This window comes from Cicer arietinum, chromosome 6, assembly GCF_000331145.2.
Source record: "Cicer arietinum cultivar CDC Frontier isolate Library 1 chromosome 6, Cicar.CDCFrontier_v2.0, whole genome shotgun sequence".
NCBI classification, from domain to species: Eukaryota; Viridiplantae; Streptophyta; class Magnoliopsida; order Fabales; family Fabaceae; genus Cicer; species Cicer arietinum.
Genome location: NC_021165.2, coordinates 11,964,671 through 12,022,790, shown reverse-complemented (window position 1 = coordinate 12,022,790; position 58,120 = coordinate 11,964,671). Strand labels below are relative to the sequence as shown.

General features: G+C 32.5%; 5 protein-coding genes and 1 long non-coding RNA gene across 14 annotated transcripts; 4 read left to right on the top strand and 2 right to left on the bottom strand.

The window, feature by feature from the left end:
* Positions 1–4,120: 4,120 nt before the first annotated feature.
* On the top strand, positions 4,121–6,327 carry LOC101500019 (uncharacterized). Its single transcript, XR_190001.4, has 3 exons — positions 4,121–4,315; positions 4,417–4,507; positions 4,942–6,327. It is a non-coding gene; the product is annotated as an uncharacterized lncRNA (long non-coding RNA).
* Positions 6,328–12,053: 5,726 nt separating this feature from the next.
* Positions 12,054–23,820, top strand: LOC101506332 (uncharacterized). The gene is given in 14 exon segments (XM_073370264.1): positions 12,054–12,603; positions 12,929–14,143; positions 14,256–14,583; positions 14,852–15,107; positions 15,201–15,417; positions 15,511–15,863; positions 16,106–16,199; positions 16,201–16,232; positions 16,289–16,636; positions 17,117–18,126; positions 20,244–21,021; positions 21,789–22,854; positions 22,975–23,111; positions 23,208–23,820. Coding segments are annotated over 14 exon segments (6,612 nt in total). The 5' UTR covers positions 12,054–12,138; the 3' UTR covers positions 23,521–23,820.
* A 414-nt stretch (positions 23,821–24,234) lies between these two features.
* On the bottom strand, positions 24,235–25,818 carry LOC101499708 (protein SLOW GREEN 1, chloroplastic). The gene has a single exon (XM_004504572.4). It carries the CDS (start codon positions 25,640–25,642, stop codon positions 24,698–24,700), a length of 945 nt encoding a protein of 314 aa, XP_004504629.1. The 5' UTR covers positions 25,643–25,818; the 3' UTR covers positions 24,235–24,697.
* A 2,582-nt stretch (positions 25,819–28,400) lies between these two features.
* LOC101499404 (V-type proton ATPase subunit F) lies at positions 28,401–37,359 on the top strand. Its single transcript, XM_004504571.4, has 5 exons — positions 28,401–28,540; positions 28,906–28,978; positions 35,650–35,731; positions 36,280–36,362; positions 36,974–37,359. The coding sequence occupies exons 2-5, from the start codon at positions 28,916–28,918 to the stop codon at positions 37,136–37,138; spliced, it is 393 nt and encodes a 130-aa protein (XP_004504628.1). The 5' UTR covers positions 28,401–28,540; positions 28,906–28,915; the 3' UTR covers positions 37,139–37,359.
* Positions 37,360–42,833: 5,474 nt separating this feature from the next.
* On the top strand, positions 42,834–46,576 carry LOC101499088 (uncharacterized protein At2g02148). Of its 2 annotated transcripts, none has more exons than XM_004504570.4 (8): positions 42,834–43,168; positions 43,260–43,383; positions 43,479–43,811; positions 44,002–44,164; positions 44,694–44,811; positions 45,154–45,210; positions 45,642–45,899; positions 46,289–46,576. In XM_004504570.4, the coding sequence occupies exons 1-8, from the start codon at positions 43,028–43,030 to the stop codon at positions 46,388–46,390; spliced, it is 1,296 nt and encodes a 431-aa protein (XP_004504627.1). In that variant the 5' UTR covers positions 42,834–43,027; the 3' UTR covers positions 46,391–46,576. The 2 variants fall into 2 exon arrangements, with proteins under 2 accessions (XP_004504627.1, XP_027191150.1); XM_027335349.2 differs by lacking the exon at positions 46,289–46,576 and adding an exon at positions 46,088–46,271 and having other exon boundaries at positions 42,836–43,168.
* A 2,124-nt stretch (positions 46,577–48,700) lies between these two features.
* On the bottom strand, positions 48,701–52,389 carry LOC101498302 (uncharacterized). Of its 8 annotated transcripts, none has more exons than XM_073370363.1 (3): positions 49,629–52,389; positions 49,513–49,566; positions 48,701–49,335 (listed from the first exon to the last, which is right to left on the bottom strand). In XM_073370363.1, exon 1 carries the CDS (start codon positions 52,218–52,220, stop codon positions 49,983–49,985), a length of 2,238 nt encoding a protein of 745 aa, XP_073226464.1. In that variant the 5' UTR covers positions 52,221–52,389; the 3' UTR covers positions 48,701–49,335; positions 49,513–49,566; positions 49,629–49,982. The 8 variants fall into 8 exon arrangements, with proteins under 8 accessions (XP_073226464.1, XP_073226465.1, XP_073226466.1 ...); XM_073370364.1 differs by having other exon boundaries at positions 49,454–49,566; positions 49,682–52,389; XM_073370365.1 differs by having other exon boundaries at positions 49,682–52,389.
* Positions 52,390–58,120: the final 5,731 nt, after the last annotated feature.

Here is a 58,120-nt window from a genome sequence, read left to right as displayed (position 1 = left end):
TTGAAACGTTCTTTCTTATACCCATCATAAACTTCCACACATGTCTCCCACATACTTTTTAAATCTTCGATTAGAGGAGTCAAGTATACGTCGATATCATTCCCCGGTTGTTTGGGTCCAGAAATTAACAGAGACAACATCATAAACTTACGCTTCATACATAACCATGGAGGTAGGTTATATATTACCAAAATCACATGCCACGTGCTATGTGAGATGCTTTGAAGACCATGTGGATTCATTCCATCAGTAGAAAGTGCAAGTCTTAGATTTCTTGACTCTATCCGGAATTCAGGATACTCGTGATCAATTTTTGCCCATTGTGGGGAATCTGCAGGGTGTCGAAACATTCCATCTCTAATTCTTTCATCTGCATGCCATGTCAAGTGTTTTGAATCTTCTTCACTGCGATACATGCGCCTAAATCTTGGTATTATAGGAAAATACCACACGACTTTTGCTGGAGTAGATTCTTTCTTCTTATATCTGTTACGCCTGCGTAAATATATATATATATATATTATTATAATAATAATAATAATATTAATTAAATAAAACAAAACCCTTGCCACCTCATCCCATTTTTCCCAATTCCTCTTTCTCTCTTCCTCTCGGCAGCAACCCCCTCCCCCTCCTTCATTTTTTTTGTTTTCCTTCCTTCTTTTCTTCCCTTCTCCTTCTTCTCACTCTATTACTCAATCCCTCAATCCTTAAAGGAGGTTTAACATCCCACAAGCTTAATTTCTCAAACTCCTACAAATTCTTTTGGTTGAGATTTTTGGGTTAGGGTTTGTGTTCTAAGGAAGGAAAAAGGATACCCATCTCTTGAAAGTGGTTTATTGAGACTCATTGAGGTAAATGCACAACTCTAATCCTAGTATGAATTCATAGAAAAATGTAGTTTTGAGTAAAAATCTTATTTTGTGCTTAGAGTATATTTAAATGATGTTGATGGTTTCCTAGAGGTAGTTAAACTTTAGAATAAATTTCTCTAAAGCCTTGGAAATATTTTTGATACTCAGATTTGTCAACTGAGACCTTGCCGGCTACTCTGAGAGTTGTTGGAGAGCAAACTTAGACGATTCTCCATAACTGTGAGTTGACGACGATCATCGTCATATATTTTTATACTGCTATTATTATTATTTTACTTGTTTTCTATATTAAAATATTTATCGAAAAATTTGGGAAACACAACCTTTGAATTTTATCTCAATTTCGTCAATTATTTAATTTAACAGTCGTTGTTATATAATATGTTATTATTTTGATTTACGTATGAGCTACAGTATTTAAATCTTGAATTGTTATGCGATTGAATATGTTTTTTTTCATGAATTACGATGAAATGATTTTAAATGCGCGTTTTGGAAAAAATCGGTGTTGTTGTTATTAAATCGTTAACTGCGTTAGGTGCACCTAGTTACCACGTGTTGATTAGGGAGAGTTAACCGTTAGATGGAGCCGCCCTTACGAGAGAGGTCATCCGTAGGAGGAGAGGGCTATCAACGAGATGTAAGCTCCCTAATTGATACGTGCTGATGCGTTGCGGAATTGAGGGGAGAGGGCCATCCGTTAGATGGAGCCGCCCCTAAGGGAAAGGCCACCCTTAGGAGGAGAGGGCTATCAATGAGATAAAGCCGCCTCTTGGTTCTAAAAATTTGTATTGTTATTTGTTTGATTTTTTATAATGATTTTAAGGTTGTTCATTTTGATTTCGTTTCGTTATTCACTGAATTTTAATATTTTTGTCAAGCGATTAAACAGTTATTCGTGCCTTTTGTGTTTCCCTTCTAATTGATGGTGGTTGTTGTCTCCTCACTAAGTCTTTGTGACTTACCCCTTTATGTTGCTTATTATTTTTCAGATTCGAATTCAGGATACTCGTGATCAATTTTTGCCCATTGTGGGGAATCTGCAGGGTGTCGAAACATTCCATCTCTAATTCTTTCATCTGCATGCCATGTCAAGTGTTTTGAATCTTCTTCACTGCGATACATGCGCCTAAATCTTGGTATTATAGGAAAATACCACACGACTTTTGCTGGAGTAGATTCTTTCTTCTTATATCGAGAGACATTGCATTTCGGACACGCCTTAAGTAGTTCATATTCGTTTCGAAATAAAATGCAATCGTTAGGACACGCATGAATCCTTTCGTAACTCATTCCAATAGAACACAAAATCCGTTTAGCCTCGTAGGTTCGACTGGGAAGTTCATTATCATCTGGCAACATATCTTTTATGAGTGTTAATAATTCCGTAAAGCTTTTATCAGACCATCCATTACTCGCTTTTAAGTTGTACAACTTTAATATCGCTGACAGTCTTGTGAATTTAGTACAACCATTATATAATTCTTTCTCTGCATCACTCAACAAACTTTCAAACATTTTAGGACAATCTCGAAGATCTTCTTCAACTGCTTTTGCAATCTCATCAACTCGGTCCGGCTCATATGTATCTGTATCGAAGTCAGTTGAAGCATATGTCGAACTATTCTCAAAATTAATGTTTCCTTTTTTTTTCTCACCATGTCTTATCCAACATGTGTAGCTTTGATCAATTCCATTACATACTAGATGTCCTTCTAATTCATCTTCTCTAACACGTTTTCCAAAACAACATTTTAAACAAGGACAAACTACTCTATTTGGATCTTTTGCATTCTTCACTGCAAACTCAACAAACTCCTTCACTCCAATTTCATACTCTTTTGACAATCGATTGGCTGAAATCCATTTCCTATCCATATTATACCACCTATATAAATGCAGTAACAAAAATAATAAGCTTTCAAAACATATCAACAAGTTTCAAAAAGAAACCAATATCAACTAACAATTTCAAAACAGAACAGATCATGTGGTATGAGTTTTTGACAATTTTTGACAATTTCAAAACATAACAGATCATGTGTAAAAAATACCTTAGACAACGTAGATGGCCGCACAGTACGTAGAGGATATTAGGGTTCGCAACGTATATAATTATTTGAAAGATGTAGAGGATATGAGGGTTTCCAACGTATATAATTATTTGAAAGATGTAGAGGATATGAGGGTTTCCAACGTATATAATTATTTGAAAGATGTAGAGGATATGAGGGTTTCCAACGTATATAATTATTTGAAAGATGTATTTTACAGCGCTTGTGAAAAAAGCGCTGTAATAGGTAGTTAAATTCAATGAAAGCGCATGTGTTTTACAGCGCTTGTGAAAAACGCGCTGTAATAGGTAGTTAAATTCAATGAAAGCGCATGTGTTTTACAGCGCTTGTGAAAAAAGCGCTGTAATAGGTAGTTAAATTCAATGAAAGCGCATGTGTTTTACAGCGCTTGTGAAAAAAGCGCTGTAACTGATACGCGAAAGCGCTTCCTTTTACAGCGCTTTTTTGACAAGCGCTGTAAAAGCCTTATAACGTGATGCGCAAACGTTATATGACCTACTACAGCGCTTGTCATCAAAAGCGCTGTAAAAGGTTCCGTTATTTTTAAAATATAATTACAACAGCGCTTGTGTTTAGCAAGCGCTGTAAAATGGGCGCTGTTAAATGTCATTTTTGGCGTAGTGAATTAAATTAGTCTTATATTTCTAGTGAAAGTTTTAATATTGTTTAACATACAAACTTTTAGTTCATTGGTTGGTCCAAAGAATGGAACATGCTAAAATAATAATTAAACTATTTAATCATTGTATTATCAATATCATAAATATATAATAAAAAGATATTGTATTAAAAATAATATGAGTAAAATTAATTAAAGAATACAATTAATAAATACATTAAAAATTGAAATTATTATTATTATTCGTCTTAAAAATATTAATAAATTTTATCATAATTAACTCACGAGGTTCCTCGGAACTTAGAAGGAAAAAAACGTCAAATCTAATAATATAAATATTTGTCAATAGTTGAGATAAAATTTAAAAACTAATAATTATTTATTTTAATATAATTTATTTTATAAGTGAATCAATTATTATATAAAAGAGTATTTTGAATGAAAAATAAATTGTTATGCGTCAAAATGAATTTAACTGTTTGACGAAAAATAAATGTTTGACAAATAATCAAAAATGTATTTTAGAAAAAAACTTTGACTCATTGACTTTTGCACTTGACTAGAGGCAGCACTCAACTGGTGGCAAAACTACTACGATACTTCATTTTCACTCCCCCTTTCGACTCGTTTCCGCAATCTCTCTCAGTGTGAGCCATCTACGCGTTTCTCTTATCTCTTCCTCGAGAATGAGATAGACCATTGGAGAAACCCTAACACAATAGCCTGATACTCTTTCATTTGCTAAGGTGAGTTGTTTAAAACCCTTTCAATTATTTAATGCATATTTATTAGGGTTGAGTTTTAATTCATTCATTCATTTATTTATTTTTATTTTGAGTTTCTGCAGTTATATCAGCTTGAATCATGAAATTAATGGAGAATTAGGAGTTGACTTCTAGGATGAAATTACGTGGAAAAAATAATTGGAGAAACATGAGGTGAGAGTCTCTTTCATATCTCCATTTTGTGTCACCTTTTCATCTTGTTTGGATTTAATTGCTTGCATATCTTGTTGTAGATTCAGTCTTTGTGTTCAAATTAAATACCCTTTTTTTTTCAATGTTCAATTATGATTATTGTAACAATAATTGGTCTAGACTCTAAATTATAGCTCTTTTTTCAACCTGTGGGTCATGATGATCATGGACTCTAAACTATTTCATTTTCTAAGGTTTATATAAGAAAGGATTTCATTTGACCACCAATGCCTTAATGAATGGAGCTATCATTTTAATTGGTGATATTGTTTAGTAATATAATGTTTTTCTAATTATTTTTTGTTTTTTAAGTGATGCAATTGCTATAGTATGGGAACATGAGGTTGTAGTTTGTGCTTGCGCAAGTGGTGGTAACTTTGTCATATTGTATGCAGGAGTTTTATCACCATCAATCATGATCTAGAATCTCTGAGCTTCCTTGAACTTTTGAGACTCTGATTCAGGTAACTGCCCACATGGAAAGAGCATGTGTCAAGAGAAAGCAATTACTTTTGAATAGCTGTGTGTGTTTTTGTCCTCTGCATGAACTTAATCCTAAAAGTTGACATTTCACAAAATCATATGCTAAGTTTACAAACAAAAACATAACAAAGTTGTTTGCAGTTTCGCCTAGATGAACTTGGTTTGATTTGAAAGTGCTTGCCAGCATAATGCATTGACTTCATGACTGAGTTATATACATTTTATTTACATAATTGACTTAAATTGTTTTTCACCTGATAAGTATAGAGAGCTTATTTTCTATTTAAATTTTCTATGAGGTAACTTTAGAGATAAAAATGTTAATAATTTAAATTTGACTATTCTCTAGATACAGGAAAAATGACATACTATAGAGTAATGATTATAAACCTTCATGAAATTCATTAATTAATTTTTGAAAATAATGTTTCTTGCTTAATCCTCAATCTACTATTTATCGGTGTGTAATTTTCCAATGTAAGATTTCACATTGTCACCAATAGTCCATTGAGTATCTTAGTATGAAGATATTTTCTAAAATTAAAGAATGTAAAGAAAGTTTTAAATAAAATTTCATACATTCTCGCCAAGCTTGTATAATCATTATTAAATTGAATGTGATTTTTCAGTGTCTGTATGGTAGCCAGATTTAAATTGTCGACAATTTTATCACTGGGGTTATCTTGTAAGGAAATTTCAATAGAAGATAAGCTCTCTATAGTCATTTAAGTAGAAAACCATTAATGTCAATTATGCATTCATGAATGTACATTCCAACTATGAAGTGAGGGACAAGAATATTCAAAGTCGTCTAAGCTCATCTAAACAAAACATGAGACAACAAAAATACTTTGTTATTCTTTTGTTTACATACTTCGCATGTGAATTTTATTAGATGTCAACTTTTAGGGTCAAGTTCATATCGAGGAACAAATTCTAGTTCTAAGGCAAGTGCTAATTAGCATGTTTTGAGAGAAAGGTTATAATATCAACTTCATCAAATTATTGCAAGCCTTGAAATATGCAAATAACTTCATCATATTAGAGCTTTGATAGAAAATCTTCTATCAATTGTCGCTGAAGAAGCAGAGGTGGAGGAATATGGTAACTCCATGCCTTCTATTCATTTTATGATACATGTTTTGGTAGAGGTAGCTAGTTAGTAACAAAGGATCGTGTATCTGTGATGTACTCCTTTAATTGTAGCTGGCATCATAAAATAAATAAGTTGACAACTGTTTTAGACAAATGTTGTATGGAAAATGACCTTGATATTGATTATCCTCTGATTCTAGTTATTGATCTGGCTTACTTGTTCCAAAGTGTTTGTGTTTTATTTTATTAATATTATGGATGAGTTTGTATTAGTAGTTCTGCTATCATCTAGAACTTAGTTGGCACTTGGTAGTGTCATTATGCCTAAATTTATTAATTTAAAATTATAATAATTATATATGGATATGAATTTGGATGTGTAATCTAGTATAAATCCTATAATGTTTTTCATTTTCACAAGCAATCAAGAATTTTGTTGAATTACCACCTTTACTCTGGCCATAATCATTAATTAGTACCCTTTATCGCTTTTCATTTATTCTGTTGATCGGGCATAGATTTGAGTCATTATTCTGAGCTTTCAACTTGTAAAAGATGCATTTGGATCAAATGGAAGAGCGTAAAATATTTACCAAAAAATTAATGTGTTCCTAGTGAAGTTCTCATTCTGGGACACTTGATAGTTTTGCTAAGCTGTCTTCATGATCAAACATTTGTATGGGAGTCAGTAAGAGATGTCATTCCAAAGACTAGGTGCTAAATTTTGGTTGTGGGATTATATTTGGTTATTGTTTTTCTGTAAAATGTACAAGTGCATGTTTATCTTTAAACTTTAGTGGTTTTAGGTCACAATGTACTTTGGTTAAACAATGATGGATTGTTATTTTTGGCACCTTACGTGCTAGTTCACTTAATCATCTTCCTCCATTCATTGATGTGATATGGACATGCATGTCCACGAGCAATATGATGATCAATTCAAGTGCAAGCCCTACTCGTGAGCTTCTTCATAACTTGCTTATTTGTCATGGCAACGGAAAGGTTGGCTCAATGTATAATACACAAGATTGAAGGAACAATGGATCTTGTGGCTCCCATGCGTAAGTAAATAGAATATGCATACACATATGTAAACCTTAAAACAAATCTTAAAGTGAGATATTTTCTAATCACATTATAATGCTACTTTATTAATGTTAGACAAAAAGAAGAAAAAATCATGATTGAAAGTATCAGAATGTTAAATTGATTGATTGATTTATTTTCATAAAGAGTCTTACGTTGAAACTCACATACGTTAACGAGCAAAAAGTGAAAATTATACATTTAAACTCAAAATCGCCCACGTTAATAAGTAAAAAAAAAAAGTAAAAATTACAAGTTGAAATTTGCTTTACTTCGTAAAAAATCTATATTAATTAGCTTTATTTACCATCTGAATTTAAGCTGATATGCGCTTGTAACAACATCCACTGTTATGGGCCGCCTAGAGCTACGACCTCCATTCGTAAGATGTAAGGAAACCTTCCTAAAGGGGAAATCCGCATAACCACTTCCCCACCTAAAAAATTCCAATCAAAAAGCGTTTTCCAAACTTACTTTTAGGAAACTACTTTTGGATACCTCTAAAGAAAACGGTGGCTTCTAACACGGACTACCATCAAAGTTGTCCATGATACACTATAGGCAACTTTTGACCATTAGATTAAACAGGAACATTGATGCTATTATAGTTTGTCCATATTATATATATTTTTATTCTATCTTACAACTTGTGTCACACTATTCTCCTTCAAATATGGATGACAATGGATAGGGATTGAGTAGGGTATTATAGTATCTGTTCTCATACTCGCAGTTTAAAAAAATATTCATATTTGTGTTATCCTCTTGAGTATCAACTTTAATACCCATCCATACTCGTTACTCACACTTTAATTAAAATAGACCGATAAATAAATGATACTGTTGTGATTAAATTTAAAATTTATCTAAATATCTTAAATTTAATCATAAAGTATTATAAAAACTGAAATATTTTCAAACTCAATATTTTAAATGAACACATGTTGCAATACACATTCAAATATCTATAATAATATTTTATAAAGTTTCAAGTCCTACAATGATATTATTCGAGATATGTAAAAAAAATGATAGGAAGTTGCAAGTATAATTGTAAAGTCACGATTAATAAGACATAACTATTAATTATAAAGTTACAATTATTTGTCTATTTATAACAATCAAATTCTTAAAAAAATTACAAACGTTTTTCGATTAAAAATATTAATATTGTAGTGGAACAATGATATCAATAAATGCTAAAATATAAAAGAACAATTAATTAAACTAAATACTAATATAATATGATAAATAAATAAATAAATAATATATTTATATTAGTGCGGGTGGGTACTATATAATACTCGTACATGCACCGTACTCATTTAATTTTGCGGGTAATTACTTATCTCCGTGTTCATATTCATTATGCAGATTTTTACCCTATCAATTGTAGATTTTTTTTGCAGGTACCCACTGGATCTGGATCTAATTGTGATCCCTACCACCAAATAACAATTTTTTTTCCTGAAACCAAGGAAACGTCAACTGCACTCATATTGCTCCCTCTCAAGCAACACAGTTTTTAGAGTACTAAGGAGTAAAATTAACCTTAGCAGAGAACAATTAGAACTGTGCAAAAAATCCGATTATGAGGCTCAAATCTATAAACGGATCCAAATTCATTTTAAATATTCGGTTAAAACAATATGGTTATAATCCAATTGATTTACAACTCGTTGGATATCCATTAATGTTTTATTTTTGAATTTGGATTTTATCCTGTTATTATCCATTCATATTTTATTTTTTGATTTGAACCATAAATCCTTTCTTGGAATCCTAATTATTTTCTCTAAATTGTAATTTACATATAATTTAAATTGAATTAGCAAGATGTTATTTTCTCTCATTAACGCAACAACAACAAAATTGTTGTTTTTCTCTGATTTCGACGACAACGACGAGGTAGCCATTCTTGAACTCTATCTTCATTCTTCCATTTATCTATTCATTTTTTACATTTCAATTCCTTCCTACTTACTTCATTTTTTCTCAATTTCTACAAGTATTAAGCTTCGTTTCATTTCTCCTGTGGCACGAGTTTTCAGTAGAAATTTCATCATTTTCGTACCTTAACAAACTCTTATCTTTTCACTACAAAATATATATTTCCTAAAAAACATATTTGTCATTTTTTACGAACTAAAGTTCGTACAGTTTTAAAATAATACATAAAAACATAATTCATTTTTAATTACTTCATTTTGTACAAATTAATATTTTTGTTCATCTTAGGTTATTCCTTTGCGTTTTTCTTTTGACATCTTATACAAGTATAACCATTTTTTTCTTTCATATTTATAAATGTTATATTATATTTTGTCAATACCTCACCCTGTTATCAACCATTTATTGATTTCTCATATTTTTTTGTTTTCCATTTTACCGGAGGATGAATGTCAAATTTAGAGAGTGCTACTAGTTGTGGTGTAATACGATGTATAAATTGTAATTTACATACACTAATTATTGATTGGATTATATGGTAAAGATTTGTTTAAGGTAATGAAAAAAAAAATATGTTCAAGCTTGCTCGTAGTTTTGTTATCATAGTTTCATAATGCATTAAATTCTTGAAATTAACAAATTATATCAAATTTTTCATATATAATGTCAAAGTTTTTAAATCAATTAAAAATACGCAAATCAATTAAAAAATAACCAAATTTTAATAAATTTTAAAAAAATCAATTTTAAAAATGGATTTTTCAAAACCAGTTACATAATCAAAAACCGATTATTTGATCATAATTGATTTTAAAATCGGTTTTATTATAACTGAATTTAAAAAAAAAATGAATTTAATTATAAATATTAATCTTTATAATAATTTTAAAATAAATATGTTTTGATTTAAAAAAAATAAAATCAACTATACACCCTATATATACCAGATCTTTTCCCATCCACAAAAAATAAGGTTGGGATTTATGGTGTACTTTTACAATGTCTTTGTCTTCGTCCTAATGATCCATGGAGCTTTGAGTTGCTGACGTGGACAACGACCAGTGAAAAGGAAGGTTAAAGATATTGTAGACATACTATAATATAATCCCTAGTCTTACTTGATCAAACGTTCAAAAGGGTAATAGTCTATCATGAACCTCTTTAAGGGGGGTCCGTGTTAAAAAGCACCCAAAAAACACTCCAATAAAAAAAAAAACATTCAAACACCGCTTCTAAGGTTTCTTAATTAATTTTTACTTATTGTATTTTTCAAAGTATTTTTTTGCGCTTTAAATTATTTAATTTAAAGTTTAATAAATATGATTTATAATTTAAAGTAAAAAAAAATTAGAATTTAATAAATATAATTTATTAGTAAAAATCATTCTTACATATATATTTATTTTTTCTCTAAACTAATATTTTTTTGTAATTATGAATAAAAGAATCAAAGCGTACAGAAATAAAATTTAAGGAAACATATCCTCAAAAAAAGGAAGAATATTTGAAGATCAATATTTTAAAATTCATCGTATTTTATATGGACACATTAAATTTTCTCTTCAATCATTGTCAATACAAAATACTCCAAAATGTGTGGATGTTCTTTAATAAAGAAATCAACCAAAATTAAAATAACCACGTAGGACAACTAAAAATCAGTTCAAATACCACATTTTTAAAAGAAAAAAATATACTCCAAAGTACAGATTATTAGAATGCCCCACTATATTGATAACTATGTTTTATAATTGACTGAAAAAAAAAACTATGTTTCATAGTACCTTTTTTTATAATATTATATATTCCAAAGTACTTAATTGAATAACAACTACAATTAGTATATTTTGTTCTGATCAAACAATTTTTTTTTTTCTTGATCAACTAAATTACACTGATAAGAAAGAAAAAAAGGTAACGATAAAGCTATTTTGGAAAATAAACACCCACCTTGGTCTTGGTGATGACTTCGGTTAAAGTGAGACAAAATTCCCAAGACAATCGTGCTAACTTGTTAAAGAAGGAATCGAAACGTCCTCAACTGTTTTTATCAACACTACAGTTAATGACAATTTTTAATATTAAAAAATTTCATCACAAGTTATTGCTATTCACTATCCAAATGTGGCTTTGTTTAATGTACACAAACTAAATTTATGTCTCCTGTGCACCTTAAAATTGACATACAAATGTATCCAAAATGTAATTTTTGATACATTTTAATTAAAAAAAATGTATCCAAATGTAGTTTGAAGTGTTTATAGTATTTTAATAAAAAAAATGTATAGTAAAATTTTAACTTGAGTAATTTTATGATTTTAAAAAGTAAACAATGCAAAAGGTCTTGGAAAAGTTACTTTATTTTTCAAAAACCAATCCAATCTTTACCGTCCCAACTTTTCTTACAATCAAATTCAATGCTCCCAAAATCATTATTTGCTTATCACTCCTAGTGCCTCAGTGTGACTCCACTTTCAAGAACAAAATATAAAGAGTTTGAGTGTGCATATGCATAGTAGTAGTACTAGTAATACGACTTTTCATTTCTATTCTTGGTTGTTAAGAAATCCATTTCTTCTTCTATTCCACTCTCTGCTTTGCATTTTCAAATTTCTACTCATGAAGTGAAAACCCTCTCCTTATTCTTGCTTTGAAACAAAACACAATGAATCATTCAAGTAAAAAAAGAGTTACTTACTATAATGATCACACCTTCATAAACACTATGTTTTCTTGGTCTCTTGAGGACATTTTCAATCAAGACCTTTATCTCAACAAGGTTTCAACTTCAGTCTCTATCACATTAGTATCTTTTTTTTTCCATTACTCTTTTATTTTTTGAAATTATTACATTTTAATCGTTTTTTCTTTCTTTGTAGGTTGATAATATCGATTTATCATTCAGTTCTGTTAAGCAATATTTCAAGTCATTCGTGTATCCTTTGTTGGATGAAACTCGAGCTCAACTTTGTTCTTGTATGGAAATTTTATCAAGTTCACCTTATGCTGAAGTGATTTCTCTTGAACAGTCTTTATCACATTCGTATGGTAGTAATCACTATGTTGTTAAAACTGATAGTTGGAGAAATAGGTCCTCTGGTCATGGAAAAGAGCTATACAAAACATTGTTTGGAGATGTTTTTATTTTGGCCGATTTTAAACCTGAAACTGTTAATGACTTACAAAGGTCTGGAAGGATGTGGAGTTTTGTATTGTCCGCCGGGATTTTGGATGAGGAGATTAAGGATGATGATGATGATTCTAAACTTATGTCTACTTTTAAAGTGATTGCATCTGAAAACATTGACATTGATGAAATGGGGCAAAAATCTTTGTTTATTATATTCTTGACGAATATAACTCCTAACAAAAGAATATGGAATGCATTGCATATGAATGGAGATTCAAAGCTGATTCAGAAAATTTTATGTGCTAGTGATGTGGTAAGAAAGTAATTTTTATGTTAAGGATTTTAGTCAGTGTTTCATGGTGAATATATACTGTGATAAATTTATCAGTTGTTTTCATTAAACATTTGTAGTGTTGCCTTTGATATTCAATGCTGATTGTTTGTTATAGTTATTTATAGCACTATTTTAGAAAGTATTTAATGAGAACTTGTATTGCTATTAATGAATCAAAAGATTTGTGCCAATTAGTTTACTTATTTATAGATTTGTGAATTGGATTCTCCAGTTTATTGTTATGGTAACTGTGGCTATTTCCAAGTAAAACATGCTTTGATCTTCAATTTTTGCTTTGACGCAGGTTGAGGAAAGTTGTGATTGCTGCTTTCCGAAGACTGATTCCCTTAGGGACGATGAAACATATCAAAGGTTGTCATCTGAGTTGAATGAGTCGCAAAACAAGGCGATTTGTGCATGTCTTTCTTCCGTTCATTGCAATCATAAGTCTACTGTCGATCTCATTTGGGGTCCACCAGGAACGGGGAAAACAAAAACTCTAGGCACACTGCTTTTTGGTCTATTGAAAATGAACTGTAGGACTCTTGTCTGTGCTCCTACAAATGTTGCTATTAAAGAAGTAGCGTCGCGTGTCTTGAGCATGGTGATAGAATCATTCGATAGAAATTCCGATGCTTTGTTCTGTAATTTAGGAGACATTCTATTATTTGGGAATCATGAGCGTCTCAAAGTTGGTGCAGAGATTGAAGAGATATATTTGGACTATCGTGTCAATCAGCTCTTAATCTGTTTTACTCCTCCTGCTGGTTGGAAATATAGTTTTGGTTCAATGATTGATCTACTTGTAAACTGTGTTTCCCATTATCATATATTCATTGAGAACGAGTTGAGAAAGGAACAAGACAAAATTGATGATAAAAATTCTAATAAGGCAAAAGATGACAACCCTTCAGATTGTGGCGTGAAGACATGCAAATCTTTTCTTGAGTTTGTCAGAGAAAGGTTTCTTTCAATAGCATTGCCACTCAGAAACTGCATTTCAGTCTTGTGTACTCATATAGGCAGAAGTTATATTATGGAACACAACTTGAAAGGTTTGACCTGCCTTTTTCGCTCGCTCGATTCCTTTGAAGCTTTGTTATTTGAAAGTAATATTGTTTGTGAACTACTTGAAGAGATTTTTTCTCCTCTAGAAAAGGAACATAGTTCTCTTGAGTCATTTGTAGGTGCTGAATACTCTTTGCACCAGAGCAGAACTGTGTGCCTTTCTCTACTAAGAACCCTTGAAGTTTCGCTTGGTGACCTCAGCCTGCCAGATGTTGTGACTGAAGAGTCAATCAGAGAGTTCTGTTTACAATCATCTTCATTAATATTTTCCACTGCTTCTAGTTCCTTTAGGCTGCATTCTGTTGCCATGGAACCACTAGATATTTTAGTGATTGATGAAGCTGCACAGTTGAAGGAATGTGAATCAATCATACCTTTACTACTTTCAGACATAAACCATGCTATTCTTGTTGGAGATGAACGGCAACTACCAGCATTGGTTGAAAGTAGTGTATGTATTCTAAAAATGTCCTATTTAGTAGTGTATGTATTCTAAAGTAGTGTATATATGAAAGTTATTCATTGACAATTAATGCTAATGCTTGTCCTTTATATGTCTAAAGGTTTCTTTTGATGTTGGTTTCGGAAGAAGCTTATTTGCGAGACTGAGCACGTTGGGTCATCCAAATCACTTCCTCAATATACAGTACAGGATGCATCCAGCAATAAGTTCATTTCCAAATTCACGCTTCTATTTGAATCAAATTCTTGATGCATCAAATGTTACCTCAAAGAACTACAGGAAACAATATCTCCCGGGACAAATGTTTGGTCCATATTCCTTTATAAATATAATTGGTGGCAGAGAAGAGTTTGATGATGCTGGACGAAGCCGGAAAAATATGGTTGAAGTGGCAGTTGTGATGAAAATAATTAAAAATTGTTTTAGAGGTTTGTGAGCGTGCATGTGTGTAAAATATGTGTATATGAAAAGAAATTATTTATTGATTCTTAATCTGCTTGGTTGCAATATGTTGGGAAAAAACACTTTTTTTTATTTTAAATTTATTTGTTACTTCAAATACCTACAAACCGAGGACAGAAAGGTACAAGATAAAAATGTGGAATACACTGTTTCTAAAGCTTTATTAATTAATGTGAACATGTTTTCTAATTGCAAACTATTGTCTCTTCCTTAATGCTTTTGCTTGGAATGCAGCATGGCTGGACTTAAAAGAGAACATCAGTATAGGTGTAGTGTCTCCATATGCTGCCCAAGTTGTTGCAATTCATGATATGCTTGGACAAAAGTATGATAAGAATGAAGGCTTTGATGTGAAGGTAAAAACAATAGATGGTTTCCAGGGCGGAGAGCAGGACATTATTATATTATCAACAGTTCGAACGGGTTGCAGTACGTCACTTGGGTTCATATCGAGTCACCAGAGGACTAATGTTGCTCTTACCAGGGCTAGGTAGAACTTACTATATACTGTTTTGAATCATGAATGCATTTGTTTTTGTTGATAAAATGCTTGCATCAATGTTGTTGATTTTATATTGAACAGGTATTGTCTATGGATATTGGGAAGTGAGAGGACCCTAGTAAGTCAAGAAAATGTTTGGAAAGCTTTGGTTCTTGATGCCAAAAAACGCCAATGTTTCTTTAATGCTGATGAAGACGAGGATTTAGCGAAAAGCATCTGGGAGGCCAAGAAAGAACTTGATCAACTCGACGATTTGCTTAATGCAGACAGTGTTGTTTTTAGAAACTCTAGGTGGAAGGTATTTGGATTTCCCATCTTGAAATTCCTTATTGAGTTATTGTTATCATGTGCTTGACCTGTTGTTGTTCGTTCATATTCTGTGTTTTTGCAGGTTCTTTTCAGTGATAACTTCCTTAAGTCATTTAAAAAACTTCCGTCGAAACGGACAAAGAAGTCGGTCATTAGCCTCTTGCTCAAACTCTCCAGCGGATGGAGACCCAAAAGGATAAAAGTGGACTTGCTTTGTGGTAATTCATCTCAGATGTTAAAGCAATATAAAGTGGAAGGTCTCTTTGTTGTTTGTTCAAAGGACATAGTAAAAGAATCATTATTCACTCAAGTTTTAAGGATATGGGATATACTGCCTGCAGAGGATATTCCTAAAGTAGTGAAGCGTCTTGATAGTATTTTTGGAAGCTATACTGATGATTTTATAAGTCGCTGCAGTGAGCAATGTTTTGAGGGGTAAGTATCACTATTCTTGATAGAAATCTTAAATGTGAGAAAAGTATATGGAATAATGAGTGAACTGATGTTACATGAAAAAGTATAAGACTTATATAGCCAATAAGAACAACTAAATAGTCTAACTAATAACTAGTTAGTCCAACTAACTAGTGTTACTGATATTGTATCACTTTGAGTTGTATTTTGTTACATAGAATCTGTTTCAGCTAACTAATAGCTTGTTGTTGTTTCTTTTCTAGGAAGATGGAGGTTCCAATGACTTGGGAAAAATCTATAGAAATAATCAAAATTAAGAACCTTGATAATAATGGAAATGAAGCTGAATCAAGTTGTTTCGATCAAAGAATTTATGTCGAGAATTCAAAGGTTGAGGAGAGTTTTATTTTGATGAAATTCTACTCTTTATCTTCCGTTGTTGTTAGCCATTTGCTTTCTGATCGTAACAGTAATGAACTGGATCTTCCATTTGAAGTATCGGATGAAGAACATGACATAATTCTCTTTCCTAAAAGTACATTTGTATTAGGTCGCTCTGGTACGGGAAAAACCACTGTCTTGACCATGAAGTTATTTCAAAAGGAGAAATTGCACCATGAGGCTCTCGAAAATGCATATGGAAATAAGAATGTTGAAGTTCCTTGTTTGAATTATGATAAAGGGTATAGTGACAGTTCTACTGTGAATGATAGGCCTGTGCTACACCAATTATTTGTAACCGTGAGTCCTAAACTCTGTCAAGCAGTTAAACATCATGTTGTTCGAATGAAAAGGTATGAATATTCTGCTTCAAACATTATCAGCTTTCCTTTTAAATTACTAGCAAAATGTATTCTTGAACTGTTTTCAAATAATTTTTGTTGTTTTGTTTCTATACATCGTTTTATAGTTTTTATTTTGTGATCTAATATAGTGATAGTAAGTTGCTTTATACTGTTACCTCAATGATATAAAAAACAAATAAATTTATATTAACGGTTTCATCACAACGTTTGCAGCATGAAATGCAATTTCGATAGTGAAATGCATGATTAACTTTGTTCTATTTCATTGTCTCCCTAATGTCTTTGACTATTGTATGTTGCATAGTTAATCTTTAACTTGCGTCTTTGTCTTTTGGTCCTCCTTGTATGTCTTTGGCTTTAGAGTTTAGTATAATTTGTTCTTGCTGAGTTCACTTAAATTTCATTTATTTTAGAGTTTCCTATGCAGTATTAATTGGTGTTTAATTATTATTAATGCTGTGTTTACAGATTTATAGGTGATGGGGATATTTCCACAGAAAGCAGTTGTATTGAGGAAGATATTGTCGACGTTGATACGTCAATACAGTTTAAGAATATACCGGATTCGTTTGCTAATCTTCCCGCCAACTCATATCCACTTGTGATAACATTTCAGAAGTTTCTAATGATGCTTGATGGGACTGTGGGGAATTCTTATTTTGAAAGATTTAGTGACATGTCATCTTTGAGTGAGAACCTTGGTGTAAGAACTGTTGCTTCGGAGAGTTTCATAAGGAAGAAGGAGGTGACTTATGACAGATTTGATTCATTGTATTGGCCACATTTCAATTCCCAATATACCAAAACGCTAGATTCATCAAGAGTGTTCACTGAAATCATATCTCATATAAAAGGGAGTATTCAATCTGTTCAGCCTGGTGAAGAGAAGTTAAGCCGTCAGGAATATGTTTCCTTGTCTGATAATCGAGCTTCGAGTTTAAGCAAGCAGAAAAGGGAGATCATATATGATATTTATCAAAGTTATGAAACAATGAAGATGAATAATGGGGATTTTGATTTGGCTGATATGGTTGCTGACCTGCATCGTCGAATTAGGATCACCAAATATAAGGGTGATGAAATGCACTTTGTGTATATTGACGAAGTGCAGGATCTAACCATGAGTCAAATTGCTTTGTTTAAATATGTGTGTCGAAATGTAGAAGAGGGCTTTGTGTTTTGTGGGGATACTGCACAAACGATAGCAAGAGGAATTGATTTTAGGTTCCAGGATATCAAATCTCTATTTTACAAGAAATTTCTGCTGGAACCAAAGAGAAGTGTTAATAACCAAGGAAAGGAGAAAGTGACGGTTTCTGCAACATTTTTGTTAAATCAGAACTTTAGGACTCATGCTGGAGTGCTGAAGTTATCCCAGAGCGCCATTGAGCTTCTTTTCCGTTTTTTCCCTCATTCTATTGATGTTTTGAAGCCTGAGACCAGTTTAATATATGGGGAAGCTCCAGTTGTTCTTGAATGTGGAAGCAGAAAGAATGCAATTGTAACTATTTTTGGCAATACTGGACATGTTGCCGGGAAAATTGTTGGCTTTGGAGCCGAACAAGTAATTTTGGTACGAGATGATTATGCTCGAAATGAAATTTTAGACTATGTTGGAAAACAAGCTCTAGTTTTAACTATTTTGGAGTGCAAGGGGCTTGAGTTTCAGGTAGTAAAAAACCTTCCTATTTGATTCATTTAGTTTTTAGTGGTCATATGTGTTTCTTTATTTTAATGGTCATATGTTCTCTTTCGTAGGATGTATTGCTGTACAACTTTTTTGGCACTTCACCTTTGAAAAATCGATGGAGGGTGATATATGAGTACATGAGTGAACAAGATATGTTTGAACCTTCAGAATTGAAATCTTTTCCAAGTTTTAATGATTCCAAACACAATATTTTGTGTTCTGAGCTGAAACAGCTATATGTGGCTATAACTCGTACAAGACAAAGATTGTGGATTTGTGAGAATGCAGAGGAGTATTGCAGACCCATGTTTGATTATTGGAAAAGGAAGTGTCTTGTACAATTCAAAGAACTGGACGATTCACTTGCTCAGGCAATGAAAGTTGCAAGTACTCCTGAAGAATGGAAGTCGCGTGGCAAAAAGGTTGTTTTTGAAGTCAAGTTACAAGTGGATCGTTATAATTACTGTTCTTTCATAGTAATGGATTTTATTAATATGTCTCGTTTATTTAAACTCAGGTGATATTATGCTATATCACTGTACTTTTGTAACTGTGTAATGCACAGAGCATAGCTCTTAGATATGCCAATTATGTCTACTCTTTTTTCTCCTAATTGATATATTATTTTGAATATCTCTTTGCAGCTATATTATCAAAATAACTTTGAGATGGCAACAATGTGTTTTGAAAGAGCAGGTGACTCTTATTGGGAAAAGAAGTCTAAGGCTGCTGGTCTTAGGGCCAATGCGCAAACCGTTTGCATGACTTGAATCCTGAGGATGCAAAAGCAGTCCTTAGAGAAGCTGCTGAAATTTTTGAAGGCATAGGAATGGCCGAGTCTGCTGCCCAGTGTTTTTCTGATTTGGGGGATTATGAAAGAGCTGGTATGAACTTCAGCTATAGCATCTATGTATATAGTTTTTTTCCATTTGCTTATGAAAAGTATTAGGATATCATTTTAGAACACAAATAGCAAGTTTATCCTACATGTTCCTGTCTTGTGTTTATTTGCTGTCTTTTTTAGAACTATTTCATGAAGTTAACAAATGATTATACTTATAAAATGAATTTATCCAAACACACAATAAGTTAAACTTTATGCTGTTCACTTTTAAAATATTACCATGACGAAGTTGTCTTTAAATTACAATAACAAGAAACCACAAAAGGCAACACACTTAGATTTTAATAGGTTTTATAATTATCCCTGAAATCATTTATGGAAGAAAATTATATATTAAGTTATATGCTTTGATTAATATATGCCTTTTTATATTTGTATATGAATTCCAATCAAACTAATATATAATCTGTATTAAAACCATTTTTATGCCTAAGTAGTGCAAAGTATGAAAGGTTTATGTACCTTTATGTAAAAATTACAAATTTTATCTAAACCTAATTTTTGTTGTAGTTACTGATACTATTTAATTAACTTCAGGTTATGTGAGTGTTGGTAGTTGCATTGTTGTTGATGAATCAATTTGGTTTGAGTTTGGGATTTGACTTATTTTGTGGTACTAACAAATATTATAGGTTAAACATAATTTTTAGTCCTATATTGATATTGGTTTTATCTAATTGGTTTTGTTAGTTTCTCTGTTATATACAATGACCTGATACTCAACCACCACATTCCCTCAATTGTATAAATATAAATTGATTTCACCGGTTATTTTTGGGGTTCAAACTATATTATATTAAAAACTAACTTGATGGACTTGTGAGCCAAGGTACTCAAACCTAAACACTCTATCATTATCATTCATTATATTTTCTTCTTGCTATTTTTCCTCTTGTTTATTGATTCATTTGGTTAGGCTATTTATTGCATTGTGAACCCTTGGTCTACAAAATTTATTGTATTTATGTCAACAGGGAAGCTTTACTTGGAAAAATGTGAAGAGCCTGATCTGAAAAGAGCAGGGGAATGCTTTTATTTAGCTGGTTGTTATGAAATGGCAGCTCAAGTGTATGCCAGAGGAAGTTTCTTCTCAGATTGTTTGAATATTTGTGCAAAAAGTGGATTGTTTGACGTTGGCTTATATTACATTCAGCACTGGAAACAAAATGAAAGTGCTGACCCTGGTTGGGCTAAGAGTCATGATCTGTATGCAATTGAACAAAAGTTTCTGGAAAATTGTGCCCGCAATTATTTTGACAAGAAAGATACGAAATCAATGATGAAATTTGTTAGAGCTTTTCATTCAATGGATTTGAAGCGTGAGTTCTTACAATCATTAAGCTTACTTGATGAGCTTCTTGAATTAGAAGAAGAATCGGGCAACTTTATGGAGGCAGTAAACATTGCTAAGATGATTGGCGATATTATTCGTATTGCTGATCTGCTTGGAAAAGCTGGTGAACTCTTGGAAGCTTATGAACTTATGTTTTTCTATGTATTTGCAAATTCTCTTTGGTTTGGGGGAAGCAAATCATGGCCTTTAAAAAAGTTTTCACAGAAGGCCGAGCTTTTGGGAAGAGCGCTGACATTTGCAAAGGAAGTGTCAAGCAGCTTTTATGAGCTTGCATCTACAGAAGCTGAAATACTATCAAATGAGCATGGTAGCATTTTTGAAATAATGAATAATTTGAAATCTTCTCGCATCCATGGGAGTATCAGAGGGGAAATATTATGTTTGTGGAAACTGTTGGATTGTCATTTTAAGCTGAACTCCTCTAAGTATGTGTGGCAAGAGAATGTGTTTGATGTGTCTGTCGAAGGTATGATTATGAAGAATCAACTTTCTGTGGAGTCGTTGTTTTATTGTTGGACATGTTGGAAGGATAACATTGTTCATATGCTGGAAGTACATGTTGGAAGGATAACATTGTTCATATGCTGGAAGTCCTTTCAAATTTCAAAACTCAAGAGCCTCATCAGGATTGTGGTTATGTCAAGTTTGCATTGAATTATTTGGGTGTCCAGAAGCAGACTTGTAATCTTATTGACATTTACCTTTTGCTCATCCCTGATGCTTACTGGGTGAAAACAATGGGCGATAGATTTCTAAAGAAGAATGGCAGGGTAGTGTCTGTTGATATTCAACCTTTAGTTTCATTTGCTAAGAGTTACTGGAGTTCAGAATTATTATCTGTTGGCATGGATGTCTTGCGCAACCTCGATGCACTCTACAAGGTTTCACTTTTTAAAGCTTCTTCTGAATTCTGTAAATTACAGTCTTTGTTGCATATCTATGAGGTCTCAAAATTTCTTCTCAAGTCCAAATATTTTAGCCATGGCTATGGTAACTTGAAAACATTGGAAACGTTTTACAGAAAACCAATTGAGTGTTTGTTCCAACATGTAGTTCCCTTTGACTGGAAAAAATCACCAACCAAAGATACGGTTTATCTAAGGGCAACTGAAACTTATAAGGATATCATGACAGAGATCATCTCTGAAACCACTAAAGTGAGAGATAGATTGACCTATGGTCAAATTGGAAGGGTGGTAGTTATGATTCTTGGTATAGCTAATGTAAAAGATGAACTGCTAGTGCAAGTGATGACAAAGTTAGAAGATAACATACGCTGGAAAGATTTCATTCAAAGCTTACGGATGTATTCAGAAAGTGTAAATTTACCAGGCAATAAAGTGGTTTTAGAGTTACATCGCATATTTAGGCTTTCCGAGGCATTGCAATACATCTGCAGTGTGAATTGGATACGGGAAGTTGACTATATATCTCCGAGTTGCTTTATGTATCTTATTGAACGGCTACTGCTGATGACATCATCTTGGAAGGGCTTCATTTATGCAACAAAGTCATCTTTCACTGAATGGCTTATTTGCCAGGATGAAAATTCACTGTCAAATTTGAGCTTTATGGCAGATGTAAAGCCAGACATGAATGTTATCCTTGATTTTATCGCGAATATCCTCCGTGAGTTTGTTTATGATCAAAACGGTACTAAAACCTGGATTGAAAAATCAAACTTGAAAGTGAAGAATTATTTTCCATCGCTTCTCCTGCGATTGGTTGTTTCAATGTGCTTGCTTCATCTCAGCTCTGGGAGTGGGAAGTATTTACAGTTACTTCGCAATTTGTTGGGGAAGGGCTATATAACTTCTCAACTGCCTTTGGAATTTTACAATGTTCTTCACAAAGGAAAGAAAAACATGAGTTTGGAAGTCTTTGCTGAGGCATTTAAAGTAATTGGCAACCCCTTGGTAATTGTCAGGCTTCAGAACAACTCTTCAGAAATTGTGTGTTCAGATGCTGTGCTTGTGGATTTAGCAACATGCCAAAAAAGAGAGCTCATATTACAAACATTATTTCCTAGTAGAGTTGACAGCATCGAAGGCGAAACTGCAGCAGTAATAACAGAACCCTCTGATGCTGCATCTAAGAGCTCTGCTTCTGTTTCTGATCTGGCATCAGATGGACAGATTAAAGATGGAATCAACATATCTATGAATGCTGATTGCTTCTGGGATTGGTTGGAAAGTCTAAAGTCACAGACCGATGTATCATGCATCAGTAGGATTTCACCTAATTCTATAATGATAAAGGTCAGTCAATTTATTTTGCTGTTCAAATAAAATGCTAAAGTATGGTTCTATCAAAAAGGTTATTATTTATATTCTTTTATGACAACTATGTATTTTTACCACTTTTTTCATTTTCTGCAGGATTTTTTGGATCTTTGCATTCATGTTTTAACGTTGTCAGTACAAGACCCTGCTAAGCTTGGAAACAAAAATGAATTGGGGGAGTTGGTGAATTTACTTGATGAAATGAAGCAACTTCATACCGTATTGAGCATGAAGTAAGTTGTTTTATATGTAACTTTGCATAAATCAGACATTACAATATGTTTTCTTTTACTTTGCTTGTTAACTTTATTTTGTTGCATGTTGTCCAGGGATTGGATGACTGAGAAGCCCATTCCAATGGAACTCGCAAAGAAAATTCTTTCGAGACGATCCAAAGTAGCGCTCATTTTGAATCAGCTGCTTCTGTCTTGCAAAAAGAATATCAATGCTGAGTCTGATCCATCACAAACCAGCACTGCAGCAGGAAATGATGAGCAAAATGTTTTGAAGGAATCAAAAGATAATGTGTCCAAGAACTCTGAAGGTGAAGATAATTCAAAACAGGGAAATGCTAGGGAAAATAGCAAGGGGAAGAAAAACAAATCCAAGAAACGCAAGGGAGGGAAAAAGGGTAAGAAGTGAAAATGCATTAATGATAAACTTGTCGGGTCTTTTGTACATGCAATTGCTGTGGTTAATTTGTATTTATGCATTTCAAACTATTTGGTTTTGGTATTTCCTGATTATGAAATCTTTGCAGTAAACCTTTGAAAAGTATTTTGATGATTTATTGTTATGAAAAAGTGTCATTTTGTCATACTGGGTGTTTGTTTGTACACTTCATTTAGGCTTAGTATTTTTAAACGTTTTATGATAAATGAAAATCGTTGGTGACACAAACTCGTTTTACAAAAATAAATGAGAAATTGGTGCCTTGGTTGCTTTAAATTCTAAATGTTTCAATACAATTTTTGTCTCAATGATCGTTTGCATGTAGAGCACTTCTTTATGAACAATTACAAAATAATGGTGGAGCGATGCTCTTTCTGCATCAGCTGAAAATTAATGCATAATCAGTAACGATTGATAAAACAAAGCCAAAAACGATTACTTTTTATTTAGTTCAGATTTTTCTTTTCTCCCTTTGTCGCTGCCATTATTGAATAAAATGTAAACATGTTTGGTTGCACAACCACTTCACTCACGCAAGCAATGCCATGTCGTTCATTCAGCGGTTTGCTGGACCATCAAGCCCACGTTTGAATTTGAACTTGCAACAATTAATAAGCAATATGAAATGTATTCGATAAATAATACAGGCACAAAAATATCAAACATTAACAACACGAAGCAGCATGCGAAAGAAGAATTCAGTTGGCATAAGGTTTCCTTAATACATTGTAGCTTAGCAAGAAAAGCAAGCCGTTTATTACAATATGTGGTGGTTGGGAACTACCCCTCCAAAAATGCAGATGACAAATCAACCCCAAAAAACTAGTTACCATTACCAACTTCACAAAACGTGCATTATAAGTAACTCAATTGTCATCCTTATTACTTCTCTATCATTCTCACTAATCATAAAACTAAGCTCTTTTAACACCCCACCCATATTATTAAGATCCCTAAAGTCAAATAATTCAACTCAGATGCAGGTAAATCGAAGAATCATCTAAAAAACTAGACAGCAAAACCTTGTGTTGGTTTGGTAGCATCCATAATCATTCATCCTTGTTTTATTCCAATTGCAAAAAAGACCTCAGAGTTATCATGTAATAATGTTACTATAAAACTATAATTTAGTATTAATATTAATATTTCAGCTCTGATCAGTACCAAAGTCTTTGATCGTAGACAAAGGGATTCTCAAGTTTCCATCAAGCTCAAACTTCTTTGGTGACAATTCCTTATACTTTTCAAACTGTTCCTTAGCTTCATCATTCTTACCAAGCAATGCATAAATCATTCCCCTGCAAAAATAAGGTCTAAAATCATTAGGATCTTCTTTGGTTAATTCCTCATACATACCCAAAGCTTTATCAACATTCTTCTGCAGAAACTGAATCTGAGCCATTATAAATTTCACATCCCTCGCTTCTTTTTCCTTGTTGTCTTCCTCTGCAACTCTCAGCGCCTCTTCGAGTTTCTCAATTACAGCTTCGCCTTCGCCCGAACGGTCCATCAAAAGCGCGTTCTCGAAAAGCGCTTCGAAAGAAAGTGGGTTTGACTTCAGGATTTCCTGGTAGAAACTTCGCGCGCTGTCGGTGTCGCCCGTTTCGATCGTTAACCTCGCCGCGATGAATTTCCAATCTGTTACCTCCGGTTGTGATGAGATCAAGCTTTTAAGGATCTTCAGTGCCTCTTCGTCTTCGCCGAGTTCTAGCTTCTGCTGAAGCAGAGACTTTAGAGTTTCAATGGACTCGTTGTTTGTTTCGATTATTCCCGATAGGGGAGAGGTTGTTCCGTCGTCGGCGACGGCGATGGCATCGCTGGTTTCGTCGAGGAGTTCAGTGAGTGTCGGTGGTGGCTCTGCTCTGGCAGGGGGAGTGGGGAATGTGAGGGCGGCGGCGGTTGCGGCAGCGAAGATTGTTACACCAGCGACTGTTTTGAGGTGGTGGAGAACAGGGGAGTTAGAAGAGCGGGCCTTGACGGTGAGACGGCGGCGGCGGAGATGGAGGTTGGGGGGAAGTTGAGAGGGGGTGTTGGTGATGGTGGGATTAAAGGAGAGGGTGGAGAATGATGATGTGAAGAAGGTAGAAGTCATGGTTGAATTTAGGGTTTGGATGGAATGGAATGGAACGGGGGTGTGTGGAGAGAACAATGAATGCTCTGAGTGAAGAAAGAAGATGCAATGTAATGAAAGAGGGGTTAGTAGCAGGGTAGGTTGAGACTTGCTTGATTCAGGGGTTTAGGATTTTTTAAATTGAAGAAACAAATACACATGGTTTCGGTGGGGGTAGGTGTGGCTGCTCTTTAACCTTTGCTTTCTTTTCTTTTCTACTACTATTATTATTTAATTATTAATTTTTTAAAAATTCATATGTCGATTATTCTAATTTTATTACTGTTTGATGGGATAAAATATTTGTCTTATTAACACGTGTATTGTTTTTTATTCTACATGATAAACTTTTCTGTTAGTTTTCACTATGAGAATAAGTTTGTGAGGGATTTAGTTTTGTATTACATAGAGGTAACGAGTGTTCATGGGATTGATGTCGACAAATTAAGTTATTTTGAAGCTGTTGAAATTTTAAAAGACTTAGGTTATGATAACTCCAATTATAGGTTATAGTGGAAAAATGATTAACATGAAAACTTTAAAAGTATAGTGGATTATAGAGATGCAACTGAAATTGGTGAAGATGCTCTGAAAATGAATTGCAAAGCTCAGTTATATATTGAGCACTCTATAAAAGATTTGTTTGGATTAGAACCAGGAATAGAGTTGGGGCAATCTTATGGGTGTTAAATGGTGCTGAAGAAATTGATATCGATGATTATGGAAGTGTTAGTGACAGTCACAACAGTGAAGATGAAGTTGATGATGTTAAGTTTGATGATAATGAGGATGAAAGAGCATTTGACTTGGATGATGGTTTGAGTGTTGATAATACAATACATGATCCTTCTAATCATATAATGTTGACATCCATTGTAAACTATATAGTGTAAAGACTACTACAAATAGGTCCATTATGAAGAAAACAACTAAAAACATGAAGATTGTTCATGTGTTGGACAATTATAATTCAAACATTGAAATGAAGTATGTTTATGTTAGTGAAGAGTTGGATAGGGACCAAAGTATGATCAGTTTAAGGTGGAGGAGCTAAACAAGAATTACAAATTCAAATTGAGACTAGAATTTAAATATCATTCTATCATATTCTTAAAGTGACTGAGAAGTTTCCAACTAAAAATTCTTCCTTGCGAAAGACATCTACTTTTGAAATTGCGATTTCATCCACTACATTCAAAAACAATAATTAATAATAATATTAATTCATTAAAACTATAAAAAAAAATATAAAACAATATTACAAAAGTTGGGTATAATTGTCAATAATATTGAATTTTTTTTTTTAGTATGACTAGTTATTCTACCTGGTATGCATTTTTTTTATATTTTTTTTAGTCTAATAGAAGTTGAATTCATCTATGAATCTTCGGCATTTACTTTTTAATGATACATTTAAGGTTTTTGTACCTTATAATGTCATTTTTTAGTTTTAATTCTATCTTTAGGACTTGTGTGTCTCGTATGTATCACACACAAAAATTTATCACATATATATATATATATATTTAGGCTTAGTTGCAATTTTTGTCTTTTTATTATTATCAACTTACAAAATTTATCTCTTTATTTTAAATATCGACTGATTTAATCTTTTTTTCAAATTTTTAGACTAAAAAAAAACGATTTGACATATTTTTAGTGACATGACATACAATTATATGATATATAACTATCTAGATGCATTAATTATTAATGTCATTAATTAAATTAAGAATATGAAAAATTTCTGAAGTTGAAATTTAAGTTTTTACGACGTTATATTCTAATTTCATGAGTGTTAGTCATTATACATCATCTTATCACATGTCACATTATTTAAAACATCCCACGTCATCATTTTTTAATTAAAAAATCATTGGGAGAGACTAAAATTGTTTACTTTTAAAATAAAATAAAAATCAATTTTATAAATCATTAAAAATAAGGAGATTAAAACTACAATTAAAACATAAATTTATATAAGGTAAATTTATTACAATTACTAAATCACTATAATTATAAGATTTTAATACCATTTACCTTAAAATTCATATAAAAAGTAAATGCGTACGAAATTTAATACTAATAGTATATGAAAATTGATCTCATAAGCAATTAATATTTTTGACACAAATATAATACAAATAGAGATATTGATATGTGATATCATATAAATAAATATAAATTATAATTAAAAAAAGTAAGCATTAGATTTTAGGCTAAATATCACACGTGGTCCCTTAACTTAATTTCAGTTAACGTTTTAGTCATTTATCTTTTTTTTTTTCGATTTAGTCTTTTATTCCTAACAATATCAAATAAAGTATGAAAATATGAGTTTATTTAAAGATTTGTGTTACGAATTTGATGAAATTTATATTATATTGAAAAATATAATTAATTTTATGAGTTTTATTTGATTTTTTTTTTGAATTTTTGTATAAAAAAGGATAACATTGTTTAAATTTTAAAACATAAAATATCGAATTGTCACTTAAAATTAAAATAAAGGACCAAATCGAAAAAAAATAAAAATAAAAAACTAATACGTTACCTGAAATTAAGTTAAGAGACGTAATTTAGCCTAGTTAAGGGAGCCTAGATTTTAAATTGTTTCATTCAGTATAACTCATACTATTATATAATATTGACTAATACTTAAAAAGAAAAACTAAAAAAATATTATTTTAATAAAATAATTTAAAAATAAATTATTCTCCTAAAAAAAATCAAAAAAAAAAAAAAAAGATAAGAGTTGAAACGTGCGTGAGAGAGGTAGTATATGTGCGTGTAGTATAACAGACAGCTGCTCCGGAATCCTCCCTTGCTCCGTCCACTCCCCGCCATCTCAATCTCGTCCGAAACCGGCCTTCCCGTCCGGTGAGTTCCATTCATCATTTTTTTCCATGTTGTAAAATCAGGGATTTAGTTATTTCGATGCTGACACTTGTTACCTCGATCTCGATCTTCTTATTAGGATTTTCATCTCGTAATTCAATTAGATCATCACTTTAATCAATAGATCTTAATTTTATTTGCTGCTTTTGTTTCGATTGGGATCAATGACGAGTTAGGGATCATATTTTTAATCGGGCGCATGTAAAGTGTCTAAGATCTGTGATTATTTTATACTCGAACTCAGGACTAAGATTTTGTAAGATAAAACCGTTTGTTGAAATTTCACCCCAATTTCAATGCTATTCATGGTCTCTGTATTCATTGTTTCCCTTGTCTATCATCTGCAGTCATACGAAAATGGCCAACAGAGTTCCAATTCCTACCAGCAATTCATCACTTATTGCTATGATTGCAGATGAGGTAAGAGCGTTGAGATGTCATATGTACTTTCTTACTGCGTGCCCTATTTGGATTTTCCTCTTAAGTAGCTGTTTAAAATCTTCAGTTTGTGAAGGTTGGAATAATTGTTGAGGTGACTAACTTCAACATTTGTAGTTCACTACCTCTACTTCAATTTGTGACTTAGAAAATAGAGTATGCTAAGTTGAATTGTTTTGGTTGTTACTTTATTTATAAGTTTTGTGTGATTTGTTAAATATAAGTTGTCTTCTGTGTATTTTTGTCAAACTGAAATATTAGCCATGTGATCATGTTGTCTAAAAGACTTTCAAACATATGATATGATAACTAGGATGCATGAAAGTTGAATTGGTTTTAGCTGTGAAATCATAGTGGCTAATATAATTCTGCTGCTAGAGAAATTTGTAATATTATGAAGAACTTTTTTGCTATCGGCTTACAAGTGGTTATATGCACCATCGCATACTGATTAAGAGAATACACTATTGTAAATGTTCCTGTTGTAGAGTACTAGAAGGCATAGGATTTAATAAGTTAGGCTTATGGTTTCCTGAATGGTTGAATTCAATGATTAGAAAAAAAGTGGATTTTCGTTATAAAAAATTAGTAGATTGATAGGTTCTTGAGGAGGGGATTATGAACTCTTGAATAAGAGAAAATGAGAGACATATGGTGAAACCGTGTGTCTGAACTACACAACGGAGTCGGTTTTATATAGCCTCAAGGCAATAAATACAAAAATATATATAAGAGATATTATCTCTATTTACATGGTATGTAATAAATATAAATATATTCAACACTCCCCCTCAAGCTGGAGCATATAAATCATATGCACCAAACTTGTTACATATATAACTGATTCGAGGACCTCTCAGGGACTTAGTGAATACATCTGCCAATTGATCATTGGAATTAACAAAGTTAGTGGTGATGTCGCCTGATTCAATATTCTCCTTTACAAAGTGACAATCTATCTCAATATGCTTGTTCCTCTCATAAAAAACCGGATTAGAGACAATGTGCAATATTGCTTGATTATCACTAATTAATGTCATTTGTGTTGCCTCTTCAAATTGAAGTTCTTTGAGTAACTGTTTCAACCAAATGAGCTCACAAGTCACTAATGCCATAGCCCTGTATTCAACTTCAGCGCTAGATCTTGCAACTACACTTTGTTTCTTACTCTTCCAAGATATTAAGTTTCCTCCAACAAGTATACAATACCCAGAAGTGGATCGTCTATCAATGGGTGAGCCTGCCCAATCGGCATCTGAATAACCAACTATCTGAGTATGTCCTCTGTTTTCATAAATTAGACCTTTTCCTGGAGCACCTTTAATGTATTTCAAGATTCGTATCATAGCATCCCAGTGTTCTTGACAAGGAGAATTTAAGAATTGGCTTACCACATTGACTGCAAAAGAAATGTCTGGATGGGTGACTGTGAGGTAGTTTAATTTACCAACCAATCTTTTGTATCTCCCTGAATCTGAAAATGGTTCTCCATGATTAGGTAGAAGTTTGACATTTGGATCCATAGAAGTGTCAACCGACATTCAATAAACCTGTCTCTTCAAGAATATCCATGGCATATTTCCTTTGTGAAATTACTAAGCCGTCCTTAGATTGGGCTACCTCAATACCCAAGAAGTAGCAGAGCTTGCCAAGATCTTTAGTTTGAAACTGATGAGATAAATGTTGTTTTAACTGGAGTATGCTCTGCTAATCACTACCAATTATGACAATATCATCTACATAGACAATCAAGTAAATGCACCCTTAAGTTGAGTGGCGATAAAAAAGAGAATGATCGGCTTCACTTTGAATGATACCAAATTGTTGCACTACTGTGGTAAATCTGTCAAACCAAGCTCGAGGAGACTGTTTAAGACCATAGAGAGATCTCTAAAGTCGACAAACCATGGTAGAGGACTCCCCCTGAGCAACAAACCTAGGTGGTTGCTCCATATACACTTCTGATTCAAGGTTACTATGCAAAAAAACATTTTTAATGTCAAGTTGGTGAAGAGACCAATATCTTATGGCTGCAATAGAGAGGAGTAGTCTAATAGAGGCCAACTTAGCCACAAGGGAGAAAGTATCACTGTAATCGAGGCAAAAAATTTGAGTGTACCCTTTTGCTACCAAACGAGCTTTAAAACGATCAAGCTTACCATCAGGACCAACTTCCACTGTATAAAGCCAACGACATCCTGCTAAAGACTTTCCAGATGGTAAAGGAACCAATTTCCAGGTAGCACTACTCTAAAGTACACACATCTCGTCAATCATTGCTTGTCTCCACTCTAGGTGGGATAAAGCTTCACCTAGAGATTTAGGAATAGAAACAGAGGATAGGGAAGGCAAACAAGTATAATGCAAAGGAGAAAGACGATGGTAACTCAAACCAATGTAATGAGGGGATGGGTTACGAGTAGGACGTATACCTTTACGAATAGCAATAGGAATACAAGGGTCGAATCCGATAAAGAATGAGGTGTAGGGACATGTACAACCGATGGTGGTGACGACGACGGTATGTCTGAAGAGGTTGTATAGTTGGAGGATCCACAAGAGGAGTCTCAAATGGGACAACGGGAAGGGCCACCGGAGGTGTCTGAGGTGGGACATACGTAATAGGCTCTAGTGGTAAAAGAGAAGATAAAACAAACTCTGGTAGGTCCACGTGAATAGTTGCAGACAAAGAATCAAAAAGCGACTCATAATATGTAACAGACTCAAAAAATGTGACATTAGTCGATATGAGATATCGTCGAAGAGTAGGAGAATAACAACGATAACCTTTTTGGGACCATTTTAGTGATCGAGCTGAAAGTTTGTCAAGACCAGGAGTGGGATTGTGAACAAAACATCTAGACCCAAAGACACGAGGAGGAAGTGAGTGAAGAGGGGTACGAGGGAAGATGATCGAGTGAGGGACTTTGTTATTAAGAACAGACGAAGGCATGCGATTTATAAGATAGCACGCCGTTAGAATAGCATCGCCCCAAAAGCGAGATGGTACATTACCATGAAGGAGAGTACGAGTGGTTTCAATAAGATGCATCAAGAGTGGAAATAGTACGAGAAGGACCCCAAACCTTTAAGTGAACTAAAGCAAACAGGGACGAAGCTCGTTTATGAGCTCGATCAGGGAAATGACTATGAATGTGTTTCCCTAACTGACACGACTTACAATTTAAGCTAGATAATTTGGTTAGATTAGGTACTAACTGTTGAAGTTTGGGAAAACTTGGATGACTAACTGAACATGTATAGTAAGAAGAGAATTTTGTTGGTATATATGACCTCGTAATAAGCGGAATATATCAGAATGTATCAGTTCTTTATGAAATTAAATCAATTTCATACACACAGCGAAAATTAAATTGTGGCATACAAGATTAGCAAGTTTTATTATATTGATATGAGATTAACCAAGATGCATACAAGTCAAATTATCAGATTAAACAATATGTTTAACATGCATCTAATTTTAATCACATATACAGATATATCAAGATAGTAAATCAAAGGAGATAAGGGTTAGAGAAGATTGCACCAAGGATTTATACTGGTTCAGTTGTCCACTTGACAACCTACATCCAGTCCTGCAAATCCAAACGGATTTCAGATTTTCTTCTCCAATAGAAAGAATCAATTACAGATTGTCCAGTTTCCTCCCCGAAACCTATCTATCTTAATGATCTCTTTCCTATTGATCACCCTCTGATCCTTGTAGATACTCAGCAACCTATCACAGAATCAAAGTACAACTCTTTCTTGTTGAGCCCTCTCACCCAAGAAAGTAGTCACCAGTTTCTAGCTGGATTTTCTCGCCTTGTTTTTGTTTCAAAGAATTATTACAAACAGAATACAGAAAGAACAAAAAGTAGTCTTCAATCTTGGTCAAAATGGCTTCTCATAATTCTGGATATCAAAGATTTGTTTTTGAGAATCCTTGTCTTTCAAGATTGTTTAGCAGCTATCTTTTTGATTGTTGATAATCCTCTTTTTCAATTTGATCTGAAAAAGTAATCTCATAACCAAGTGTTATTGTGTATCAAGAATATTCAATGTATATTTCAGATTGATATCATTGTTATTATCATTCATGTTATTGAAAGACAGATTGAAGACAGTTTATATAGTTTCTGAAAAACACATTAATCAATCGATTTACCAATCGATTTCGTAAAGTGATAAACCAGTCTAATCGATTTGCCAATCGATTATCGTGTGTCTTGTTTTTCTTGAATCTTGAAACTATATAACCCAATCGATTTACCAATCGATTCTTTAAACAACATTTCTCAGTGATTATGTTAAGACTGATATGAATCGATTTCGTAATCGATTGCAGATGTTATGTTCAAAACTGAGACACATATCAATCGATTCCATAATCGATTTATCAAATCTTCATAATCGATTAACAAATACTTAAAATCGATTTGGTCACATGCTCAGAGTTCACTGGGTTTTCAAAAGGTTTTGTCAATCGATTTGCCAATCGATTGTGTTTAAGTCAGTGACTCAGCTATTTTGATACTAATCGACGTGCCAATCGATTTGTATGTATTTGTCTGAAAACGTTCTTACCTGGGATTTGGTTCAATCGATTTCCCAATCGATTTCGACCAAATTTAACTTGATTGAAATATTACAACATAGATTGTCCAATCGATTTGTATGTCACAGGAAAAGTTATTTTGCAAGTGATTTTTAAGTAATCGATTTGCCAATCGATTACCCTTAAAACTGGGTTTCCACTGTGACTTATCCAATCGATTTCCCAATCGATTTATTTCAATCAGGTTTACTTTGTGAATTGTATAATAATATTTCGACATTATACTCATATCGACACCAATTTGTCGTCCTATTATTCGATCTTGCAAAGTAACATTGTAATTAGTAAATGTGACAACACAATCATGAGAACGAGTCAATCGACTGATAGAAATTAAATTAAAGGGACAACCAGACACAAATGACAGATGTAACTAATAGAGTAGGGAGAATTTGGACAGTGCCAATCCCTTGAGATTGTGTTTGGGAACCATTGGCTGAGACTATCCTAGGTAAATAACCAGAAGTTGCGAGAGGGGAGAAAAGAACCTTATTACCAGTGATGTGGTCAGATGCACCAGAATCGAGAATCCATGGGCTATGAGAAGGTGAGATGCATACAGATGAATTACCACTTTGTGTGGCCGAAACAGCGGAACTCGAGTTCTGACAATACTCTACCCACCGAAGAAAATCTTCATAAGTAGTCATAATCAATAAGCAATTACCTAAAATCATCAGCGAAACAAGGGCGGAAAAGGCAAAGTTTTTTTTTTTTTTTTTGTGATGAACAGTACCATGCGCGATGAATAGTGACGGCATGATGAACAGTTTTTTTTTTTTTTTTTTGTGATGAACAGTACCATGCGCGATGAATAGTGACGGCATGATGAACAGTAGTGTGACTGATCTGCTGAAAAATAAATAAAAAGCAACAAAGAAGGGGTAAACCGGAAATGGGACACGGTTTACCAAAAAAAAAAATCTCACCGAAGGACAGTGGGTCCCGGGGTAATCACGGTATAGGGTTGTCTCTCTTAATAGACTCTAGATACCATGTTGAATAATAGAAAATGAGAGACATATGGTGAAACCGTGTGTCTGAACTACACAACGGAGTCGGTTTTATATAGGCTCAAGGCAATAAATACAAAAATAAATATAAGAATATTATCTCTATTTATATGGTATGTAATAAATATAAATATATTTTCAACATGAACCATAAGAAGCATCAAGGAGTCAGATTGATGACATTTCATAGGCTGCAAAAAGTCACAATTTTTTTTTTATTATTTTTTTTTATCATTTCGTGTTCCTTGTATAGATTCTAGCAAAAAATTAATAGGATTTGATATATAAAAGAAAATTTTGATTGTGAGGTCGTCCTCATCCAAAGATATTGAATTTATCGCTGATAAAATTGAGGAAAAAGATTTACAAATCATAGGAAAAGAAGAAAATAACCCAGATGTCATACTCTGGGCCTTTGGGCATCATACATTGGGCTTGATTGCATGACACAAATTTAAGAAAGAGCAATTTACTTCCATATCACAAAGCTGATATTTTATTGATATTCTGATTTTTGATATCCAAATTTGTCAATACTAAGTAGGAGTATAGTTACCCTACGATTTGTACCAAGTAGTCATAAACAGCAGGTCCAATTACCTATGTCAGATACAGCCAACGACTAATATAAATGGAACCCTGAAATAAGAAAATACAAAATGAACTCCCCGAAACCTACAATCCGTACAATAACAGCTGGGATGGGTACAGGACTATATATTTACTATACAACCCTAGCAGCAATAAACTAAAATATTCCTATGGCTGAAAGTTGATAGTATAATAATATTTCGACATTAAAAGTTTTCTAATCTTTATAACTAAAAACCAGATATAACATATTTGGAAATTTAACATTACAATTGGCCCCAATTAATGTGAAACTAACTAGTGAGATATTTTGATTCTTTGAGCTTCTGCTTTTTATATTCCAATGTTGCCCACATCATTTCCCCATTCAATTTTAGTTTTTTTTTTTGTAATTGGTCCTGAGCTTTTGATTTCTATTTTATTTCACACAGGATACCATAGTTGGGTTTCTTTTGGCTGGAGTGGGAAACGTTGACATACGTAGGAAGACAAATTACCTCATTGTGGATTCAAGTAGGTCACTAAACTATTTTTTTCTCACCATTCTTTATGAAAGCTGGTATTGAGATCCACCTTACAATTTTTTCTTGTTAATTTGTTGTACATCATGTTCATGAACCGACTCCCTTCTTGTTTAACTAATTTTCAGATTGTGGTAGATACCCAATAAAGTATGTACTTGTGTTCTTTTATGATATATAAAGACTTATTGCTGGTAGATACCCTCCTAAATGGAATTCATAGATATGTTCCGCGGATAATTTCCACAAACCTTTTAATACATTTCATAGCTTAGACACTCCCAAAAAAATTCATAGCATACTTTTTTTGTGCACTGGCTATTTTTTTACAATGGGTATTAATAGGTATCATGAAAGTGAGGTTGATCAAGACTTGAACCTCAGGTAGTACTTGGATTACTTTCTAAAGATTGATAAGATATCATCAGTTTTTTACTGTGGATAGTATGTCAAGCTCTGAAAAAGTTCCTGCTAATTTTTCTGTTAATCAAATTGATTTGACTGCACGTTTTTGCTTCATCTCTTGATTTTGATTTACAGAAACAACTGTCAAACAAATCGAGGATGCATTCAAAGAATTCACAACAAGGGAGGATATTGCTATTGTGCTGATTAGCCAATTTGTAAGTCATATTTCATGGCTATAAAAATGGCTCAGTTTTGTTCTTGCTTCTTAATTAAGTAAACACTATATCTGCTACTGTTATTTCCAACTTCATAAGGCCTGAGACATTGCCTTAATATTTCCAAAAGACTATTTACTTATCCTTACCTATTATAATTGAGCACATGTTGTGTCTGGTAATCAACACTATTGTTGTGGAAAATCCTTGAAGGAATACTTTATTATCTACTGAGGCATGTTCCAAAACTTACACGAGGTTTTGAATGAAAAATTTACTCAATGAATAATGCTGGACAATTGGAGATTTTATTGGACAGACCAATGAGACAACATCAGTGGGATTCGCTCATAAAATTGACCCTTCTTTTGATAGTCATCCTTTGGGTTTACAAGTAGGCGAGTTATATGGTTTGTCACATTTGGTTCAGTTATTGGTTGGATCAGTATTTTTAGCTCATTCAGCCATTGTATCCTACATGAGATTTAAAAAAAAATTCATGCACCCCAATTCATATTTAGGTCACCTTGCTTATTTGGCTTTTACTTGTAATCTTGGTCTCTTCGGTTATTTATTAAGTCAAAGATCTTAGAATATCTTTAACTGTGCAGGTTGCAAATATGATAAGGTTTTTGGTTGATAGTTATAACAAGCCTGTTCCTGCAATACTTGAAATCCCATCCAAAGACCACCCTTATGATCCCGCGCATGATTCAGTTCTTTCACGAGTGAAGTATCTCTTCTCTGCTGAATCAGTGGCTTCTGATAGACGCTGAATCACCCTTGTTTCGCGGCAGCTTTTGGGTGTTTGTTGTTCTTTTTTTGTACATTATGGCCAATAATCTTCACTTGAAATTCATGAGTTCTATGTAGCTTGAATAATTTGTACTGTTTGGTTGTAATTTGAAAATCCTGTGATAGATCTTCAAGATGGGCTGATTTATTGTGTCACCTGGGATGAAATTATAGCATGAAATGAAATTTGCACTCTTATCAAGACTGCATGTTGTGAGTTATGACTAACATGATTTGTTCTCTTCAAACAAACACCTATCTTCTAATGGAACACCAGTAACAACTTTTGTGTCTAAGCTAGTACTTTTTTTGACGAAAGAGTATCATGTAACACAGTAGATTAATTACATTTGCATTATGCGAAAAAAAATGTATTTGCACACCAAGTAAAAACAAAAATAAGATTGCTTAAATTTATATCTGCACCAAGTAAATTTTCACATTTAAACAGATCCAAATAAAAACCTCAAATCCATTAAAAAAAATGGTTAAATTGTTGCCCCTTTGATTTTGACTTAGTCAACATGAGTGGCATTATTTTTTTTTTTTGAGTACATGGAATATGTAGTTCATTTGTTTTATTTAAAAAATAATAATTGTCAGTTCATTTTTTTTATATTTTATTTTTATTTTATTAAATTTGACTAAAATTCAATTTAAGTCCTTTATCTTTTATCTAATATTAATTTTGATCATTTATCTTTTTTTTATTCATTTTGGTTATTTATTGTTTTTTTATTCATTTTTATTCTTTATCTTTTATGTAATATTGATTTTCGTCTTCAATAAAATGACAAACTTGTATAATTTTATGAAAGATAAAAGATTGAAACGATTATTAAGTAAAGATAAATGACTAAAACAAGAGATAAATCATCAAAACAAATTAAAATACAAAAAACTAAATCAAATATTATGTAAAAGATAAAGATTAAAATTATATTAAACCTTTGAATTTTTTTAAAAAAAAATTGCCAACAAAATATAACACTTGACCATTTCTTTTTTTAAATGAAGTGACAATGTTAAAATAAAATAAAGTTGGCTACTTTTTAAAAAAATATAAAAATTAGTTGGCAATTTTAAATAAAAATAAATGAGCTGAAATTTTTTAAAAATAGATGTATATTTTCCTAATCATAAAAAAAAAACATCGCTCACTGTTAATCGAATCATAATTAAGAGACTGATCATTTGAAGAAAGAGCTAAAAATTAAAAGATTAAAATTACAATTTTGAAATTAGAAGACCAAAATCACCATCGAATCATAATTAAGAGACTGATCATTTGAAGAAAGAGCTAAAAATTAAAAGATTAAAATTACAATTTTGAAATTAGAAGACCAAAATCACCGCATTTTGAAATTTGGAAGGCCAATATGTATAAGAAAGAGCTAAAAATTAAAAGATTAAAATTACAATTTTGAAATTAGAAGACCAAAATCACCGCATTTTGAAATTTGGAAGGCCAATATGTATTTTTTATTTCTAAATCTCGATTTTCGATCCTCCTAATTAAAAAGTCTTAGAAATTTTTTTGATTTCTTTTATTTTAAATGACGTGGCAGTAACGTGAAACAAGTGAGTTGGAATATTTTTGTCATGTCAATTATCTAAATTTAACAAAATATATATTATGACAAAATAACAAAAATTCATCGTACTCTTCATCTTCCACTCAACTTTCTCTGTTCTTCATCTTCCACCCACCCAATCTCATGAACCAAATCATTATCTCTCTTCTTCACCCTCCACCCAATTTTCTCAAGAGAGACGTCAACATGGGCGGGTGCGATGTTGGAGGACGCAAAATCCGTCCCCGTTCCGTTGCCATGACTATTTGTCTCATTTTATAGCCCCTATTTGTTTTTGCCTCACCATCATTAACCTCATAACTCACATATCGCAACTCATTCATAACTCATCTGTCATAATTCATACTCATTAAAAACTTACATCACTCACTTATAACTTACATCTCATAAGTCTCTTCTTCATATTGTGGTTCAAGACACCAATAAAATTTGTTTATTGACATGCGTTTGATTTCATTTTTTTTCTCTTCAAAATATGGAAATTTACGTGAACTTAGTTCACATACGTTGTAAATAATATGTTGTACGCAAATTTAAATCGTGTATCCGTATATGATCTGTTTTCACGTACATTATTCAATTCAAGAAATCACAAGCAGTACGTGAATACAATTCACGTAAGGATATGTGATTTAAAGTTGTGTATGCAATGAAATTTAAGAATTTATATACACTATGTGAATTGAGTTAACGTAGTTTGCGTGAATTCAATTAATGTAAACCTACATGAATTCAGTTCATGTATACGTGATCTCAGTTCAGTATGTAATGCCTATGTGAATTGAATTCACGTACGATAGCGTGAATTGAATTCACGTACGATAGCGCGAATTGAATTCACGTACGATACGTTAATTGAAATCACGTAAACAATATTTTTTGAATTTTTATATGTTATTATTCGATGCAGATAAATGGACCAAGGAGAAGATAATAATGACGAAATATATGATTGTTTGGATCATGATTTTGACGAAATGTATGATGGTTTGGAACCTGATTTCGGAATGAATGATGATGTTTAACTCGAAATTGAGGATTCTATGAATGAAGGTGTTGAACCTGGTATGGTGAAGTTGACAGATGTGTTTACCACCAGCATGATGTTTGATAGGAAGAGAAAATGAAATTTTCGTTGTCATTTTTAGATATGAAACTGCGACGGCACGACCAAGAAGAAAGAAAAAATTAATTTTTGGTTGTGAAAGAAGCGATAAATATAGACCTTGAAAGAATCTTAAACCTGTGAAGAGTATCTAGACTAAAAAATATGAATGTCCATTTAACACCGTCAAGTGTTGGTGAGAGATGGTATTTGCATGTAGCATGTGGTCTCTATAACCATGAGTTGGCCAAAAAAATTGACTGGTCATTCTTTCTTAGGCCGATTGTCGCATGAAGAGAAAGATGTACCTGATGATATGACGAATAACATGATCAAACCAATAAACATATTGATGACATTAAAGAATCATAATGTTGAAAGTTTAACAATAATCAAATAAGTTTACAATGCACATCAAGCATCGTTTCTCACTTAGAGGTAACGGAACGAAAATGCAACATTTAATGACATTGATGGAATGCGACAAATATCTGTATCAATATAGGAATGTGGAGAGTTTAGATGAGTTGAAAGACATATTATGGGTCCATCCAGATGTTATCCCTTTTGTAAATAATTTTTACATAATATTGATTATGGATAGAACATATAAGATTTATAGGTATTGAATGTCATTAATTGAGATTATTAGTGTTACTTCTACTAAAATGACATTTTGCATGAGATTTGCATATCTACAGTCTTAGTGTGTTGATAACTTCATGTGGGCACTACAAATCATCTATCAATTTTCTCATCATCTCTCATTAATTCTTTAATGTATTTACATTTCTTTCTTCTTTATCTATCCTCTCATTTCTCTCTTAATGATGTATTTATTTGTTGCGAGTAAAATTGTTATTTTTCACCTCTTCTCACTTCTACAAAAATATGTAGTTATATTCTTACTCTTAACACATGTATAAATAATATTTTAAATAATAATTACAAACACGATATAAAAAAATCAAAACAATTTTTTTTCACTTTTTATTATGCAAAGATTTTTTTAATCTCTATGCATTGTTGAGGATTATGTTGGTGGAATAATGATGGCTAACATGATGTAAATATGTGGAATTGAATTTTGTGGCAATGATTTGAATTTTAACAAATAAAAATTACGTGTATTGAGAATATTGTGTTGTAGTCATTTCTCTTCAATAACTGCTTAAAATTAATAAAGTCATTTGAGATTTTATAAATCTATAAAATCTTTTCAAATCATTTAAAATTTTATGATAAAAATTCATTGATATCCAAATTATAAATCTTGATAGTCTTTTAAAATCTTAAAAGTCATTAAAATTTTACAAATATTTTAAAATCAACAAGACTTGTTTTATGTAAGAATTATCTTTTAAAATTATAATTGAATACATCCCTAAAGATAAATGAGGAAGAACCTAATTTTTTTTTGTATCTTTAGAAAAAATTCAAATTAGAGTTAAATGTCCATACATAAAAATATTAATTTAAATATATTTAATTATTTATCACCATAAAAAATAATTATTTAAAAAAATTATAAAAGAATACTAATGACTTGGATTGAATTAACAAAAATTTCTAACTCACTAATGCTACCTCATTCAAAAGGATAAAAAAATATCAAGATTTTTAAAATGGGGACCAAAGACTTAAATTTATAAATAGTAAAATTAAAAGTTAAATTTAAATAAAATAGAAAAACTAAAAATACATTTTAAGTCAATTAATATTATTGAATGTGTTTGAATAATTTTTTGTAAAATTGTTCAAATGAGGTTGAATTAAGGATTTCTTTTCAAAATCGAACCATAACCCATGCGAGCATTTAAATTACCCAAATTAAAATTACATTTTTATTTCTATATTTTATTACACTCACAAAAATAGTTTTTATTTGGCAAAACATCTCTCGTAATCTCTTCACTTAATTTCAAATAACAACTCAGTTTTTTATTTATTTTTCTTGATTTAATTTCAAGTAACGATTTGATTTTTATGTTTTAAAATATCAATAATATTATCTTTTTTTATAGAAACTCAAAATATTAATCATCATCAAACAAAACCCAAAATTTTTATTATTAATTTAAAGAAAATTCATATACTCATCAAATTCAAATATTTGAATAAACTTATATATTTATCTCCAGAAACATCAAATTTATCAAATAAAGAACTACATTTTAAGATTTGATTCTCAAATCCACAAGACAAATTTTTTTTCTTTCTATTATTCTCCAAATCAAATCTCTAACTTAAATATTAAAATGTAAGTTTTTTATTTGATGAATTTGATGTTGTTGTTGGAGATGAAAGTATGAGTTTATTTGAAGATTCGAGTTATAAATTTGATAAAAATATAAATTTTATTGAAGATAATTACTAATTTTGTAATTTTTATTTAAAGACGATGATGAATTTTCTAAATTTATATTAAAATAATAATATTATTGACTATTTAAGATATAAAAAATTAAATAAAAAATAAATAAATAATTGAATTATTATTTTAAATTAAATTAAAAAATCGCATGTTATTTTTCTTTTTCCTTTTTTAAAATCAAACTTTTTGTGGATTTAACCCTCACTTTGTACCAAAACAAAATCAAACTATTTGATTCCAAAGTTTTACATTTATGTCAATTTTAATCTCAACTCATATATTGTCCCAAAAATAGACATTTGACATTTTTCTTAGTCTTTATATAAATATTGATGTGGCAAAATCTAAGTAAATTATTATTTATTTAGCTCAATATTTAAAATGTCAAGTCATTTAAAAATACATCACTTTAGCGTAGAAAAAAGACTTCATTTTAGAGTAAAAAAGAAGTTTAAGTTTAGATGAAAATTGCAACGAATAATATATTTGAGGATTAAAAAATCCGATTTTAAAAAAGGACTGTTTTCAAGGCGTAAAAATTGAGGAAAAAAAAATACAATTGAAGAAACACTAAAAAAAGAAAATAGAGGTAAGTAAGAGTCAAAGGGTCGCTGTGGCAAGTGGTGCGGTAACGGGTGAGGTTTGGGTACTGCTTTGAGCACCAGAAACCTCAGGTTTGGACACCCCAATCTTTCCCCTTTCCTCTCTCCAAACTCAAGTCCGGATATCCGTTAATCTCCCTCCTATCTCCGAACCAATTTCCCGAACCACCGCAATTTAAAAAAGAAAGAAAGAAATGAGCGCTAGGGTTCCGGTGCAGCAACACTACAATCTCAACTCTCCCACTTCCTTCATCGAGAGTCCTCTCCACGTCCTCAACGCTGTCGACGCCAGAACCACCGCCCCCTCCATCGACGACGACCACCATGCCGCCGTCGTAAGTGCCTTCGTCAACACCTTCCCCTAATTATTAATATTTACTATGCAATTTTTTCTTGCGTGTGAATTCTTTTGAATTTTATTTCTAGGATTGCATGAATGAATCGCACAGGAACTGTTTGCCACTTCACAGTGTAGAAGTCGACGAGGATCGTTCCAGTCTCGAAACCAACGAATCTTCTAGAGGACATTATGATCTCTTAATCGTTGACGGTAAGATTCTTTAATATATAATTCTTCTTGTTCAATACACGTGGTGAATTAATTGAGTTTGAGGTTAATTGATTTTTGTTGAACTTGAGAAATAGATGTTTCGCCAATTGAATCGGCTAGGGCGAGGTTTCTGCAAATTGTGATGGATCATTTTATAGATGATCGTGTTATTGAAGTGGTTGATTCTGATGCTGATTACGGCGACCAAGATAAAATGAATAAGAGAAGGACCAGAGAGATTCAGTATGAAGGAGACCCGAGTTTTGCTTTGCCATTGATGTATGTAGCTAATATGTATGAGACTTTAGTTAATGAAGTTAATATTAGGCTTGCTTCTTTGAATGGTATTCGCGATAAGTCCATTGGCGTTGCTCTTGAAGCTGCTGGTGGTTTGTATAGAAGACTTGCTAAGAAATTTCCTAAAAAAGGTTTTTAATTTTTCTTAACTTTTCCCTTATATACATGTCCTTTCTATATTCAACATAGATTAGTTTCACTTGCTCTTTTTGTCATATATGGAACAAGAATTTTTCTATTATGTATTTGATGTTTCATTGTTTTTGGTCGCAAGAAGTATCATTTAATGCCATGTTTTCTATCTATGTTGTTTCTCAACAGGACCATGTACATATAAGAGAAGAGAATTGGCAACTTCAATGGAAACAAGGACTAGGTTTCCAGAGTTAGTTATACAAGAAGAGAAGCGCGTTCGCTTTGTGGTGGTTAATGGATTAAGAATTGTTGAAAAACCGAATTCTGTGTCTATTGATGACGCCGAGTGGTGAGTTGAGTGTTGTAGTGTTTGTTTATTTTTTTATTTTACTTAAAATACTCTTGTAATTTTAATTGTGGTAGCCTTGTTTGATTGCCAAGGTTTTTTCTTTTTGTTCCTAAGCTATATTTGCCTATTTGCTGAAATATGTAGTCGTGATTAGTTTTTTTTTCTATAGCTCCATCGAATGGATATTGGTTCCTCCCTCTTTATATATTTGAATTTTGTGGTTCCTTTTTGTTACGATCTATTATCTTCATTGTAGAGATTGAAAATTGGCAAATTGGCACTATACTGCTTTCCCTTTGTTAATTTTTTGCTGTATCAGAATGTGTGATCTAAGAAACAGAACTTGTATTTTATCTGTAGCTGTGCTATATCAGAATTTTATTATGTCAATTGAAATTGAACTGGCAACAGTTCTCTCTGATGCTAAGCTTAGTAACAAAATAGGTTATGATGAGATGGAGATTAAGCATTTATTTGAAATTTGCAAAGAGTACAGGCTTGGTCTCACTTGCTTTATTTTTGGATTTAGGTTTAAAAGATTGACCGGTCGGAATGAAGTAGCAATTTCAGCTTGTGATTACAAATTTTACTCCCCAAGACACAAGTTTAGGCGTGGAATTTCACTTCCAAATATCCCAGATATCACTGTAAGCATAACGTGCCTCATTTTGGAAAATGTAGTGCTCTTTTTAAGATGCACAAATACATGGGCTAGTGCAGTTTTGGGTGCAATTTTTAAACTGTAACTTTTAAATTGTGCGGTTAAGCAAATGTTTTACTAGCATGTGTTGGTTATGAATATAATGTGCTTTGGCATCTGCTGCTGCACGATATTGTGATTGTTATGTCATGTCATATTTTTTCAAAAAGATGCCATATGTCATATTATATAAATGGGGTAGTGATACTATTTAAAGGATGCGAAAATGGTAATTTCTGCAGTTCCTTGTTTCCAAACTTTATGGAGTTGACTTTTTGACTTGTTACAGAGTTTTCCTGGAGCAGAAAATTCTACAACGTTGACTACTACTCAAGGATTTCGCTCAGTAAGTAATATAAAGTTATTATATATTATTGTCTTTGTTAGTTTGTCATCAGATGGGATGGTTAGTGAATGCTATTTTTTTCACTTCAGTATAACTTTCGGGTCTGGACTGCAGAAATGAAGACGACGTCAATGATTCCATTAAATTTAAGTTGGCTCGAAAATGGACTTGGTCCTTGTGATGGTTGATGTCACTCCTTGTTTATAAAATGGAAAAATATAATTATAATTAACACTGGATGCTTACTTTTTCTTTTCTGTCTTTTGACAGTTCTGGAAATTGAGTTTTTTCATTGTATTTTCTTTTCCATGCTTTGATTGTGCTACCTGTTGCTTTGATTGTGCTTGGAATGGATTTTGGGAACTTCTTTTTAACTGTTACTTCTTTGTTCTAACAATATTTTAATAATGATGTGGAACTCTATTTCCCAGCCACAAAATCAGCAGCAAACCCCATCCAAACATCACTTGCAATCACTGCCACATCAACCTCAGTTTCACCCTATTCTCCAGGGCAATCAAAATTTGCACCAAAGTCAGCATGCTGGGCCCTACTCTCATAACCATCAAAGTGGTTCCCCTTCACACCTATCTGAAATTTCTCATTCTCACCAGCCATCAATATCTCAACACATGAGTTGCTTACAATCACTCACTGGTGGCCATGTTGGAGGACGCATGCACATGCTGGTGAGAATAGTGTTTTTGCCATTAATTTACATCTATGCTGTTGTGTCATTTTTCTAATTGCATGCTGAGCTAATACTCAACTATTATAGTGTCTGCTCTTAGGTCTATCCCTTCCGTTGCATGTTTTTCAACATTTAGCCATAGTTCTGAAAGTTGATACCTGTTTTACATTTCTCAAATCTCAATAGGACTGCTTACTAGTACCAAAAGGGTCATCAGATTGACTTTATTTAATTTTAGAAGTCTGATATGGACATACGGCGCATGACGAGTAATTCTTTAATGCTATGTGAAACACTTGACCGAACTAATTGGTTTGAACGATTTCAGTTGTTTCAAATTTCATAAAACTACTTTTCTCTTATGCTAAATTGTACAATGCTGCACAGCCACCAGCTCCTGCGAAGTTTTGCGATGAATGTGGTGCTCCATATTTGAGGGAAACATCCAAGTTTTGCTCTGAATGTGGTTCAAAGAGGTTAGGAGTATGATAGATTTGCGATTGTCATTTCATTATTCTTTTGATTTCAGGTGTATTCACAGTTTTTAGGATATGACTAGTTTTACATAGTATTCTTGTGTTTTTAGGATATGACTAGTTTTACGTAGTATTCTTCTTACGTTTGTAGAAATGTATTTAGCCTAATAAATAGAAAAGGAGTGCAGTTTTCACTTGAAATGTAGCCTGTGTAAATATTTGTAGATAATCCATTGGATTTGCACTTGTGCCAGCTTTGTGAATACAGAAATTCAAGATGAAAGCCTTAAAATACAAGTTTAAGTTTTCGCTTTTTGCTCTTTATGGAAAATGTATGTTACTGACCATATATTTTTACAAATTAATCACATGAGTAACAGTGGTGTCTGGTTAAATTAAGTTCTGAAAGGGTTCTACATTCAATTGGAAGAAGATGCTATACAGATTAATAGCTCAAATTTGGTCCAGATATGGTTCGGCTCTTTAGACTTTTAAGATTTTATTTATTCAATTTAGGCTGAAATAACAAGTTTTGGTGTACCTACTTTTCTTTCAATTTACCTTTCATTACTAAATTAGTGCGGCGACTACACACTACTTACTATTATAAATAGCATTTATTTTAAGGAAAACTCTCAAATTATTTTAAGAAAAATGTACCCCTAAAAACATGTGGCCGAATTTCATGTTTAGCTATTTTCAGTTTTCCCCCACATCTATACAGTTTCTATCTATGGATTGAATGAGATTATCTTCGACTTCTACCAACATAATTACTATCACCATCATGTTGACAAACAGAATGGTTATCAATACTCCACCATTACATAACATTTCAGTGTTGTTTATGCCATTGTTATGGTTGTTACCACTACGGCCTCAATTAAGAGTGCATGTATTACAAAAATTTCCCAAAAGAATCATTTTTTTAAAATAAAATAATCACTTTTGATAATTTTAATATGTTTATTTCATCTTTTACAAAAAAATAAAAATCGGAACAAAAAGTAAAAAAAATTGTTTAAATGAGAATCAGTTTTTAGTAGTCTTTAAAAAAAAATTCATAATTGAATTTTTTTAAAAGGTGATTTTTAGTATGTCAGGCAAATTTTGGAACAATTTCTATTTTTTTTAAATCTCTAAAAAATAGCTTTTAAATTATGGAGTACTGTAATCAATCACTTTTTTTTGTTAATTTTTAACAAATGAGTCTGTAATTATATTAACTTCCTACTCTTGCATTTTGCTATTTCACTTGGGAATGGTTGTTTATGTGAAGAATTTGACAATGACTTCATAACAAATTTATAATTAATCTAATTAATTGGAAAGTAAAATTGTTTGCAGTGGACATGTGTAATACTCAGTTTTGTCTCAAGTGTCACTTAAATAAATAAGGGTCGTCTCAAAATGAATGTCATTTACAACTTTCAAAGCATTATTATATTTTGCATGGATAATAGAAAGAAAAAAACCATCAATAGATAAGGCAGATAATTGGTAAAATGAATTCTCTATTTCTTTTAATTATTAGTAAAATGAATTCTCTATTTCTTTTAATTATTATATTTCTTAATATATATATGCAAAAACTTTAAACGACACTCATTATAAGACGAATGTAATAACTTTTTAAACTGAATGCGAACATATCACATGTCAAATGAGTAAAAGTATTTACAGGTGATTGCGTTAAGCCTATTTATAGCACCAACAATCACATGTCAAATGACTAGAAGTATTTATAAGAGATTACGTTAACCTATTTATAGCCACAACAAACTATTTTGTAGTACTTATTTCAAAGTTCAAACTAACTAACTATATATTACAATGATTAGTATATACACAACTTTCAAACTATTATTATATTTTATATTGATAATAGTGAAAAACTAACCAATAATTAAGATAGGTAATTTAGTAAAAATGACTTATCTTTTTCTTCTAATTATTATATTTTCTTCTAATTATTTCAAAGTCAAGTCTATATTAGACGCGCTAGCATATCACAGGTCAAATGAATAAAAGTATTTACAAGTGATTATGTGTTAAGTTTATTTATAGCACCAACAAACTATTTTGCAGAACTTATTTCAAAGTTCAAACTATGTATATGTAACTAAGTTTGCACATGTAACTATTTATTGGTCAAAGGGGAGAAATCATTGAAAGCAAACGGCATTACATCAAAGGCTCAACAACTATAACGGTGTGAGTCAAACTTAATGCAGTGTCTTAAAACATACACAGATATGCACCTGACAGAGGTAACTCTAAAGACCTCAAGCTGAACACAGACTTAAAACCTAAGAGCACAAAAAGAGAAAACGATTGGCAAGTTGTTGTTAGCATAGTTAAGTAGTTGATTAACAATTGGCATCCCCAAGGCTACTCATAACACTTAATTATATTTTTTTAAGTGTCATATATGCAGTGCAGTACATAGAAAAGCAAAATATATCACAGCATGTCAGCATAGCAACACATTCCCTATGCCCGAGCGCCCCGATCCTCTTTTAATTGACAATACATTTTCCCTCTCACTCCTTCCAATTCTTATTTACATACAATAAATCCTTACACTGCCAATTCCTTTAATGCAGCAGCCTTATTCCTAGAAGACCAGCATGTAGCTCTGAGACACTGACAAAATCGGTAATAGCAGGTTAGTAACTGTGGTTCAGTATTTGCACTTCTTCTCTGGTAGAAATGAGATTTTCATTGTGGTTGGCGATAAATGTTTTATCAGGGTGTTGGCAATAACATAATACAAATTCTTTTGAAACTCCATCTTCGCTACTTGAATGAGAGATTGTATTGGAACTTGGAAGAGTTCACATTTTGGTTGCTTGCTTTCCAAGAAAACCACAACTTTAGAGCATCCTTCTCAATGTCGTCGCAGTCAATGATAGCTTCTCCTCCACGAGTACCCCCCAATGGCACCGATATACTGATCTGCATTGATTAGCAAATAGCAACCAATAAGATTCCTTTCCATCAAATGTTGGAATCACCCTACATATAGAATATTGCTGTGGAAGGCCTATGTCTAACAGAAACTTGAGATCACTACCAAAGTTGTGTCTGTTGATATTATTAAAATTGAGAAAATAGCAAGAAAGTATCATATGCCTTGTGTCTGAACTCCTCTGCATCTATCATATGTCATAACGAGGAGTTCCTATCCTGCGGAAATAAGAGAAATCTGAGTAATGAGCATATACAAGAACAGTATCAAGTTGTCATACCTATAATTATGAGCTTTGTCATTAGAATATCAGCCAAATTGATCGCCAATCACCTATAGGATATCAAGACTTTTTCGAACCAGGGAGGCATCATTTTATGGTTGTCTTAATGATCACATGAATATTGAAAGCCCCGTCCTAGAAGCTGCAGGATTTACATCGAGGGAATACAAACTCGTTGAGAATGAGCATGCCTCAATTAGAACAGGCAATTGCCAGTATATGAAGATGCACCAAATTCACTTCAATTAAGTTCTTGAACTTTGGCAAAAAAATGAAAGAATGTACATTTTGTGCCATAAAAATAAGACTGAGTCAAGTATGTAAAACATGTTTTCCTTCTCAAGTGTATATTTAGGGAACTGCTGTGTCCATGTTAACTAGGCCCCTCCTCATCATATCATTATGAAGCTCCTGAGCTTCATTTATGTCCCCTAGCTCATAATATTTTCTCAGAAGCCGAATACAGAGAACCTGATCAGGAGTAATGCCCTTTCCGAGCATCTCGTTTAGAAATGACTTGGCCTGTTGTACTTCACCGCAATGCGAAAAACCCCAAACCAATGAAGTATAAGCATGCAGGTCAAGCTCTATACCCAATTCAACCATTCTATTAAGCAAACTCAAAGCTTCTTCAGGATTACCGTGCTTCAGGTTTCCATCAATCAAAGCGGTATAAACTAACTTATCTGGCCTAATTCCCTTATCCAACATCACATTGAACAGCTTATTGGCTGCTTCAACACAATCATTTTTATAGAGGCCATCAATCAGTGCAGTAAAAATCATAATATTAGGTTGCAAACCAGTTTCAATCATGTGGTCACAGTAACTAACAGCCTTTTGAACTAAACCTTTTTTGCATAAACCATCAATTAGTACACCATAGGTTACAACTGTTGTTTCGATACCCAATTCCTGCATCTCTTGTAATAGATTAACAGCTTCTGTGACTTTTCCAACCTTAAAATACGCATCCATAAGGGATGTATATATATAACTGTTTGCAGTCAGACCACGATCCTTCATCTCGCGTATTACAGCCTCAGATTCTTGTATTTTATTTTGCCTACAAAGACCCCATATTTTGGTTCCATACAGAAGGGGATCTAGTTTGAAGTTTTTCTTGTTCATTTCCTCTAAAATATCCATGGCTTTCTCCATCATCTTAGCCTTGATACATCCATGAATAAGGGAAGTATAAATTTGCAAATTAAGAGCCACACCAGCTTCAAGCAATGCTCTGAATAGTTCTTCCGCTTCTTTCATTCTACCATCATAACAAAGACCATCCAGTAATGCAGTATAGGTAACAATATTTAACTTAAGGCCAGCCTGCAGCATCTCACTTGTCAGTTTGTAAGCTTCATTCAGATCCCCTATTTTACAATTTGCATCGATCAGAGATGTATATGTAAACTCATTGGGTTGAAGACCAACACGTATCATGTCGATGAAAAATTTAATTGCTTCCAGCAACATGCCGGCCTTGCAAAATGCGTCTATCATTGTACTATAAGTTACAACATTTGGCTTCAACTCTCTTTCCTTCATCTCACACAGATACCGAAAAGCTTGAGGAATTCTTTCAAATTTACAGAAAAAATTGATTAAAGAATTGTATGTTATCACATCTGGTTCACATCCTGCATCCTTCATTTCCTCAAAAACAATAACAGCTTCAGTCAATAATCCCACCTTCCCATACCCATCAATGAGGGAATTATAAGTGACAACATCCGGCATAAGACCCATCTGTTTCATCCGTTCAAACAAACTCCTAGCAGTTTCTAACTCTCCTTCTTTGGTCAAATAGCCTATCACTATATTATAGGTGAAAACCGAAGGCGAAAGACCAGCCTCAACCATCTCCTTGAAAAATCTCAAGGTCAATTTCCCTTGGTCTGATTTCGAAAGCTTGTGAAGAAGCACATTACAGGACCGCACTTTCGGCAGAACCCTGAACTTTTTCATCTTCCAAAAACATTGCCTAGATTCATCAAGCATCCCCAACTCAACCAAAACACCAAACAAAGCATCAAAAACCCCAAACCCTGTCCTACAAACATTCCTAGTCAACCATAACATATCAAACCAATCACAACCCGGAATTTCCCTCCTCAACAAAATCCACTCTTTAATAACATTTTTCGCATCAAAATAAAACATCCCACAAAACAAAATATGAACAAGGATACAATAAGATTCAGCAGTGTGGCTAAACCCAACTTGATTCCCTGCACTGTGGAAAAACTTCAATGCCGATTTTGGGTCCCCTTTCAAATTCACCAAAACCTTAGACACCCAAATAGGTGCAAGTGCTGAATCAAACATGTGGGGATCATCACGTTGCGCGAAACTACGAACTGACTCAGAAACAGTGTCGTCAAAAGAAGATTTTGAAGAAAATGGGTATCTGATAACACAAAAGAAGCTAGTGAACAAAATCATGGGGAAACCAAAAATTGGATTTTGAGAAGATTGGGATGATAGGGTGAAGAAAAGGGGAAATGGGTTTGAATGAAATGGTGAATAGAAGGAGCTTACACGGCTACCGGTGGTGTGGAAGAGGTTGCGAGCAAAAATCAACATGTTTGGTTAAAACAGATTCAAATAGATTTTGATTCTTCTTCATATTGACGGAACATTAGCAAGGTTGATTATTCTTGTAAATGATGGAATGGAATGGAATGGAACGGTGAAGTTGACTGAATGAATGCATAGTTTAGGGTTTCTGTTATGTTCACTATCATACTGAGGTTTATACTATTGCTCAGTTTTTGTATTTTTTTTTTTTAAGCCTCGAATTAATAAACTTTTTTTCCATTCTTTTTTTTCTTCTGATTAATCAATTCATTTTTTTTTTTACTTAAATATTTGGTTCGTCGTATGTGTTGTCTTTATTTGGGTGCGTGTAAAATTTAATTTAAATTTAATAAGTTCAATTTAGTTTTAAAATTATTTATATTGTTAATTTAAAATAAATTAAATAATTGAAAAGGTAAAATTAAATTGATTAAAAATAAATAGAAAAAAAAAAAACAAGTAATGTTTGAGGTGTTATGTTTTTCATCCAAAATAGGATTGGAGACTATGGTCATCTCATTTTTTCTCTATCATTGCATCATTATTATCAAATAACCATCATCTCTAGTTCATTAAAGACAAACTATGATAGTGATGAACTATATAATGGAAATCCAAATGGTTATGACAATGAGAATGTACCAAAATTTTATTAGGTCAAAATGAAAGAGTTGGATATGGATTATAAGTTTAAATTGAAGGTTGGAGATTCGAAAATGAAGATTCGATGTGCGTGAAATAATGGTGATGCGACGGTAGAAAGGATGAGAGAACTCTAATATCTAAACCTATTGATTTTGGATGGATGGAGGATTAAAACATAACACCTTCATTTCTTTTTTAATCAATTTAATTATTTAATTTTATTTTTATAATTATTCAATTTATTCATTTGCCATGTCAATGCTCTGTTTGCCACATAAGATTTTTTTAAATGATTTTTTTTAATTGATTTTTTTTTAACTATTTAAATTTAATGACTTGGTTAGCTATTTAAAAATCATTTAAATTTTAAGTTTGAATTGACTCATTGGCCTCGAGGGGTTTATAGAGTCATTTATGCTATTGCATCAAGGCTTTGAAGAAATAGATGCTCTCCAACCCCTTGTTTTTTTCTACGGTCGCTTAAATTTTATCGGAAGTCAGCTTCTGAGCGTGTTCTTTTATCTGTCCATACTCTACTAGAAACAAATTTCAGACAGTGATTTTTGTTAATTGTGAAAAACGTCTAAAAAATAACAAAACTAAATAAAAGAAATGTACCATATAAAATAGGACAATTGTTGCACTACATAAAGAAAGAAAAAAAAAAGGTTGAATTAATCTAATTTAGAGAACCCTAATGACCGCCACCATCATCGTCACACATTCTATCACCGTCCCATTTCCTCCATTTCAAGACCATATAAGCTTGTTTTTTGAGTTAAGAATCAAAAGGGAATTGGTGCAACCCAAAGTTAGAGTTATTGCACGCTTGTAGATATTGTATACTCGACAATTTTTACTTTACCGTTGTCCTTATTTGTATTTATTTGTTAAAACTGTTTTCGATATATTTCTCTTTTATATGTTCTTTTTATTCAATCTCATTATGAGCTAAATTTTTAATTAAGGAACAATTATGTTATGAATGAAATTTATGGGTTAATATGTATGGTGTGTTTATTATTATTTTAATCAAACTATATTTACTGTTATTTTTAATTAATAAACCGACCACTCATGGCTAATTTGATTTGTGTGTGTGAAGCATGATTGAATTTAATGTACGATTTTAGGCATAGTATTAGTTTAATGAAAATCTCAGTAATTATTGTGAGAAAACCCCTTAGATTAATATGGTCTCTGTAATGTTATAACATGTTTTAGCATTGTAAAACATATAACCAGACTTTATAATTGAACTGCACCCTTATTTGTCTTTGCTCATAAGTTAAACATTATCTCATTATTATTTGCTTATTTAAATTTGGATTTACTTTTATTCGCACAAATTTTCTCTATGATCAAAATTATTTGAAATTTTAACTAATTAAACTAAATAATTTTGAAGTATTTAAAATTTAATCATAATTAATCTTCGTGGAGATAATCTATATTTTTACTTTATTATTTGTTATGGTCGTGTATATTTACACACTTGCATTTTATAACATGCATATGTCAACATTCAAATTATGGCATACGAAACATAAGTGTGAAAAGTTCTCTTTGCTTTAGATGTTGACAACATTATCCATGGGTGGAGTTTATACCTCAAATCAAACCTTAACGGTGGGTTAACTTGGAAGGAGGTCGTTGGTTGCATGAAGATAGGGGTATGGAGGACCCCAACATGGAAGGTGGTGGAGTCGATTAGTAAAACAGACGAATATTCCCTTAAGTTTTGTGAAATCAATTGTTGGAACATAAGTATGTTATAGTGTTATTTAAAAATGTGTTGAAGTCCCACATTGGAAAGAAATATTTTTTGTAAATTTAAGTGGAAAGAAACATGTTTTTTAAAATTCAAGTCCCACATTGGAAAGAATATTTTTTTGAAATTCCACTTTGAAAAACTATCATATTTTGTGTAGTTTCAATTCTATACATACTAAAGTCCCACATCGTTTAGAAAACATATGTGACTTTGCTTCCATCACTATATAATGAGTTTCAAGCTATTGTGAAAAGCACACCAAAGTTTGATGCTTTTCCCAACTTTCTCTTTTCTCCCTCTTATATTCTGCTCGCCTAATTTTCGAGCCACTTCTCCCCTTTCTTTTTGTCCCTTTGGTTTTAGAGCGATTATTATGCCGCAGTCCCTTCGGTTTTAGAGCGGTTATTATGTCGTAGTCCCTTCGGTTTTAAAGCGGTTGTTATGCCATAATTCTTTCGGTTTTTTGAGCGGTTGTTATGTCGTAGTCCATTCGTTTTTTGTCCTTTTTGAGCGGTTATTATGTCGTAGTTATGAATGGTCATAGTACCATATTGAGAGTGGCTTTAATTGTCATATTGAGAGTGGCTTTAACTGCACATTGAGGGTGTAATTCTAGAACGGTTTTCTACGGTGCAGTGGAACTCCGATACAGTGAATCTGAGCTGTTTTATCCTGGGGACTTCGTGGTTGATAGTCTACCTTGCACAATTTGGGCAGTGCCGCGAAACGTCTTAAAAGAGAGCGACATAGTCCGCGACTCAACCCAGTAATATCTCTGGTGGCATAAATTGTGAATTTTAAATAGTTTTTGAAACTCAAAATCCAACAATTTTAAGACGTTTCTTTCTGTCATGCCAACCGAAGAGATTACTGGATTTGGTTATGTTGCCTCTGATTTTGATAAACTGTTTCAGTTTGAAGCAAATAGAAAAGGATAAAACAGTTGGAGAATTAACCCATGGGAGAATAATGATAAGAATTATATTCTTAATCGACTTGCTGATGATCTGTATAACTATTACAGTTCCAGCAATAATGCGAGATATGTTTGAGATACTCTAAGTAAGTTGTGACTGCTACCTAGAGTATTAGAGAGTATCAGATGTCCGATGACAGATACATGGAGGCTGACAGATCTGTGGAGGCACATGGAGGCTGATAGATTCGTGGAGGTGGAGGCACACTCCCGTAAAATTCAGAAGATAATTCATGAGATAAGCTATTAAGGTACGTCATTCATGGCATATTTAAATTAAATATTGAAATTTAATATGTCTCTTTTGTTTGAATGTTGAAATCAATAAAATGTCTGTTTATGCTTACATGTTGTGTGATTTTAATTTTGACATGCTAAACTATGTGATGTGAACACATTTGATTTCAAAATTAAGTAACTTAGTTTTAATTCTAAAGTTATTGTTAAATGATCTTGAAAAATATGAATTTTATAGTCAAACTAAAATAAAAAAGAGTTCACATAAATATGTAGTTAGAGAATCTAAGTCTTTAGATTTATTACACTTTGACATATGTGAACTTGATGAGACGTTACCAAGAAATGAAAAATAAAAGTGAAACGTTTGACATGTTAAGGATCTTTACAGCTGAAATTGATAATCAATTTAGTATAAAGATTAAGAGATTCCAAGTATGATTTAGTTTATTAAATGAGTTTTATAAATTGTCTGGAATTATACATGGAACAACTACACCATAATTACTTGAAGTGAATGGTAAAGTTGAAAAGAAAAAAGAATACAACTTTTATTGAACTAGTTGTTGCTAGTATGTTTAACTCTAGTACTACATCTCATTGGTGTGAAGAAAATATATTGTTTATTTGCTATGTTTTGAATAGAGTTCTTAAATCTAAAAACAAAATATCTCCTTATGAGATAATGAAGAAAAGACAATTAAACTTGTCTTATTTTCAAACATGGGGTGGTCTGGCTTAGGTCAGAACCCTCGATCCCAAGCGAGTTAAACTCGCCAGTAGAGCCTATGAATGAGAATTCATTGGGTATGCGGTAAAGAACAAAGCGTATAGGTTTTATGACCTAAATGCAAAAGTGATCATAAAGTCAAATGAAGTTGACTTCCATGAAAATCAATCCCTTTTAAATCGAGAAATAGTGGGGGCAGCGAACTTAGTCAAGTTCCTGTGAAATAGTGGGGGCAACGAACTTAGTCAAGTTCATGTGAAATAGTGGGGGCAGCGAACTTAGTCAAGTTCATGCAACAAGAAGCATTGAAAGCAACAAACAAGATGAAACAGAAACTCGAAGGAGTAAGAGTTGCTATAGATTATGGACCAAAATATATGGCTTATAATCTAGAAGAGGATCCTGCAAATCTTAAAGAAGCTCTGTAATCATTGGATGCAGATCTATGGCAAGAAGCTATAAACGATGAAATGGATTCTCTAGAGTCTAACCGAACCTGACATTTAGTACACTTGCCTCTTGGTTGCAAACCAATAGTTTGTAAATGGATTTTGGAAAAGAAACTAAAACCCGATGGATCTGTTGATAAATACAAGGCACACCTTGTAGCCAAAGGTTTTAGACAAAGAGAAAATATAGATTTATTCGAGACTTTTCCACCGATCATTAGAATAACATCCATTAGAATACTCATATCACTAGCAGCTATTCTTAACCTGGTGTTACACCAAATGGATGTTAAAACAACTTTTTTAAATGGTGATTCGGAAGAAGAAATCTATTATGGAGCAACCTAAAGGTTTTGTAATTCAAGGACAAGAATACAGGGTATGTATGTTAGATAAATCCATGTATGGTCTTAAATAAGCTCCAAAGAAATGGCATGAAAAGTTTGATAACTTTATTATATCGAATGAGTTTAAAGTGAATGAAAGTGACAAATGTATTTACTACAAATTTGAAAATGGCATTTGCACTATCATATGTCTCTATGTAGACGAGATACTCATATTTGATTCAAACATTCATGCTGTAAATATTTTGAAATCATTGTTGTGTAACAACTTTGATATGAAAGACCTCAGAGAAGCAAATGTAATCCTTGGAATCAAGATTACTAGGTCAGAAAAAGGAATTTCTTTGGATCAATTTCACTATGTTGAAAATATCCTAAAGAAATATAAATACTTTGACTGTAAACCTGCTTGCACACCATATGATCCAAGTGTGAAATTTTTCAAGAACACTGGTGAAAGTGTTATACAACTGAATATGCGAGCATCATTGGCAGCCTCATATATGTCACTGATTGTACTAGACCCGACATTGCCTACGTCGTGGGATTGTTGTGCAGGTTTACCAGTAGACCTAGTATGGAACATTGGCACGCTATGTAAAGAGTCATGAGATACCTGAAAAGGACCATGAGTCTCGGATTATATTATCGAAGATTTCCTACTATCTTTGAAGGATACAATGATGTTGATTGGAACATCTTATCAGATGACTCCAAAGCAATCGATGACTATATTTTAATATAGTGA

Coding starts and splice junctions, on each gene's coding strand:
- LOC101499708 (XM_004504572.4), bottom strand. CDS start 25,642: ATGACTTCTACCTTCTTCACATCATCATTCTCCACCCTCTCCTTTAAT.
- LOC101499404 (XM_004504571.4), top strand. CDS start 28,916: ATGGCCAACAGAGTTCCAATTCCTACCAGCAATTCATCACTTATTGCT. Junction 28,979..35,649: donor TTGCTATGATTGCAGATGAG/GTAAGAGCGTTG, acceptor TATTTCACACAG/GATACCATAGTTGGGTTTCT. Junction 35,732..36,279: donor TTACCTCATTGTGGATTCAA/GTAGGTCACTAA, acceptor TTTGATTTACAG/AAACAACTGTCAAACAAATC.
- LOC101499088 (XM_004504570.4), top strand. CDS start 43,028: ATGAGCGCTAGGGTTCCGGTGCAGCAACACTACAATCTCAACTCTCCC. Junction 43,384..43,478: donor TGATCTCTTAATCGTTGACG/GTAAGATTCTTT, acceptor CTTGAGAAATAG/ATGTTTCGCCAATTGAATCG. Junction 43,812..44,001: donor TAAGAAATTTCCTAAAAAAG/GTTTTTAATTTT, acceptor GTTTCTCAACAG/GACCATGTACATATAAGAGA.
- LOC101498302 (XM_073370361.1), bottom strand. CDS start 52,220: ATGTTGATTTTTGCTCGCAACCTCTTCCACACCACCGGTAGCCGTGTA.